We start from the raw sequence: 72,089 nt of genomic DNA on the forward strand, positions 1-72,089 counted from the left end.
AATACGGAGGAAGTCCTACCGTAAATCGAGTATTAGTTTTATTCTTTAAGTAGCCATTTTAAATATTATTCCTTATGTTTATCTTATATATAAGGGACCGTAATGCTTGATTTTTTTGTGTCAAAGTAGGAAACATATGATGTTTATCAAGACCACTTATCCAAAATTTAGAAAGAGAACAAAGTGGCTGCAAGATAAGCATAATAGCACTTTCATTCAATGGCTACACTTTAAGGTATATGTTATTGAATAACATATATTGAACTTTTAGTTTTCTTCTTTCTTTGTTAGATTGAATTAAGATATATGATTAATTTGCAGGTGGGGAAGAGAATAATGGCGTATTAGAAAATTTGAGGTGGCTAGCAGCTGGTCCAAGCATGGCAGTACCATCATATAGGAGCTATCTTATTAATGGTGTTAAATTTAACACCAAGTCACAAGATGATGTGCGAACTGTCCAAAATAGTGGAGTTTATTTACTTGCACATACTATGCAAGTTGCTAGTGCCAATGATAAAAATCCTATTGTCTCAAATATAGGTTTTTATGGTGTCATTCAAGACAACGGTAGATTCCCGTCGTCTATTACAATTTTTGTAGCATGCTCACAAATCATTCATCCGACATAGTACTTTCCTATGCTCACAAATCATCATCCGATATAGTGCTTTCTAGTTGTGCAAGAGAAATTTCAAATATCTTTCATAAATATCGCATGTTGAAGTTGTGCTGGGAGTAACAAGAGACCATCACACACTTGATACTTGATTTAGTGTGTTTGGCATGTGGGAGTAACAAGATCCCACATGCCTCATATGCCAGTAGTGCATGTTTTTAGTGTGTTTTGCATGCACTAGCTACTTGCAATCATTTATATCACATTGATATGATAACGTTTTTTATTCTGAATATATATTGTAAGAACCACTTTAAAACCGAAAAAACGATTACATGATTGTGCAGTCTTGTCTGAATTTTATAATTCCTACTCTTTATACAAAAGGTCTTGATGTTATTAGGAGTGGAACCATTTATTATATGAGACTCTCTATTTTGTTAAGTTTCCGATGTGGGACTCGTGTATTCTTCAACAGTTACTACATACACAATCACTGGCGGACCTATTAAGGCGCAAGGAGGTGCAGTTGCATCTCCCATCACGGGAAAAGCCATTGTAGATGCTGCATATTGTAGGGTCAGAATTAAGAGACTTTTTGACACAAACTATAACCCACTTGATTAGCCGTTAGATAAAACCATTTTGAATGATAGTTATGTTAAAAATGTTCAGTATTTTTTTATATCGAAAATTTAGGACCTTACATGGATTTATAAAGAGTTAGGCTACTTCGTTTATTGTCAATTAATTTTGGAGTAGAAACTCAAACTTTAGCCTACCCCACTACCTGTCCTTCATCCTTTTGGATGACTATCTGTTCTTAAACTTTAAACTAAATCTCTGGATAATTATGACTTGAAAACTTAATAGTACTATTGGACCTTACATGGCTTTGCGTATTCCTCAATTCAGACTTTAGAGTGCAACAACCACATGTTTTGAGTATTTCTCCACTATCTCTGTCATTAAGCCAACAAACTGTTATCTATTAGCTTTGGATCAATTGTAAGAGTTCTTTTGGTTCCTCAATTTCTAGAAATTTCAATAATTTGATGAGTCTTAAACCTTCTTGGTGTGGTGCCATGGAGTTTGGTTCTTTTTTGGCTGCAATGGGAGTTGGGTGTTTTGCTTACTTTGATTGAAAAGTGATGATATATATTTAAAATGAATGAAAAGGGTTAGAAGAGAACTTAGATTAATATCTCTGAATATTTGAGTTCTTCCTGCTTCCGGGAAAGAAGATGGATAGAGGAGAGAATATAATTATTATTGAAGGAGGAAAACATAATTATATATAATATTATGTACTCGTAGTTACATTTTGGTCACTCAACTTCAAAAATTGCTGCAGAGGTCCCCAATTATGTGTGGTGTTGCATTACTAGTCCCTTTCGTCAAGTATGTCGATTTTTCCGTTAAATCCATGGGTAAACTTGAAAATTCATTTCAAATATTTATAAAAACGAAATAACAAAAAATAAATAAATAAGGGTTATTTGTAGCAATGGTCCCTCAACTATACTCGGAGTTACATTTTGGTCACTCAATTCCAAAAATTGTTACAAAGGGGTCACTCGATTAGGTATTGTGTTGCACCATTTTAGCCCCTACCGTCAAGTCTCTCTAACGGTAGGGACTAATGGTGCAACACAACACCTAATTGAGTGACCTTTGTAATTATTTTTGGAGTTGAGTGATCAAAATGTAACTCCAAGTATATTTATGGGACCATTGCTACAAATAACACTTTACTTAAATAATTGGGATGTGGATTGTGTCGTGTCGGCAACGACTATATAAGCAGATCCCCAGTATAGAAGACTTAAAATAACAGCCATCGGTGTTCTTGAGCTAACATATAAACATACACACTTAGATAAATGAGTTTGAATAATGATAAAGTTAGTGCTACTAGCCATGAGCTTCTTAAAGCTCAAGCTCATGTGTGGAATCATATCTTTCAGTTCATAAACTCCATGTCATTAAAGTGTGCAGTTCAATTAGGCATCCCAGATGTGATTCACAACCATGGCCAACCCATATCCCTTTCCAATCTCATTTCCGGCCTCAATGTCCACCCTTCGAAAGCTCATTTCATCGCACGCCTCATGCGAATCCTCGTCCACTCCAATTTCTTTGCACAAGACCAGCAAGTTCAGCTACCACTTCGTCCAAACAATAATAACAGCAATGAGAATATTGTTCATCAGGATCTTGATGATGAAGCGGAGGAAAAAACTGTTGTGGTGCCTAACACCAGCTTCCGGGCTTCTCCTCAAGGAAGGTACATTAAGCACCACACAATTTTTACTTATGATTCTTGATCCAGTAGTGACAGATCCATTTCATCTAATGGGCACTTGGTGCCAGATGAACAATCATGGAAATCTTGATCATCCAGCTTCCCCATTTGAGATGGCACATGGAAGGCCTTTTTGGGGTTTGGCTGCTCAGCAACCAAAGTTTGGTAGCTTGTTTAATGAAGCAATGGAGGCTGACTCTCAGCTGATAGCGAGGGCAGTAGTTGAAGAGTGTGAAGGAGTTTTTGAGGGTTTGAATTCCTTGGTTGATGTTGGAGGTGGCACAGGAACCATGGCCAAGGCCATTGCCAAGGCCATTGCCAAGGCCTTCCCCAACATTAATTGCACTGTCTTTGACCAACCACATGTTGTCGCAAACTTGCAAGGGACTCACAATCTGGATTTTGTTGGAGGAGACATGTTTGAGAAGATAGTAAACACAATTATTTCTCTCATTTTTATTATTCCTTAATTTTCTAATTAATTATTACCTTGTTGTTAGTAAACACATCTCACCCTTACCTTTGCAAAATTTTCTAAACTTGTCCTCGTTTTGCTTGGCTTTCAATTCGAGTTTGTATTTAAGGATTTTATGGAGTTTAATAATAAAACTCAAAATGAAAAGACAATCTTGTTGAAGAATGTAAAGTAACACATTAGAAACTTGGACTATGTTGGTGGTTAATTTGGGGGTAATATCGATGTTTCTAATAGTGGTCCGCGGATCCGTCCCTCTGAAATTTTAACAAATCTTACTATTCATAAATGAATAGTAACGTTGACATGTCAATCGGTGCATGCACAAAGTATATTAAAAGCAGGTACCATACACTAATTCTATGCACTGATGTGGTTATGAGTACAAATTCAAGGCTTACGTTAAAGTAATTAACCATTAATTAATGTATGGCTTCAATGATCAGTGGATTCTGCATGATTGGAGTGATGAGGAAAGCGTGAAGATATGAAAGAAGAGTAGAGAAGCAATTCTGAGCAAAAATGAAGGAGGAAAGGTTATCATCCTGGACATAAATGTGTCTGCAGATAATACGAAGATGGATAAAAAATCAATTGAAACTCAGCTCATATGGGATATGTTGATGATGGTCGACCTCAGTGGCAAAGAGCGTAGTGAAGCAGAGTGGGAAAAGCTCTTTATGACTGCTGGATTCTCTCACTATAAGATTACACATACATTGGGCCTGAGGTCTCTTATCGAAGTTTACCCCTGAAAAAAAGCATCACTCTTTTAATTGTATGTTAAGTTTGGATGTGTATATGCATATATTATCTAAGTTTGGATGTTTCCTTCTTCTTTGTAATCTTTAAAGTTTATAATTTAGTTCTTAAGAAATAAAAATGGTACGCAGTACCTCTCAGTCTAATAGTGTTTCTTAATGACGTGGAAGAAGTTTTAAGTTCAAAACTCATCACCTCATTAGTAAAATTTAAAAAAATAATAATTTGATGCCCCAAAAAGAAAAAGGAGAAGCCCAAATGTATGATGGACCAATAAGACATACGGCCATGAATGAGAAACAGATTTCATACTAATTCCAATTAATTTTTGAGAGTTAATTTAAAAATAAATAGTTAACAAACAATTGAAGCGTGGTTTCCTACGAATTTTCAAGGTTTGAAACATCTACAAGCAAAAACACATGTTTCCAAGAAAACCAATTGTTTATACCATATTCGACTGGCCAATCAATGAATGACACATGGAACAAGGACTAATAAGGAGATCTCACAAACTTGACGATCTATTACGTCCCACAAAGTACTATCGATAGGCGGCAACCCAGTCTGTCGATCGCAGCCAAAGACTGTACTTCAGAGTAATTTCTCACAAAGACACGTGGTGCCTCCTCAAACAATGCTAACAATCCCACATCAAAATATCACTCAAGATGCACACCGCCCAAAATCTATATGTTAGAGTTACTCTCCCAAATTCTTGGACTCTCATAGTGACTGGCTTTTATGGTCACCCTGATCATACCTAGCATCATCATTCATGGGAACTTATGTGGAGATTAAGTAGGGTGGGTCATGGTCCTTGACTTTGCTGTGGAGATTTTAATGAGATTATGGAGTATCACGAAAAGAGTGGGGATCGCATTCAACGCGATGCTCTCATGGAGGATTTTAAAAATGCTATTTTCGATTGTTGCTTAAGTCAGTTTGAGTTCACAGGGTATAAGTTTACGTGGAATAACAATAGGAAGGATGCAGCTAATGTGCATGCTGTTGGCGAGATCCTAATTCTATTAGGAGATTTATTTCCTGTTCTATTAAGATTTTATTTCTTTCTCTTTTATACAAATCTTGTGTAATTAAGAGTTTATTTATTTCCTTGTATAACCCTACTAGGGTTTACACACTTGTATTATAATTACCTCCTTTTGGAGATTGAAAATATATTAGAAAATATTATACTCCATATTGTTTGACTTGGTATCAGAGCCAACTTTCTGGTGACGTCTGTGTTGTGCCCACCTTATACTAGCCCTAAATTTTTCTCTACCTATGCCTGTGTGTCGTCCTGGGTTTGTGTATTGTGTTGTAGTATCCGCACCTCTATTGTGTTTGTGTCATTCCTGTCTTCGTGCATCCGTTGTATTTGTGTCTCTGCTGTGTTCCATTGTGTACTCGGCCGTGATCTGTTGAATATCTACTGCAATTGTTCGGGCCAAAAATTATGCGAAGCCCATCCCATTTTTAAAACCCACAAAACATGAGCACGGCTTGGGTTTGATATTTTAAAGAAACTAAAGAGCAGCCCAAAATGGAGAAAGCCCAGAATTTATCAAACCCATGATAAATAAACAGTCTCGAGCCTTGAAGATAGGGAGGGAATCCCAATCAACATTAGAGGCCCAAACAAATTGGCAGAGGTTTAGAAGAGCACAATAAATAAATCGATGAAATTGCCAAATTAAAATTGATAAATTCATCACCAAGCAGATCAAACCTCTAAAGAGATTAGATTAAAAGCTGTTCACCAGTTTCGTGGTTGTTCCTGTAATGATAGGGTGAAGTTCCCCATTGCCTTGAAAATAATTGCCTGGTCAACAAGTCAACTTTCTTTAGTGTGCGAGCGTGCCACTGTTAGTTATGAAAAATCCTAGCAGACTTTGAAAACAGATAACTTGCACCCCAAGTTACTGATTTCTAAACAAGCGAGTGTGAATTTGGGTGAGGAATATCTCCTAAGTAAGTTCTTTTCTTGCCTCAGACTGGTGAGGACTTCACAATTTTTCACAGTGCAATATTGGTAGTTCTGGCCAGAATAAATAGTAAGAAAATGGGATGTTTTCAGGAAGAACTGACTTTTACAAAACTCGTAATGGAAAAACCAACTCTAGAAAGACAAAAAGAAGGCTAGACTTCCATTTCTGCCTGGATAGATGCTTCTGATCCGGGCTAGACTGGATATGCCTGTGCTGGACTAGGCTATCAGCAACTTCAACTGTTAAGTTTCAGCTATAAATCGATAACAACGTTTGAGTTTGGTAGAGCTTTAATCTATTTCAAGCCTTGGAAGGCTCTTTGAATGGACAGAATTGCGGCCTCCTCATTTTGAAGGGGGCAGAAGTGGCTGGATTCAAGGATTACTGAGCTGGGACTGCACTGTGATGCCTGTTCTGCTTGATCAGGGCTCTCCATAAATTTATTGAGATTTTCATACTTATAAAAACCCAGGCTCTACTTGTCTTGGCCTTTGCTGAACCAAATTTGCAAAGAGAGAAATCTCGTTTTAAATGACTTTTCTCTAAGTCTGAAACTGAATTGTAGTTGGCTTCTTTCTTGTGGCTCAGTGAGCTTTTGGTTGCTTCAGTTTGCTTGAAGTTCTTTTGAGATCAAGTGATCATTTTGAGTTTTTGTCTTTTGGCTGATTTTTGGTTGTTTGATTTATTGTCCTTTTGCTCTGTTCACCCTCTCTTATATTTATAAGAAAATTTTTGGAGTAGGATTTCTAATTCTTTTAATAATGGGCGGCAAAATTTCTCAAAAGATCTTTTATTTTTAAATGCAAAGAAAAAGGGTTTTTATCAATTCTGGCAGATAAGCTTTCCAGAGTCAGTTCCTAAGGTGGTCACTTCCCTGTTTTTCTTGAAAGAAAAACTAACCCTTCTTCCAATTTAACTGCTTCTTGTTAGAATTCAATTTGTGATGGTTAGTTTTGATCTCTCAGATAAACAACTCCCTGCACCCTACTTATCTCTTTTTTAGAAAATATAGCCTGCTTACCTCTTGGAAATGGCACCTGTTTTGGTGCAGAGCTTCTCTATAATATATACAATTCTGACTTTCTTCTTTTGGCTGAGCAAATATAGAGAAGTCTTTCTGTAATACCTGCCCTGCTTAATTTCCTATCAACCTCTCTATAATAGTTGAAAATTTTGACTTTTCAACATCAGGTAGTCACGTGGGATTCTTTGAGAACAGGTTTCTAAGTTTGCCAAATTGTTCTTGGGCTTTTGAGAGAAATGGCAGGTTTTTTTGTAGACTAGGCCGAACTCACTCTTATCGACCTGCTCAGTATGTAACTGCCATTTATTTTGGCGTTTTTTACAATTCTGTTTTTTTCAAAAAGATATGGGTCTCTGACGTGGATTGGGCTTTTCCTTTGGAATCAAGGCACGGTCTTCTGTTTTTCTGTTCCTGGGCTTCTTTGTGAGAAGTGGGTGGACACGTAGATTTCTTTTTGGCCCAAACAAAAGCTCAGCTTCTGGAAAATTTCACCACTTGATCTCAAAAAGCAAGTCAGCAGGTTTTCTTTTCCTTTTAAAAAGTTTTCCCAGAAAGAGCCCCACGTGACTGCCTAACTTTGAAAAGTAAAAAATTTCAACTATCACAAGGGAGTTGATAGGGAATTTATGAAGGCAGGTCTTACAGGAAGACTTCTCCAATATTTACAGTCAAGGAAGAAGATCAAAATCCCTTTCTATATACAAAGAAAATTCTGCTCCAGAGTAGGTGCCATTTTCGAGGGATAATCAGACTACATTTTCTAAAGAGATAAGTAGGGAGTAGGGAGTTGTTCATCAGGAAAATCAAAGTAACCATTGTGGCAGATTGCATTCTTACAAAGGGTAGTTAAAGATTAAAAGGCATTAGGTTTTCTTTCAAGAAAAGCAAGGAAGTGTTCACCATAAGAATTGACTGTTGACGGCTTTTCCGCTAGAATATATAAAAATCCCATTTTTCTTGGCATTTAAAGTAAAAAGAACTTTCTTTTGGAAAATCTGCCGCCCATTATTAAAAGATTAGGAATCCCACTCCAGCATTTTCTATAAATATGAGAGGAGGTGAGCAGATCAAAGGACAACCAAAAAATCAATCAAAACAAAAACTCTCAAGATCACAATTGACAAACTCAAAATGATCACCTGATCTCAAAAGCCTTGAAACACTAAAGTAACCAAAACTCATTGAGCCACAAGAAACAAGTCAGCTATAATTCAAAATATCTGAGTTCAGTTCAGTTCAGAGAAATAGTTATACAAAGCGAGATTTCTCTCGTTACAAATTTGGTTCAGCATAAGCCAAATCAAGTAGAATCCGGGTTTTTACAAATATGAAAACCTCAACAAATTTATCGAGAGTCTTGATCAAGCAAAACAGGTACCAGAGTGCAGTTCCAGCTCAGCAAACATCAAATCCAGTCACTTCTGCCCCTTTCAGACAATAGAGGCTCCAATTTTGCCCGTTGAAAAAGCCTTCCAGGGCTTGAAATAGATTAAAGCTCTACCAAACTCGAACGTTGGTATCGATTTACAACTAAAGTTTGACAGTTGAAGGTGTTGATTATCCAACCCAGCACAGACATGCCCAGTCCAGTTCGGATCAAAAGTAGCTATCCACGCATAAATTGAAGTCCAACGCTCTTTTGTCTCTTTTAGAGTTGGTCTTTCCTTTTTGAGCTTTGTAAAAGGTAGTTCTGCCTGAAAACAATTCACTTTCTTATAATTTATTCTAGCCAGAACTACCAGCTTTGTACTGTGAAAAATTGTGAAGTCCTCACCAGTCTGAGACAAGAAAAGAATTACTTGGGAGATATTCCTCACCCAAACTCACAACCGCTTGTTTAGAAATTAATAACTTGGGGCGCAAGTTATCTATTTTAAAGAAGTCTGCTAGGGTTTTTATTGCTAGCAGTGGCACGCTTATACACAAAAGAAAGTTGACTTGTTGACCACAAATGGTTTTCAACCTAATGAGGTACTTTTCCCTACCATCACAGGAACAAATCTAAAACGGGTGAACAGCAATCATGGGTGATAGCTCCATTGTTGGTGTTGCTGCTGCTGCTTCTGCAAATTTGTGTGTTTCTAACTCTATTCCAAGTATTGGCTCCAATACTTGGATAATTGACATTGGTGCTTTTGATCAAATGACTTATAATGCTAAATTTATTGATGAGTTGTCTAGTAACACCCGTGACCTATACATAACTAGTGTTAATAGCTTGCCCTCTCAATTACTAGCGAGGGCACAATCTTTCTCACTCTTACTTTGTCCTTGTCTCGTGCATTACTAGTTCCCACTATCTATTGTAACTTGTTATCTATTGGTTGATTACTTGATATACTTAATGCTTCTGCTACTTTCTATCCTACACATTACTCTTTTCAGAATCTCAAGAGTCACGAGACTACTGGCATGGTAAACAGATAATAGGGTTATATTATTTGACATTGCTTTCTGCACCAATTCGTTGATAAACCTCTTCATATGCCCATTCTTTTCAAATCAAGATGAGCTTTGATCGTGTCCTTTGTCTAGCCATCAATATCTAGATCGGGCCCATCAATGTGTCAAAGACATTTTTCTCAACATGCATAACGTCAAGATTGTTCCTCAATTTTAGTTTCAACCAATATGGGAGCTCAAAAAACATAGGCGTGTGCGTCCAGTTTAGATGTGTAAAAGATCTGGTCTGACTAACTGTTTTCCCAAATGGAGCAAGATCCAAACGGTTAACCTGTTCCAAGATCTCATCACCGGACCATTTACTAGGTCTGAGGCGACACTCTGTGTTCCCGTTGAACTCTTTATCCTTTTCCAGCCACTCGTGGTCCTATGGCAACCATCTCCGATGACCAAGATACCAAACTTTTCCAGGGTGCCAACCAGAAGTTACATCTTCCTTGCATACAGGGCATGCCATATAACCCTTTGTGGTCCACCCAGAAACCATTGCATATATGGAAAAATCATTCACAGTCCACATAACTGCTGCAAAGTGAACATCTTCTCGGTGGATTTATCGTACGTGCGCACACCGTTTGTCCATAAATCCTTGAGCTCATCAACCAACGACCTTAAGTAAACATCGATTGACCTGCCAGGATCCTCAGTTATCAAAACAGTCATCATCATCTACTCTTTTTTCATGTATTTCCATGGCGGCAAATTATATGGAAATACGAAAATCGGCCAAGTGTTGTGGTGTTGGTTTAGAACCCGTACAAATTGAAATCGTCAATGGCAATTCCCAATCTAACATTTCGGGGATCAGCAGCAAACTCGTGGAATGTTCGATCGAACTCTTTCCATGCCGCCTCATCTGCAGGATGCCGCATCACATCGTCGTCTACCCGTTTTTCCTTATGTCATCTCATGTCTGTGGTAGTATGCGTCGACATATACAATCGTTGTAGCCTAGGTTTCAGGGACAGATATCGCATGATTTTTTGTTGGATCTTAGTCATTCTATTCTGAGATGTCATTTTGAACCTCGACTCATTGCATATAAGGCATGTATCCAATGTTTCATACTCTTTGTAGAATAACATGCAATTATTTTTGCAAGCGTGAATTATTTCGTAACTCAATCCAAGAGCATTCAACACCTTTTGCGCGTGTTTATGGTCTTTAGGCAAACAATTGTCCGTCGGAAGCATTTTCTTGAAAACCCCCAAAAAGTAATTGAAACAAAGGTTCGACATACGATACTTTATTTTTTGATGCATTAGCTCCACAGTCGCCGTGAGAACGAGAAAGCTCTCGCACCAAGGATATAACTCTTGGTTGGCATTTTTTAACAGTTGTTCATATTGTTTGAACTCTGGATTGTCCACTGGGGTAGGCACGTCATCTTCCCCTTCCTGATTGATGTTGGTCGATGCAAATGGAAAAGCATCATTTATAATATCCATGACGTGTTCATTAGGATCCACAATAGGTTCAATATTGTCCACTCTTGTGGCATTTGAAGACGAAGCATTGTCTAATTGTTCCCCGTGAAGGTTCCAAATGCTATATGTCTCAATCATTCCATTCCTTACTAAATGAAATCCAACATTTTCAATTGTCTCCCATAACGTGTTATTACACCTCCTACAAGGACAACAGATTCTAGTTGCACTCAGGTTGTGTGTATGTGCAAACTCAATAAAATCCTTGATTCCATCCAAGTATTCGTCTGCGCATCTATTCAGGTTCTGTATCCACCTCCTTCTCATAATTCCTGGAACCACAATCACAACAACTTCATACGAAGTCATAATGTCACCTTATGCCTCCGATAAGGGCCCTATCTCATTCGGGAATGCATAGTCATATCACGTAATTTACGGCTACATGAGATTAGATTTCGACGTGGATGAATTTCGGCAGCATCTCGATATAGTTCTTGAGATGTACCGTAGGTATAAAATACATACGTACCACCCGAAGAACGTACGGAGATGACACCTAAATCTCCACAATCGAAACCTAATCCTATAGCCGTACATTACGTGACATGACTATTCATTCCCCAGCTGTCCTAATAATGGGACAATTCAAGAATTAATTAGACCGCAGTCATGTTTTACGCATCCATGTACGAAATCCAACTAATCTTGAATGAGAAACTAAGTTTTACTAAAAATAAAAAACAAAGTACGAAGTTAATTTCAATTAACTTCGTACATCACAACACAATATGCTACGTCATGCACAATTTAACAATATAATATAAATATAATTTCACAAAAAAAATATAAACATAACAAACTAAGGTTAACATAATGTAATTAATTTTATAATTTTAAAATATAAAATGAATCAAATACCTTCTCAATCGTTCTCCACTAATTGCTAATTACAAATATCCCTAAAGAGAACAAAATTAATAGCGTTAGTATGAATTTACATTAATACTTTTAAACTAACGACAAAAAATACTTACCCAATGAACGTATTGAATTCCCAGCAGAGGCAGAGGCAGAGGTAGTAGTGCATGCCCTTTTAATCTATTTCTTGTTGTTTTGAACTCTTCATTCGTAAGATCTGCAAATCGATTGACGCTTAACACTTGAATGATTTGTTTGCGTTGTTTTTGGAAGATTCTATAAATGCAACATTTTCCTTAAATGTCTTGAAACACTTTAAATTCTCGTTAATGTCGTTGTATACTCGGCCATTATGAACTAGCCATTATTCGTATCTCCCATGCATAGATGCATCTTGCAAACTACAAGAAGTGGCTTTACAAGACCAAGCCCCCAACATGAGGATGAAGCCCAAACAAATACCTAACTTGCACAGTTGGTTCTTAATCAAGTCCTAAACTATGAGGTAGTGGTTTGTTTGTTTTGTTCTACCATTCCAAAATGGTAGTTTAGTCTATATTCTTGTTAATTTTATGTTCAATGGAATTGAATTTAATATGTACGGTATCAATTGTAGATATTTTGTTTTATTTTTTTGTCGAATTTGAATAAGATATTTTATCCCAATATATTAGTTTTATTTATTTATTTATAATGATTATGTTAATAGGTTGTTGATTCACTATTCTCACAACATTTGTCTCCAAGAGAAGAGTTCCATTTTAGGTCCTCATTTGCTATGGCATATTGGACACAACCTTCAAATAAAACAATTTTTCACATTGAAAAAAATGAAGAAGAAAATTGTTAAGCTTGAATTAGATCCTCATTTGCTAGTCCTTCAACTTGTTAGAGTTTGTATAGGACAACACCTTTATTTTGTTCCACATTGGAAGAGAGTAGCTTCCGCAAATGGTTTACAAGCCCAACTCACTATAGAATTCTTGCTGACTTGAAACACTAAGTAGGAAGTGGGCCTAATGGAGTGGAAATTGGCCTCACCTTTGGATTAGGCTTTGAATATATAAGCCATATATATATAATTGTCAAAGATAGGGTCTGTGGGCTCTGTTGATTAAATTAATATTTTTTATTAATTAGAAATTTATTTTTTAGATAATATCATGATCCAATTAAAATTTTGTTGAGGCTCAGAAATGTCACGGGAAGCCTAAAGACATTCGAAGCCCAATATAAAATATAATATTGGTCATGTGTTAATTCAAGCTGTATTTTATGAACTAATTTATTAAATAAATATATAAATAGTATACATGCTCTACCAAATCAATAATACATTTTTCCTATGCCAATCACCTACTAAGCTCACATGAACCCAAGTCATGTGGTTTACAGGGCTTGCACGAGGGATTGTGGTATGGAAGGTTACGGAGGTTCACTAGGCCCATAGAAGCTCTTGGATAATGGAGACTTTGGGCTAGCTACTTGGGAGCACCAAAGTCCAAGGCCATTACTTAGAGTCCTCCAATGTGGATGAGCAAACAAGATATTTTTCAAGCACTTCCTTTTACCTATAGGAAATAGTCATTTTCCAAATGCTTAGCTTTACCCGTTGGAAACAAGCCTTTTTCAGCACTTCCTATTACCAGCTGGAAACAAGCAGTCTCCAGCGCTTCCTTTTACCCATAGGAAATAATCAGTTCATGGTACCTAACTTCATCTACTGGAAAATAGCATGCTCCAGAGCTTCCTTTTCACAGCTGAAAATAGGCTGGTTCTAGCACCTCTCTTTACCTATTCGAAATATAGAAAAACCCTCACCCTCTATAAATTGGCATTCATGGCTCAAGCAAAGGACACCAATTTTTCTTCAACCAACACTTCCTCACTCGGCTGCTGCAAGCATCCCAGCAGCCATCAACCCCCTTCAGCAACCACCATACCACTTTCCTTCCTCTATTCAACTGCTGCAAGCATTCCGGTGGCCATCCCAGTAATTCTTAACTGATCACAACCATTTCTTCTATTTTCCTATCATTGAAATCCTCCATTTTCCCTATAAAGCCTCACAAACCATAACTCCCAGCTTTTCTTTCTTTCTCAATACCCTTCCAAGCTATAAACACCATAGCTCTCAAGCTTTTCCTTTTATCCTCCCACCTCTAGAACTCATAAATTTCTCTAGAATCATTGTCACAAACACCATACCCTTCAAAGTCTCAAGCTTTTCTCTCCTCAGCCATGCTCTTTGAAACCCCATTCATTTGACTTCTATAAGCATCCCAACAACTGTCACAGCCAAACAATCAAACCACCATAGCCATAGCTTTAAACAATAAATTATCAACACCAAACTCAAACATATCCACCACCAAGCCAAGCACATGCTTTCTTTTGCTAAACTTGTGGGTCTTTAGCTCCCACACTCCAAGCTCTCATGCAAAGCTCATATAATCTCATATCAACATGAGCGAATCATCTTCAACTATTCATCGAGCTGCCGGAAACATCAACACAAAACACGCAGCCGCTGGATAACGAACAAAGTACTCCCCTGGGACTTGCTTCTCCCTCGGGATACTTTGGGCCTAGTTCTCGCTAACTTAGACAAAGGAGCAACGAAGTCTTCATTCATCACTCTATGGCGATCCAAGAATCAACAAGCCCGGATGAGCCTTCGGACGAAAAAGAGCCCAACATAAATGGCGACTCTGATGGGGACTAGGCCATTAGTCTTGTAGTGGCTCTTGAAAAATCACAAGGTTTATTCATACAACTGCATTACAGAAAAATTTAAAGACAAGAGCATTCTCTTTGATTTTGCTTTGTTCTGTTGTTCTTTAAATAAAAAAAAGGGGGATGCAAAAGCATTTCTAATATTTTCTCTTATGTTGTAGATATACCTTCTCAGACAAAACATCTTGCAAGAGGCCTATGGGTGCTTAGGTGAATCCATCATAGCAAGCTGCACATGCAAACTCCAAATGACTTGGGGGCTTCATGCCAAGCAAAAGAGAGAGACTAGAATCCAGAAGCTACTGTAAATTTCAGTTTTCTCCTAGAGGAAAGCAAACTGTTTGTTACTTATCTGGAGGAAAATAAGCTGTATGTATCTCTTCCAACTTCTCGCTTGGCCTCTTCTTTCTCATCTTCAGTCTGCTTCTTCCAAAGATCTTCTTTGAAGCAAGTTGCAGGAAAAAAAAAATTTACAAGCAGGCCTCTGCTCTGTTTCTCGACCCCAAGTAAGCCAAAGAGAATATAACCCAACTTTGCAACCAATTGCTGACCCCAACAAGCTAACCTGGGGACTTTATGCCAAGCAAATTCAAGGAAGGACACCATGCCATCCAAACAAGCAAGCCCATCCACCTTTTTTGCCATACAATATAAATCATCTCTTTCATTACAACAACCCTAGATAATCTTGCATTATGGTGACAAAATGTTTTCTATTTTCCCCTTTTGAAACAAGCCAAGTTACATTCTTCTAGCACCTACTCCATAAGCAAAGAATTTCCAGCACCTGCCCTATTTCAAACATCCTTCCAGCACATGCCAGATTTCAAACATTCTGCCAATTGCAAATCCTCTAAAAGCCTTCATATCGCAAGTCAAGGTGCAAGCAACCAAAACTTACCTTCATGCTACCAAATTCCTAGCAAATTAGTAAGAAGATGACACTCTCATGCTTTGGAGCCTCTCAATCAAGTCTGAAAAAGATACACTAGCCAAGAATCAGATGCCAAAAAGGGATGCTTATTTTATGAAGATGAATGCAACACCTAGACTTGCATCATTGCTCTCATTTTCTTCACACACAAAAAAAAAAAGAAAAAACTCCTGCAAAATAGAGAGATGATGCATAAGCGGCAAGCAAACTCATCAACCAAGCATTTGACAAATTCACATGGCATAAAACCAATCCACAGGCCAAGAAATTTCAGTTCATTCAAGCATTCCAAGCAATTCAAGCATTTCAAGCAAATTGAAGAACTCATGTTCTTAGGACAAAACCATACAACATCATGCTCTCACGATAATATCGCTCAAGATCATGCTCTAGTAATGCCCAGATCAGCACATAATGCCAAGAGAAAGGACATGCTAAATTCTCAAACAAAAGCAACATGCCAAGCAAAACTTATACACAAGTTTTTCAACCATTCTAGCTGAAACATCCCACATTTGGAAAATCACTAGAAATCAAGCTTCATTTTTTCAAAATTTCGTTGCATTTAGAGCTAGGGAAGCATGTCAAATAGATTCTTGGAACATGCCATGCAGCAGAAACTGCACAAATCCCAGCAACTTAGCCCTTTGAAATTGCACCAAAAATTCATTTTTTCTTCAAATGGCACAATACCAGTTCCAGCACAACCATGGAGAATTCTATTTTCCTGTATCAAAATCTCCAACTTAGATTCCAAGAGAAACATTTCAAAAGTTCAAAGAACAGCCCACAAGCTATTGTGAGACATTTTCACAAACGCTTGGCATGCATTACCCAAGTACGCTTGTATGAGTCTTGTTAATCACCAAGCTAGAATCCTAAATTGAAAGCTCAACCTCAAAGTTTGGTACCTGACTCACCAGTTTTGAGAAGTGCAATGGAATTCAAGCTTCAAGCATAGAAGACAAACATGCAACAAAGGTATCAACATCAATTCATGAACATGCTTCAGAAAAATGAAGGTAGAGAATACTACAATGGTTGGATGATCCTCAATTTTGGATAGGTTATCAACAATATAATTTCAAGCAAATTTTTTGAAGCAAGCGCAATCATCCGAGCATCAGAAATTAAAAACACAGGTAGAAGCAGAATCTGCAGAAACTTACCAGCCATGGATGAACACAGAAGTTGCAGACCAACTTTGAGGTATCAAAAAAATTCTACAAATTCTACAAATTTTATAGGCTATAGTACTCGAGCAGATGAACAACTTTCATCAAGGAAGTGTTTTGATCTGAGTTTCCGAAATATGACTTATGTACCGATGCACAGTACCCATTGGTTTGAATCTTGAAAAGAGAAAAAAGAGTTGAAGGAGAAGAAAAAAAATGAGCAGCACGGGTGCTGAGATAAAGACAAAGAAAAAAAAAAGTGTGGGATCACCCCTTGCCAAAAAAAGATAAAAAAATAGAGACAACATGCCAAGCGATATTGCCAAACTAACATGCCACACCTCTTACTAAAGAATGAAGGGGTTACTGGCTTTCCCAAGGCAGACCAACAACAACAAGAAGATTGTACACAGAGATGCAGAGACCCAATACTCAATTTAGCCATGCCCAGAGGATTTTGTAGATGTTCATTCTCAAGCTCCAATAAAAATCAGGCTGAGATGCAATAGAAATCATGCCTAGCGAAGCAAAAATGTCACAAGAAAAATGCAAATATCTAGGCCAAGCAAAAAGGAACTCTTTATAACATGCCAAGCCAAGAAGAAACACTCCATCTCCAAAACCATGCAACTCAAGCATTACACTTGATACAATCATCTAAAGAACCAGAAATTACAGTTTCAAGCTTTCCACGCAATACGATCATCATGAAAGTGACAATCTTAGACCGAGCAATTTCAGCTGCCAAAAGTAGGGAGAAGAAGCCATGAGCCATCATGGTCATCATTGCAGCAAAATGATACCCCAAGTTCGTCGCACCATGCTTCAATCAAATGCCAAGAATTTCATGCTACGAGCTCATGCAAATCGAATTTTTTCATGATGGCTAGTATACACCTAAGGGTTGAGTAACCGACTCTTTACATCCGCAACCACATCCAGAGAGCAAGCTTCCTCTCTTGCTTCCAAAACCCAGCAATTTCGTGCTCTATTCATCCTTCTTCCCCTTATTTTTCCCTCTTAGAAAATTGTTTTGGTAATTGACAGAACCTCCGTCGAGCTGCCGAAAATTCACTTAAGCCACCAATTGCCTAGCATGTCCCCTCTTCTCAGCCAAACCCTATGATAATCCTTTCCTTCATTTCTTTAGAACCCCTGTTTTTCACAGAAACTCACAGCTTTCTCCCTTTAAGGCTAAACTCATGACAACTTTGCTTCCATGCCACAAGCCTCTCATGCCAAGCTAAGAATCTACCTGTAAGCAGCCATTATTTTTGTTGGTAAAGGTAACCAGGGTGTTTCCTAAGGCTTCATTATCCTTTCGAAGCATTCTTGGGGTCTGATCTTTGAACTCAGACACATGGGCTAATTTCATCCATTTTGCTCCTTACGGCAGCTCAACCCATTTATAGCTGCTGGAAGAAAAAAAACCCCTACATTCTTTCACCCTAATCTTTTCCTCTATTCTGTCTCTCAAAATTCCCTCTCCCCTTACTTTTGAACCCCTGTTTCTCATGGGAAATCTAAGCCCTCTTTCTCTCTAATGCTAAACTCATAAATGCTCAGCTACCTTGCCATGAACTTCTCAAGCCAAGCCAAGATATATTCATCTGTAAGCAACTGTTGGTTTTGTTGGAAAATGAAACCAAGGTGTTTGCTAAGGCTCCATGAACCTTTCGAAGCACCCTTGGGGCTTGATTCTTAAACTTAGACACAGGGCTGCTGGAACAAAAAAGCCCCTACATAAATGCCAAAACCTAAACACTCAAGCACATCCACCATGCTAAATAGCCAAAAAGCTATATTAAACCATGTCACTTTAGCCAATACCAAGCGTACAAGCTAATACCAAGCATACATGCCAATGCCAAGCATCCAAGCCAATACCAAGGATACAAGCTAAAGCCAAGCGTACAAGCCAATACCAAGCATATAAGCCCAAAATCAAACATACATGCCAATGCCAAGCATCCAAATCAAATACTAAGAATACATGTCAACATCAAGCATACATGCCAATACCAAATATACACGTCAAAACCAAGCATGCCAATATCAAGCATACAAAACTAATGCAACTCTTGTAAACTGCAACAATGCCAAATCAAGCATCACTAGTCACTCAAGCACATCAATCATGCAACCTAACTTATTTTGGGTTAAAATTCAACCAAGCCTTATCTCCGATGTCATGCAGAAAATAAGACAACTTTTGGTAACCCCAGTAAGTAAACTCCGATATTACAATGTCTAGGAAAGTTCTTCAAGGTGACACCTTCGGTTCTAAGAAGATTGGGTTTTAAGCGGGACCATTGCGACCCCTCCAACCTTTCCGGAAAAGACCTGGCTATGATGTTGAAGGTTCTTGAATGGTTATCCTTGAGTTGCTCATCGTTACATATATATATATATATATATAACCAAGCTAACAGTTGCCAAAACCATGCTAATCTTCATGCCAAGAAAAACAGAACGACTATGGCCAAGCAAGCAAGCACGGATGTTTAATGCATATTGAAGAATCAGCCATGGCATGCCATTGCCAATTATCTTGGGCTGAAATTGATTATTGGGCCCATCTCGCTGCCACTTCATAGCCCCAATAATTAAGGGGGCTAATGTTGAGGCCCAAAAAAGTCACAGGAAGCCCAAAGACATTCGAAGCCCAATATAACATATAATATTGGTCATGCATTAATTCAAACTGTATTTTAGGAATTAATTTATTAAATAAAAATATATATAGTGTACATGCTATGCCAAATCAATAATACATTTTTCCTATGCCAATCACCTACCAAGCTCACATGAACCCAAGTCATGTGGTTTATGTGGCTTGCACGAGGGATTGTGGTGTGGAAAGTTGCAGAGGTTCACAAGGCCCACGAAAGCTCTTGGATAATGGAGACTTTGGGCTAGCTACTTGGGAGCACCAAAGTCTAAGCCCATTATTTAGAGTCCTCCAATGTGGGTGAGCAAATGAGATATTTTTCAAGCACTTCCTTTTACCCATAGGAAATAGTCATTTTTCAAATGCCTAGCTTTACCCGTTGGAAACAAGCCTTTTCCAGCACTTCCTTTTACCCATAGGAAATAATCAGTTCATGGTACCTAACTTCATCTATTGTAAAATAGCATGCTCCAGTGCTTCCTTTTAACTGCTGAAAATAGGCTGATTCCAGCACCTCCCTTTACCTATTGGAAATATAGAAAAACCCTCACCCTCTATAAATTGGCATTCATGGCTCAAGCAAAGGACACCAATTTTTCTTCAGCCAACACTTCCTCACTCGGCTGCTGCAAGCATCCCAGCAGCCATAAACCCCCTTCAGCAACCACCAGACCACTTTCCTTACTCTATTCAGCTGTTGCAAGCATTCCGGCAGCCATCCCAGCAATTCCTTAATCATCACAACCATTTCTTCTATTTTCCTATCATTGAAATCCTCCATTTTCCCTATAAAGCCTCACAAACCATAACTCCCAGCTTTTCTTTCTTTCTCAATACCTTTCCAAGCTATAAACACCCTAGCTCTCAAGCCTCAAGCTTTTCCTTTTATCCTCCCGCCTCTAGAACTCATAAATTTCTTTAGAATCATTGTCACAAACACCATACCCTTCAAAGTCTTAAGCTTTTCTTTCCTCAGCCATGCTCTTTGAAACACCATTCATTTGACTTCTATAAGCATCCCAACAACTATTACAGCTAAACAATCAAACCACTATAGCCATAGCTTCAAACAATAAATTATCAACACCAAACTCAAACATATCCAACACCAAGCCAAGCACATGCATTCTCATTTGCTAAACTTGTGGGTCTTTAGCTCCCACACTCCAAGCTCTCATGCCAAGCTCATATAATCTCATATCAACATTAGCAAGTCATCTTCAACTATTCGTCGAGCTGCTGGAAACATCAACACAAAACACGCAGACGTTGGAAGAAGAACAAAGTACTCCCCTGGGACTTGCTTCTCCCTCAGGATACTTTGGGCCTAGTTCTCGCTAACTCAGACAAAGGGGCAACGTAGTCTTCGTTAATCACTATATGGCGATCCAAGAATCAACAAGCCCGGATGAGCCTTCAGACGAAAAAGACCCCAACAAATTTGAATTTTGTTTGAACAATTATTACAACTGTTGGATGAAGAAGTATCGGACCTCTATATAATAGACAATTCGTTCAAGCTAGAAGCTATAGAATTTTGGAATCACATGATCACTTGTCCACAAATAATCACTTTATGAGAGAAAAGCATATCATATTGTTCGTTAAAAATCAAAGCCAATATGCTTAGGTTTTGATTTCTGATAGTTTAATCCTGGTGGGCAGTCTCCTATTTGTGATAGGTTTGATTTTTGATAGTTTAATCCTGGTGGGCAGTCTCCTATTTGTGATAGGCTTTGATTTGTGTATGAATTTGATTTATTAATATATATAGAATAGATTTCCAATTGTTTTTATTATGTTATTTAGTTAATTTTTGATTGTTCTCCAACACAACTTGAAATAATGTCAATTGGCTATATATGAGCTTCTGTTAGTCCTAGTCATTAAACTACAAAACAACTGTTATTTTTTCTCCTTGTTTATTCTAGTCCTTAGATTAGGAATGGACATTGGGTACCAACAATTGGGTGTTAGGGGTGCCCAATCATATAGATGTTCCCGTTGCCCCATTTTCTTTGGTAATATGAGGCCAGTTTAAGAAATGATTTAGTTTGTCTCCCATCCCACTTGTATTTTATGTAATCTATATATATAAAGCAAAAGGCAGAGAATGGTGAAACATTCAAAATACCAGAAAATGCCCTTGGTTAATGCAAACATTATGAATTAAAATTATTAATTAAATGAGGATAATATGGTAAATTCACAATTTTTCATATTAAAAAAATTAAAATTAAAAGAAAATTCAGATAATGGATCCTATTTTTATGGAACACAACTATCTATTATCTTTTTTAATTCTAAAATAATAATATAGTTATATAAATATATAATATTACTACATAAATAAATATTATAATATTATATGTAATATTTATGCCCACACTTTCACTATTTGCTGGGTCCGCCATTGTTTATATACACGAGTTCAGGTTCTCATCGCATCGCACCGACAAAGTGCATACAAACAAATAGAAATAGAAACCTGACATGTTTCAATCGTCAAAGCAAGTAAAAAGAAAGAAGACAAACAAAAGAAAAGAAAATGTTGCCTAGTAAAACCATGCATAATTGCATGTGAAAATAATAAAAATGAAAGAAGCCAGGAAAGTAATCGAGCCACATGCTACAGTGGTCATGCTATGTTCTTCTGAGAACCCCAAGCAAGAAAATTGAGGATCGGCTTAGGAGAAAGATTTTTATGAACCGAAAATTACACTTTCACGTGACATATTATTATTTGTTAGAGATAACAAAACAGTGCTATCCTAATTGCAACTAAGTTTTTCTTCCAACTTAAGGTATAACTTTATTTTAGGGACTTTTCTTGCATTTGCCCAAGTATAAATACAAGACTTCTCAGCAATTATATATATACAACATAAAAATAAAAGAAAAAAAGGCTAAAGATTGAAAACAGAATGAAGCTAATGAAAAAGAAGAAAAGAAAAGGAAAATTTAGAGGTACCCTAAACTAGAATTTTTTATTTGCATTGAAATTTCCAGTCACAAGGCTTTTACTCCTCTCAAGCTTTTTATTCCAACACTGGTGCTTCCAACATTGGCATTGCCCCTTGTTCTTCAACTCCACCAACTCTCCCTCCTCTCTCTCCACTCCTTCCTCTTCCCTCTTCCCCAAAACTGAAACCATCCTCACCAACCCCTCCTCCTTACTCTTCACCCACAACTTCCTCATCCTCTCCCTTACCTCACATCCTCCTCATGCCCCCCACCGCAAAACCCGCACTCGACCGCCTTCTCTTTTGCCTCAGTAGCAGCCTGAAAGCTCTTCGCTTTTTCAAACCCAAAAGCAAGCCTCAAAGCGTCGTTTAACGAACTTTTCTGCAACAATCCAATCCTTAAATTCCTTCCTCAACCCTGTTGAAATATAAGTGTGGTGAGCTGATATAAATGATGTTAGGCCTCTAATCTGAGATTGTGTATTCACTTAGTCACTAAGATAGGCAAGTGTTAGGCGTCAGTTAAATGGTAAGTGGCTATAGCCACGTGTAATGATCCTAGAGATCAGTTTTGAATATAAGGCTGTGATTCTCAAATGATGTAAGAGAATCCAGCTGTGCTTCTAACGGTTGCATAGCTCACACTGAGCTTGCCCGAAAGTTAGCAGAATATACAATACAAAAATACAGAAGAATTGTTTTTTAGCTGTGCTCTCGGTTTTCTCTTGCATATTGTTTTCTCTTCTTCTCCAAAATCTGTTCAAAACTCTAACAAACCCATCAATAAAAACCCCTTTGAGCACATTGTCTTGCAGTCCATGATCCGGCCACCGCTTCAAAATCCATTGCAGTCTCAGAAAATAAGCACGCACTGTCTCATCCCTGCCCTGCTTGATCATCGTCAACTCCGACCGCGATTGATCGATCTGATCATACGCCTGAAAGAACAGCGATCTTATTTCTTCCCAACTCAACAAAGGGTAGGGATCAATGTTCAAATCGTACCACAGAGCCGCTTCATTTTCCAGCGTCACCGGGAAGATTCTCACCATCACGTCCACTGTTGGGCAACTGAAATTTGCGCTGCAAAATTTGGCGAATCGGGTTAAATGGGTAACCGGGCATTCGTTGGAACCGCCCCGAAAGATCGGCAGAGGCGCAATGGGTACGTAGAAAGGGGTCTGATTGGTTGTGGGTTCTGAGAAATTTTTAGTCTTTGATGGCAGTGAGGCTCTGGCTTTGATTTGATTACTTGAAGAAACCGACTCGGGGCGGTGGTTGTGAGGAGGAGAATTGGTCGCTCGGGGAATTGGTTTCTGATTCTGATGCCAAGTAGATAGATTGATTTTGTGATTGTGAAACGTCGTCGCTGCAATCGTCGTCGTAAGAATTGGAGTTTCTCTTTGTTAGGTAAGCCATTTTGTGAGGAAGGAGAGGTTTGGATTGGGAAACTGGCAAATTTGAACTTCAACAGGTTTTCCCTTTTTAGATTTTGAAATGGGCTCTCTGAAAGAAAATGACGGTTTGAGTACATTCTAGGGGAGCGCGTGAATGCGGGATTTGGTGGTTTTTGGTCTTTGGATTAGATCTGTACAGTCAGTGACTTGCCACGTCAATCCATAGATTTAAAAGAGAAATGGAAAATTAGAACTTTCCAGAACCAGAATAGTGCATGTTGAAAATGAATTTTTAGGGTTTATACTTCGTTTTATGTATGAATTTTCGCTTGTGTTTTTACAAAGACCTAGTAGTGGATAATTATGGGTTGATTCTAAGAGTGTCAACTGAAAACAATGATTGATAGCTTCGTAAAATTAAGGATGCTCAATATGGAAGGAAATTCCAACAAGCTAAATGATAAGACTTGCTCCTCAAACCAAAGAAAAATATGAGCTCTAGGAACACTAGTGTGGCATTGTGTAAGTAAAAAATTCTCCGATGTCTAAGTTAGATTTTTATTTATTTATTTTTAAGAATGTCTAGGTTAGACATTTTCAAATATGAATTGAGGTGGAGTTCATGTACCTCAATGTGTTGAAGTTTTTGGCTATTTATCTTGTTTTCGTGAATGTGCTTGATTGTGTCATGGCCTAGCATAATCGCAGAAGGACATGTGGCATGCAAACCAAATTAAGCGATAACTAAATGGAATAGTATAGTCTCTACATTATGCCCTCAAAGAAGTTGCAGAAACCATGAAGAACTAAGAGCCCGTTTCGTATCCTACTTGGATCCAATTTCATAAACTCAAAAACATATTTTAAGTCCGAAGCCACAAAAATCTATTTGGTAGACCCATTTTAAAAAACCCAAATCCAAAAAAAAAAACTCAAAAACACCCCATTATTAAAGTTTCTCTCTCTCTCTCTCTCTCTCTCTCTTGTTAATTTCAATTTAGGAATCTAGGGTTTCTAATTTTAATTTTAATTGTTTTTTAGATCATAAAATTAGTTTGGAGTTATACCAAACAATTTTTTAGATCTTAAAATCAGTATTTAAAAACTCATGTTTTTAAAATAAATCATGATTTTTTAGTTCATTTCTTTGAGTAGGATACCAAAGAGGTCCTAAATATGTCTGCCGATTGTTGTATTATTCAAATGTCATTTAAGTCGAAACTCCAGTGAAGTAAGCCTAGTTTGGTTATCTCTGAGTAAGATGTGTTTTGGGCATGAAGAGTGGGTGGTGACACTGATGAAGATGGGGAAGGTTTCATTCATATATAGGCGTCCCACCTCTAGCCTCTAGGTACTTGTATATTCTTTGGTGATAATCTTTTCACTTGGAGAAACAGGAAACAAAAGATCGTTTCAAGATCTAGTGTTGAGGCTGGTGTATAAAGGCTTGTCTAGTGGTGTTTGTGAATTACTTTGGGTTAGAAACTTTATGACAGACTTGAGGCTTAAACTAGAGAGAAGTATGTACCAGATTCCTTGTGATAATAAGGCTACTATATATTGATATTGAGCACAATCCTGTACAACATGAGCAAACTAAACATATGGAGATTGACCAACATGCCATTAAGGAGAAGTTGGAGGATGAAGTGCTTGATTTACCATTTGTGAAGTCTAAAAACCAACTTGCTGATATTCTTACTTTTATTAAGACAGTCTGTAGAAGAGTGTTCTACAACTCTTGACAACTTGGACCTACGAAATATTTGTGCACCAAATTGGATTAGGAGATTTGTTTCTTGAGTGGGGTATGTGATCTCTTTGGCAAGAGGAAGAGAACAGAAGAGAATAATGATGAGAGTATCTGCGAGAGTGCTCGCGTAGGTGTAGCTGGGAGATGATGATTGTGTTTTACTAAAATTGATGAACAGGCAGAGGAGACCAATCTTGAGGGGTCAATCCATTGACCTTCATAATGAGGTTCGTAAAGAAAGGTGCTCCGCATCCCACTCTTGAAGAACCTATTCCCATCGACAAGCCACAGGAAATCCCTCCCAGGTGCAGTAGTACAGCAATGCGCCACACAAGTAGGACAATTAAGGAGGTTAGCCCTTGCAAGTCAACGAGTAAGTTAACCAACTGGACCCAAATCATGAAGGTCACCAACATGACCTGCAGGCCATGCACGCAGCAGATGTTGAGAAGCTTGTGAATAACCGGCTTCCAAACTTGAAGATCGGAGGAGATTTCGAAGATGCTCTGCGCAGGGAGGTGGACCAAACAAACTCCTCACTATTCATCGCCGAAATCGAGCAGGCTGCCCCCAAAGCGATTCTCAACTCCTTCTTTCACACACTTCAAAGTAGGCTTGGGCACGGTACGGTATGTTACGGTATTGACCACATCCCGCTCCTAATACCAGAACTTTCAAACAACACGGTAAGGTATGGGGATTGGTGTTTTGGGTTTTTGGTTTTTTGGTTTTGAATCATACTAGAGCTGATCAATTTCGGCATGACACGGTACCATTTCAATATCACTATTGATGAGATCTGAAAAAGAGAAAAAAATACTGAGATGAAAGAAAATAAAAAAGAACAGAGAAAGAGAAAAGAGAGGAGAGAAAAAAAATAGTAATGGGGAGAAAGAAAGTGATGGGGAGGGAAAGAAGAAAGAGAAGAAAATGAGAGAGAGAGAGAGAGAGAGAGAGAGAGAAGAAGAAGAAGAAGAAGAAAGAAAGGGGGAGAGAGAGAGAGAGAGTGTGTCTGTAGAGAAGAGAGGAAGAGGAAGAAGAAGAAGTAGAAAGAAAAAAAAAATAAAAAGGGCAAAGATAAATGGGAATGGAGTGGGGAGGGCGGCTGGGAAGAAGTAACAGAGGAAGAGCGGAAGAAGAGACGAAGAAGAAAGGAAAAATAATAAACAAAGATGAGAAAGAGACGAGAGAAAAAATTGTAACATCCCACATTGACCAACAGAGAGGGGGTGATGTGCCTTATATGTACATGCCCACCTTCATCTAGTACGAGGCCTTTTAGGAGCTCACTAGCTTCGAAGTCGGGGGAACTCCAAAGTTAAGCGAATTGGGGCTAGAGCAATCCCAGGGTGGGTGACCCACTGGGAAGTTGCTCATGAGTTCCCAGAAAGAAAACCTTGAGGGCAGAGAGGGGGGCCTAAAGAGGACAATATCGTGCTATGGCAGAGCCGATCCCGAGATGTGACAAAATAATATAAAAAAAGGCAGGGGAGATATTAAATAATGGGAAAGAAAGAGAGAGAAAATGAAAAGGAATAAAGAAATAGAGAAGATGGATACTATTTCGTACGGTATGACACCAAACGGTACAAGAAATATGATACTGGTGTCGTGTCAAACAGAAACGGTATGATATGGTATCATACCGTTTACACTATAACACCGAACAACACAGTGTTTCGGTTTGGTTTTGGTTTTCCTATTTTGATGCCTAGCCCTACTTCAAAAGGGATTTCGATCCCGAGAGCCATCTGAAGCACTTCAAAAGTGTTATGATTCTCTATAAGCCCAAAGAGTCGCTAACGTGCAAGGTGTTTGCAATGACCTTACAAGGGGCAGCCTAAGATTGGTTCCATACTTTGCCATCTGAGTCGATCAGCAGCTTCAAGGGGCTAGCATTCGTCTTCGCTAAGGAGTACACTTCTTATCGGACATTTAGGAAGAACCCTGACCACCTATTTAACCTGCATAAGAAGCATCATGAGTCCCTTCGGGATTATATCAAGAGATTCAAAGCTAAAAAGGCAAAAATCCTAGTTTGCGATGACCGAATCGCATCCTCTGCCTTCAAGAAGGGCTTGCCAACCGAGCACAACTTATATCGTGAGACTCTAGCAGAGGTCTTCGCGACCGCGGAACGCTACGTGTTTTGGGATGATCATTGAATTGCCCCGAAAAAGTCTACCAGGCAGGCCGACCAATCAACCAAACAAGCAGGTTAGAGAAGCGACAGGTTCACCAACAACAGCAGCACCAAGTTCAAGTCACATCCCCAAGGAGACACTCGGGCAGATTTGTTTGTGCAAACATTCTCACGGGAGAATATTTGTGATGAGAGTCTCAAATTACATATTTTTAATATTATTTTAGAGACTTTATGATATAAATTTGGCTTAATAAAGATAATTCCACTTGATGTTACATTTCATTCTCACCAATTGGATTTTCACCACTTGATATGACTTTATGCTATATGGGTTAATTAGAAAGCTTAATGGAGCTAGGCATTGCACAGCCCACAATTTGAAAAAAAAAAATAGTATTAAAAAAAAAAACTTTGGTTTGTTTCTTGGAAGGAAGTTTGACCACTCTTGAGATCAAAAGGTTGGTATGATTTGAATTTAGCTAATGCCACTCAATTGTGTTGGTTCACTTTACACCAAAGGAAACATGTGAAAATTTTACTCACTGATTATAAATATGATTTGGACTTCGTGGTGGGATTAACTTGAAATGTTAAATAAGTGTTCTCTCTTTTAACGTTGTTCATGAAATGAAAATTCAAACTTTGTTCTTTTGTCCTTTTTGTTGGTGACAGGTGTTGAAATTATTTTTCAAAGTTTTTTTTATTTCATGTTTCTGAATAATTTTTCTAACCTCATATACTTGATATTTGTGGGTGTCATCCCTGGAAACCCTCACGAGACTATAACTCGTCCTTTGTGGGTAACCTAAGGGTTTAAAGGCTTGTTGCATATGCTAAATGCAATCGTATCCTGCGAAAGTGGCTTAGCTGTTTTAGTTATTTTTATTTATTTTATTTTGTCATTTGTGCTAAAATTTGAGTTCTTTTAGTCGCTTTGGATTGCTAGGGACTAGCAACGCTGGTTGAGAGTTGTGATGAGAGTCTCAAATTACATCTTGTTAATATTATTTTGGAGACTTTATGACATAAATTTGGCTGAATAAAGATAATTTCACTTGCTGTTACATTTCATTCCCATCAATTGGATTTATGAATTTTTTGTATTTAATTTGGTGAACTCATTAGGTGAATTTATCTTTTGTAGGAAGTTGGAAAGCCAAAAGATGAAGATATATATTTGTCCAAGTTCAAGCCAAGTGTGAAGAGAATTGCTAACAGATTTTATTGAAGAATTGATGATTGTGGGATTATTGTGATTACAAAGAGAAGTAAAGAGGGAGAAGAGAAGACAAAACCTTTGAGCTAAAGTGCCTATTTCATGTCATTCTTAGCCAATTTAACGCCCACTACCTCACCATTATTTCTTTTCCACTAACTCTCCACCATCAACACATGTGTAATCCAATTAATCTCTCACTTAAACCCTTCTTTACCCACCATGAATGTATTAACTTTCCACTCACCTCATTCACTACTATAAATCACCCATCAATCAAAATTTAGTTATGTTTTCCTTTGTAATGAGTTGCTAGACAATGACCGAATGCGTAGCGATTGAATATCGTCTAATAAGTGATAATCGATTTTAACATGTTTTGTGTTTAGAGATATACAATTGCTCAAGGGTTAATGACACATAGAACTTATATTTTCAAACTCGAGATAAGCGTGTGGCAGATATGTTAATGTATAGCTCCCATTATTAATTCCATGCTCACAAATCATTCATCGGATATAGTGCTTTCCTATGCTCACAAATCATTCATCCGACATAGTGCTTTCCCAGTTGTGCAAAAGAAATTTTAAATATCTTTCATAAATATCGCATGTAAAGAAAATAAAAAAGAAAAAGAAAAAAAAAAGAAGAATGACTTTTACAGGATTCATGTTGTGTGGATTAGTTTAGTTTTATATTTGCCAGTTTTCTATTATTGTCTTTCGTGCACAAACCACATTTTACCGTGAATCATTGTTATTTATTTGCTGTAAGCGTTTACATAACAGTAATTGCATACAGTAGAAGGAAAAAAAAATAGAGTCGACCATCAAATAGTAGAGCCAGTTAACATGTCTAACACGTGGATTAGTTTGTTCACGTGGAAAGCATGGGTATCCCAATTTCCAAATATCTCTTTCTCCTTTATGGCATTAAGCTCCTCTGGCTCCCCTCCACTCCACACACTTATATAAAGAGATGTGCATCAATCTTAATTCTCACCAAATCTTGAGCCAATAGCAAGGCATGGGAAGTGAAGTGAGAGCAACTCATGATCTACTCCAAGCACAAGCCCACATTTGGAACCACATTTTCAGCTTCATAAATTCTATGTCCCTCAAATGTGCAGTTCAATTAGATATCCCAGATGTCATCCAAAAACATGGCCAACCCATGACTCTTTCCGAGCTTGTCTCTGCCCTACCAATTTCCCCAACAAAAGCTCATTTCATTCCACGCCTCATGCGAATCTTAGTCCACTCTGGCTTCTTTGTTAGAGAAAGTTTGAATGGCGGCGAACAAGGTTATGTACTAACAGACGCCTCCGCACTCCTCCTGAAAGACAATCCCATGAGCGCAAGGCCCTTCATACTTGCCATGCTCAATCCCATCTTAACCGATCCATGGCAGTATTTGACCACTTGGTTCCAAAATGACAATCCTACGCCATTTCACGTGGTGCATGGGATGACATTTTGGGATTATGGGAACCAGGACCCGAATCTTGCAAATTTTTTCAATGAAGCCATGGCTAGCGATGCCCGGTTGATCTTGAGCTTGATGATTGATGACTGCAAGCACTACTACAAAAAAGCAAAAAGACGACGGTAAATCACCGTCGTGTATTCGATTTTTCAATGGTCGTGGAATCCACCGTCATCTTTTCCCTCATATACCACGACGCTAAATCACCGTCGTTGTTAAAATATACAACGTCATCAACAAATACAAAACGACGTCTTTGTACTGCAAAAAGATCTAAAAAAGCAGTCGAGGATGAGAATAGACGACCAACTCTCTAAAAAAACCGTCGTTAAAAAGGAAAAATATGACACATATTAAGAGAACAAGGCCGCAAGATAGACATACAACGACGAAAATAAAAAAACGACGCCGTTAAATATCATTTTCACGACAATAAAAAATTTGACGTCTTTAAATACATTAGAAGACGACGTTATTGATACCTACTACGTCGCATATATAAAAATAGCCGTCGTAAAATTAATTTTCCACTTCGATTTTTCGATAAAAGATGACGTGGAAATAGTTGTCAGTGTCATTATTTACGACGTATGTATTTATTGAGTAGACGTTGAAAAACGAAACAACGTCGGTTACAAATATATGAGAGTCGTATTACAAAATTTATACGTCATATTTTCATAAACAAACAACGACGATAAATATTAGACGTTGTTAAATAAAACAACGTCGGAAAACAATAAAAACAGACGTGTTTAGTCTGCTAAAGTTCTAGAAAATAGTCGAGGATGACAATAGACGACCAACTCAAACAAATCACCGTCGTTAAAAAGGAAAAATATGACACATGTTAAAAGAACAAGGCCGCAAGATATACATACAACGACGACAACTAAAATACTACGCCGTTAAATATAATTTACACGACAAGAAAAAATATGACGTCTTTAAATACATGAGAAGACGACGTTATTGAAATATACTACGTCTCTTATTTACAAACAACCGTCGTGAAATAAATTTTCCACTTCGATTTTTCTAAAAAAGATGACGTGGAAATAGTTGTCAGTGTCATTATTTACGACGTATGTATTTATACAGTTGACGTTGAAATGCGCAACAACGTCGGTGGCATTTATATAGTCGACGTTGTATTTATATCTATCATCATTACTCACGACGCACTTAATAATATAGACGACGTTGAACTTCTAAACAACGTCGGTTCCAAATAAATGAGAGCCGTATTACAGAACATATAGACGGCGTTGATTATGATGAGAGCCGTATTACAAATAACGTCGTTTAATTGTTATTAGACGGCGGTTATAATGAATTTCCGTCGGAATTCATTTCGTTCCTCTTCGTTTATAAAAAAACTTGCGACGTGGAAAATGTATGATGACGTCGTATTTTTTAACGTTCAGATTATATATCTCGTTTTTTAGACGTCGGTATTATGGGATTGGAGTCGTGTTATTTTGAATTACATGGCGGTTCTTAATCCTTCCCCGACGTGATATCCTGAATAATTGCTTCACAATTGCGTCGTGGTTCTTCATTGTTACGTTGCTTTAAGACGTCGGTAAATATGCTGAATAACTGGTTCACAATAACGTCGTGTTTTATTTGAACGTAGAAAGTGAAGAAATCACATTACAATATATTACAAAATTAATGTCATACACTGCCAATTACATAAGCATCATTCAATCCATATATCTTCACACCCATCTCGAATATTTTGACCGCCTAACTCACCCACCAGTTCATCAAATGTGTCAACATTTGGCATCCCTCTAGTAAATGGCTCACACTCAATTATCACATCACCTAAGACTTCATCACCAATAACATCATTATATTCTCTATTAGGCATTGATAACACTACCGACCAACCACGATGCATCGGGTCGTCAACAAAAAATATTTGTTTGACTTGAGAAGCCAAAACAAATTGGTCATTCCTATGTCCAATTTTACTCAAATCTACAAGGGTAAATCCAAGTTCGTCGACTACAAGACCAGAACTATCTATCCAATCACACCTAAAGACTGGGATTGTAAACTTTTGGTAGTCAAGGTCCCAAATTTCTTGAATGACACCATAGAAACCCATATTTGAGAGAATTGGGTTTTTATCCTTGGCACTAGCAACTTGCATGGTATGTGCAAGTAAATAAACTCCACTATTTTGAGTTGTCCGCACATCATCTTGTGCCTTGATATTGAATTTAATACCTTTAATAAGATAGCTCCTATATAATGGCACTGACATGTTTGGACCAGCTGCTAGCCACCTTAAATTTTCTGATACGCCATGATTGTCTTCCTCAAGTTCACTTTGAACCTGCAAATTAATCATATCTTAATTCAATCTAACATATAAATAAGAAGAAAATTAAAAGAGAAATATGTTATTCAACAATATATACCTTGAAGCGTAGCCATTGAATGAAAGTGCTATTGTGCTTATCCTGCAGCCACTTTGTTCTCTTTCTAAATTTTGGATAAGCAGTCTTGATGTGAATCATATGTTGCCTACATGACACGAAAAATTCAAGCATTACGGTCCTAAATATAGAAGATAAACATAAGAAATAATTTAAAATGGAAACTTAAAGAATAAAGCTCATACGTACTCGATATAAGGTAGGACTTCCTCCGTATTCTCCAAGACATATAGATGTGCTTGATTCAACAGGTCCTGATCAACTACGCTCACTGTGCAACCTGATAATGGCTTTGAAAGTCCTATCTTTTGGCTTGAAGGCACTCCAACTGTACTAACATCAGATAAATGCTGAGTACAACACTCTACCGCTTCTTCAGCTATATACCGCTCAGCAATGCAACCTTCGGGACGAGTATGATTCTGAACATACCCCTTCAGCACTTTCATATATCTTTCAAACGGATACATCCACCTAAAATATACTGGCCCACATAGACGAACTTCTCTGACAAGATGTACTACTAGATGAACCATGATATCAAAGAATGAAGGGGGAAAGTACTTCTCAAGCAAACACAGAGTAACTACTACATCTTCTTCCAACTTATCTAGCTTGGAAACATCAACAGTCTTTGCACATATAGCATTGAAGAAGAAGCACAAACGAGTTATTGCATACCTTGCAGGCTTCTCCAAAACAGAACGAATTGCCACAGGGAGCAACTGTTGCATTAAGGTATGACAATCATGTGATTTAAGGCCAAGAAGTCTTGAATCTTGTAAAGATACAAGATTTTTAATATTTGAAGAATAACCTTCAGGGACCTTCATACCATAGAAAGAATTGCAAACCTCTCTCTTCTCTGCTCTTGACAAATTCCAAGGCCCAGGAGGCAAACGAGTACGTCTTTCTCCATACTCGGGTTGCAAATCAGTTTTGACCCCCATGTTCAATAAATCTAATCGAGCAGCAATCCCATCTTTATTTTTTCCAGGGATCTCCAGCAATGTACCAATGATACTATCGCAAACATTCTTCTCAATGTGCATAACATCTAGGGCATGCCTCACAGGAAGGTATTTCCAATACTCGAGATCAAAGAATATTGATTTCTTCTTCCAACAAACTTTGTCACCATTTTCAACCATATGCAGCACTTCTTCTCCAGTTAATGGCTCTGGAGGTATGCCATATTCAGGTTTCCCATTAAAAGCTGCACGTTGCCTCCTATATGGATGATTGATTGGTAACCATTTTCTATGCCCAATGTAACAAATTTTGTGGCCATTTTTCAACCTGTGACTAGGTGTATCATCGCCGCATATTGGACAAGCTTTATATCCTTTAACAACACAACCAGATAAGTTTCCATAGGCGGGGAAATCATTAATTGTCCACATTAATGCAGCTCTGAGTGTAAAGTATTCTCCATTATGTGCATCATACACTCCTCTAATCCCAACCCACAAGGATTTTAAATCATCAATCAAAGGCTCCAAGTAGACGTCTATATCATTTCCGGGTTGTTTAGGACCGGAAATCAATAAGGTTAACATCATAAACTTTCGTTTCATGCACAGCCATGGAGGGAGATTATATGTAACTAAGATAACCGGCCAACAACTATATCTGCTACTTAGAGAACTGTGGGGATTGAATCCATCAGATGAAAGAGCCAATCTCAAGTTTCTCGGCTCATTACCAAACTCAGGCCATTTATCATCAAGAAGTTTCCAAGACGGGGAATCCGCCGGATGAGACATCTGACCGTCAATTGATTTTCTAGCAGCATGCCACCAAGTCAAACTCTTAGCTGTCTCATGTGATTGAAACATCCTTTTAAACCTTGGAATTGGGGGAAAATACCACACCACCTTCGCTGGCACACCCTCTTTCAAGATTGAATCTTTGCCTTCCTTCCACCTTGAGATACCACAAGTAGGACAATTAGTTGAATCCTCATACTCCTTCCTATACAAGATGCAATCATTGGGGCATGCGTGCATTTTCTCATAACTCAGCCCCAATGCACACAAAGTCTTTTTAGCCTCATACATGGAGGTTGGTATTGTATTTCCTTCTGGAAGCAAATCGCCTTGAAGTATCAATAATTCTGTAAAACAGACATCACTCATCCCATGTTTTGCCTTCAAATTATACAACTTCACTAATGCCGATAACTTCGTGTACTTTCTACAACCAGGGTACACTGGTTGATCTCCATCCCCAATCACATTGGCAAACTCATACGGATCCGAACCAAAATCACCAAAATCATTATCATCCATATCAATTTCTTCAGACACAAAACTGTACCTACTATGGCCATCATCTTCTTCAACATTTCTACTAGCATTAGTAGTTGCTTCCCAAGGTTCTCCGTGAAATGTCCAATTCTTATAGCTTTGGTCAATTCCATTAAAGTATAAGTGATCCCTTATAATTCCAACCCCAAACAACTTCAAATTAGCACATTTAACACATGGACAACGGATATGTGTTGTAGTTAGAAGATTTTCTACAGCAAAGTTCAAAAATGCTTCCACCCCAAATTCATATGCCTTCGATCTTCTATCCGAGTGCATCCATGACTTATCCATCTCCGACACTATAACCTATTATCTATAATAAAGTGAAAATACAGGCAATGACCATCACTATAGCAGATTATAGAATGATCTAATCGCAAGTAATACACAACAGAGACGACGGGTTTTAAACAAAAACAGACGTATTTGGCATATATAGACGACGGATTTTCAACAGACGTCGTCTATTATAAGTAATACAAACGACGGTTTATGAAAAAACCGTCGTGTATAAGTAATACAACGACAGTAGTTTAAAAAAACCGTCGTGTAATCGTCGTCGTACGCCTTAAAATTCGTCGTGTCTCAGTTTATTTTCAAGAACACAAAACCCATTAAGAACACAACATATATATGAAACCAAGCAAGAAACCAACATATACATGAAACCAAGCATGAAAACAATAAATCCATTCCCAATTCAACATAACATAGGGTGATTAAAAGATACGACAAAATTAAATCCATTCCCAATTCAACATAACAGATAATGTAATCCATGAACCCATTAAACAGAAAATCCATGAACCCATACCTATAAGCACATTATTAACAGATCGCAAAGCATACACATAAAACCCTTTAACAAAACAACCTAATATAACTCGAATCGTTACTAGAATCATCACTCGAATCTCCATCTTCATTATCAGTTTCTTCCTTCGTAGGTACTATTTGCTCCCCATCATTGGTGCACTTTGCACCTTCTCCAGAGCGGAAAATGACAAGATCAAATAAAGGTGTATTTTAGGTTTCAGGGTTCGAAGTATAAGAATAAGAGCCAAATCTAAAAAAATTTAGGTCGCGCGAAAATTTTTAGAGCTCGCGCGTTTTAAAACGTCGAAAGAAAAACCAAGGTGAAAGTTCTACAAGTACCGACGTAAATTTAATATTCCACGACGGAAACTTCATTTTTCAAATTAAGAACGTAAGGCCGTTCATTTTGAAGCTTCATTTTTCGGATTAATTTTGAATTTATTTTGAATTTTTTATATAACGACGACTGAAAAACCACGTCGGTGTTAAGAAATTAAAGACGTTGTAAATTATATAAACCGACTTACATATTAAAATGACGTCGTCTAAAGAGTAAACCATGTCGTATGTTTTTCTGTACGACGTAAAATATGTATTCCACGACGCAACCACCGTCGTTAAAAATTAATACCCTAAACCCATAAAACTAAATTATACAATTTAAAAAATTAAGTTTATAAAAGGTTTTATGGTTTTAAAGCCTAACATATACCCTAGACTACCCAAAAATTATACTTTAAAAATAAACCCCAATAAATAACAACCCTAATCTCTAAACCCTAGACTCTAAACCCTAAACCATAAAACTAGAAGTGATTTTATGACTCATCAAAACAATTTTGTTTTGGATGGTCATTTTAAATTTTTATTATTCAAAATGAATTTTTTCAAGGTTTATGTGGAAGAAAATATATCAATGACTTCATAGGAGTTGACTTTTCAATTTTCTGATTTATTTTAAATTTATTTTGAATATTTTGATATAAAAATAATAAAATATTCTTACCACAACAACAAACCACGTCGGTGTTAATAAATTGTAGACGTTGTAAATTGTAATAGACTACTAAGTCGTTAAAATGACGTCGTTAAAATGAGAAACCATGGCGGCTATTTAACTATACGACGTAAAATATATATTCCACGACTTAACCGCTGTCGTTACATAAACGTCGTCGATGATACCCTGAACCCTTAAGAAATTGAAGATGTTGTAAACCATAAACGACTCAATTGTTCAAAGAACGTCGTCTAACTATATTTTTACGTCGTATTTGTTTAAAACACGAAACAACAAAATACGACGGTTTTTGACTTTATTAGGTCGTTGGAAAAGTATTACACGTCGGTTAAGCAATTTGTATGTTTGTTTTTTTTTTAATTTAAGAAAACCTCAACAAATTTTTACATTACATATTATAGAGAAAATTTGTACATTATACATAAATATCAAGTGTTCAATAATTGCCCTGTTTAATAATTTGGAAAACAAACTCTGCCCATTCATTCCGGACTTCATCAATGGCTTCTTGGGGGTATGAAGCTTCCTGGTTTCCCTTGGCATACTGCATAAACAATGACTATTAGGGTTTATAAATAAAAAGAAATTCAATCACAGACGACGATATTTTTCATAACCGACGTAGTATATCCATTCAACGACGTTAATTTTACATGACCGTCGTTGATAATACAAAAAACGACGTGAAATGTATGAAGGTAATTTCTTCTTACCTTATTCTCAAACCCCAAGGAAGGATCCATGATGATGTCCCTCATGAAGCGCATCACATAATACCCGCATTCAACATTGCTGGGTTGCTTTGGTGTGCCTGAGAGAGTTTTCCAAATTACATTTTTACGTCCTGCTCGGGCTATGTGGGTATTATATATTTTTAAAGCACTGTTCACGATGTTTTTCGCCTCTTCGTCGACCACACGATGACCTGGCAGAGGATCCAGAAAATAGACGGTCTCCTTCTTTGCTCTTACAATCAGCAAGATCCAATGACGACTGCACAAAATTAATATAAAAACGACGGTTATTTACAAAAAACGACGTATTATAGTATTTCACACGACGAAATAAAGTAGATAACGACGACATTATATATTTATCACGACGATAAATAAATACCGACGTGGTTAGTAGTTTCAAACGACTAAATAAAATAAAACACCGACGTGGTTAGTTTATAAGCTGTCATTTATTGAAAATCTTAAAAACAAAATCCTAAGGAGACTAACCCTGGATTGTAAGGCATCATGAAAATCTGTTCACCGTCTGTCTTCTGAAGTCGAGCTGCTACCAGTCGTGATCTTTCAGTTATTGTGCCAGAGTTGGCACTAACTGTAGCAGGGTCGATAAAGCCAACCATGCTGCACATATTGGCTTGTTTCAAAACATCGTGTAAGTACCTAAATACATAAAATAATATAAACAAGTCAGCACAAACAAATACGACGGTTATGTATAAAAAAACGACGTATTATAATATTTCACACGACGTACTGAAATAGATGAGGACGTTATAATATATTTATCACGACGGTAGTTAGTTAAGACGACGTGGTTAGTTAGTTAAGACGACGCAATATATAAACCAACGAGCTATTATTTTAGAAGTACAAACCTCATATATACAGCCAATACAGTAGCTCCAATTTCTTCCATGCCTGCAAATTGTGTAATATCTTCAGGCAGGAGGAAGGTATCGCGCTCACCACCAAACACCTCCTTATCAATTGTAAATTGGAGTGTCTTATCCTCAGGCAGGAGTGTCGTTTCCACAAAACGACAAAGGGTTTTTAAAGAAGATGGCGCCTCCATATTTGAATAAGCACCAACTTCAATAACCTGTTTAAAGAAATAAAAAAAATGACGTGGTAATTCAATAAAGACGACGGTTTAAGGAATAAAACGTCGTCTTAAAAATATTTAAACGACGGTAAAAAAACTGTCGTGGTAATTCAATAAAGACGACGGTTTTATGAATAAAGCGTCGTCTGAAACCATTTAAACGACGGTGCAAAAACCGTCGTTTAAATATTTTATTACGTCTTAAAAAAAGTCCGCCGTCTAAGTTTTAAACAAACGACGGATTAAATAAAAATATCGACGTCTGAAATTTTGAAAAACAAATAAAAAAGGCAAAGTTATGTGAACATACCTTGTTGTCATGCTTTTCTTCATCTTCTTTCTCCTTTTCTTCTTCCTTCTCTTCATCTCTTTTTTCTTCTTCCTTCTCTTCATCTGGCTGATGTTTCCCCATTTTGGCAGTATCATCCTCCAAATGTAGGGATCTCACATCACCTCCAGAGCAGCTAGCTTTGTCAGACATTGGATTTTTGGGGCTTTGGCTAATTCTTGGTTTAAGCATGCTTGGATCAAAATTGGGAATTAATTGGGAAAGCTGACTCAGGAAATGCTCCCTCTCAGCCTCTACCAATTGTTTTGTCCTAGCCTCCATCCTTAAGGCCTCTTCCCTTGCCTTAGCTTCCATCTTTTTAGTCTCTTCTTGAAGGAGAACTCTTAAACTGTCCTTCAAACAGTCGTCAAAGCTCACCCTCTGTGGTTTGGGCAAATTGAAATATTGCCTTGGGGAAACACCAGCACCAACTCCCCTCAGTCTGCCTGGATGCTCGGGGCCCAAAGCCATGGTCAGCACATCATTGCTGCCATCTACTCTGACTTTGCCTTCCGAGACTTGTTTCTGCAATTCATCCTAAAAAAAGATAAACAAAAAAACACACGACGGTTATTTATGTACAAACGACGTATTATATAATTTCACACGACGCAATAACGTATAAACCGACGTTATTATAACTTATCACGACGGTAGTTATACCGACGTGGTTATTTATTTAAAACGACGAAATGAATAAACAACCGACGTCTTATGCTATAATTAAAGATAACAGAGTAGTGATTCCTATTTAGACCGTTAACGACGTTTTTAAAAAAGTTTCGACGTGGTAATATCATTCACACGACGCGAAAATGAACCACCGACGTCTTATGCTATAATTACAGAAAACATAGTAGTGATTCCTATTTAGACCTTTAACGACGTTTTTAAAAACTTTTCGACGTGGTAATATCATTCACACGACGAAAAATATAACATACGACGTAATAAGAATAATTCACAGTTTAATAAAAATTTAAAACAGAGTGATAGTAGGCTTACAATTAATTTTGCTTTCTCTGCCACCTTTGGATCAGGGATGTTACCATGTTTGTCATGTCTAGCTCTCTTCCATAAGGTAGATCGATCAATTTCTACCCCAGGCATGGTTTCCTCCAATTGATCCTCCAATCCAGCATATCCTTTTCGAGACAATCGATGATTGTACTCGAGTTTCTCCCTAATCTGTGCATGTTGAGAATGCACAGACTCAAAATCTTTGGATAGCCTTGAAGCTACAAAGGCATCCCATTGTGCTTTCTCTATGAATTTATATGTTTCAGGGGGTTGGCTTAATTTCTCCCTGTCATTGGTGTATGGAAGGATATAATGCCTCGTTAGTGTAGACTTGAAATCCTTCCATTTCTTGGAAGCAGAAGCTAAAACAGAGGTCTTGCCCCCTTGGCCTACGACAAAAGCCATGTCAACTGCTTCCCAAATCTGCTCCTTTATATCCTTTGGGATTTGGGACCATTTCTTGTCCACAAGTGGGATCCTGGAGCGTGCCAACACACCAATATACGACTGCATCTCAATATGTGCTTGGCCAACACCTTTCCCCCTTTTATTGTACTCAACAATTGGCCTCAGTTTCTAAAGCTTTCTCTTCACAACACGAGGCATTGTGCTCGTACCTCGACCAGTCTTTGAATCATCAGAGATTGTTGTCTGGCTGGTTTGTTCTGTCTCAGCAGATGATGAAGCAAACTTCATCTTCTTCGAAGACTTCATCTCCTTCGAAGACTTGTCTTGAGGAGCTACCATTCCAAGCTTCTTGGAGCCAGAATCCTTAGTTTGTTGTTGAGAAACCATTTTAACAGACAAAACTGCAAGTGAAAATATTTCAGGAAAACATTAAGAACACAAACGACGGTATTAACAAAATACGACGTATGATATGATTTTAGACGACGCAATGAAATAATCTCAGACGTAATAAATGTTTAAAACCATTATTTATATAACGTCGTGGTATATATGTTCACACGACGTCAATAGTAATACACCGTCGTGGTAAAACTATTATTTATATAAAGTCGTGGTATTTATGTTCATACGACGTCAATAGTAATACACCGTCGTGGTATTAACATTCACACGACGTAAAATAATAAGATATTTTGTCGTCTATATTAGATACCAACCCTAGTTTCTTTTTCTTTATATTTTATCAAATAAGGGAAAAACAAAAACCATTGTTCAGAGAAATCAAACCTGCAATTAAACAAGCATATAAAAAAAGACTATTATTTTAAAAACAACTTTGTCAATTTTCAGACGACACTAGAACAACTGACGAACCGTCGTGGTCTACCGTCGTCTTATTTAGTTGAGGTAGTTGTCTTCAAAGTTGGAAACTTTCCCTCTTTGTCTGTATATTTTATCAAACTTGGAAAGAAGTAAAATGATTTTGGCCAGAAAAAAGGTAAAAAGATTTTTCAAACAAAAAACGTATGAGCATGCAAAACAGTAACCAAAATAGTGAAAATGAAAGCTTACCTTTTGCGTGCAATGAAAGCAAGAGGAAGATGATCGATGTTTAAGTTCAGAGACGACGAAGAAGACGAGAGGAAGACGATGAGAAACTCTGACAATGCTCTGACAAGGAAAAAAGACGAAAAGGTTTCTCTGGGAGATTGAAATTTTTAATCGGGTTTGGAAACAGTGCATGTGTAAGTCGAAAAGTTGCTTACATATAAAACCATTTCAAAAAAATAATACGGCGGTTACATTTAACTATGTCATTTTTAACTAACACGACGCAATATTTTTCGTTCGACGTGGAATCATTTCATTTAACGTCGTTAGGTTTAATATAACCGACGTGGATTTTAATTTTTAAATTATGAATAGAATTTTTTTTCCCATGACCTTTCAGTTTATTTTTCAATTACAGTGCGTTATAAATAGAGTTTTTTTTCCGGAGGAAATTTAAAACGAAGGAAATTAATATTCTTCAATATGTAAAGTTTCTTTTTTGGATGACAGATTTAAATAAAATAAGAATATAAAAACAACAAATGTGTAAGTCAAGTAGACGAAAAGTTGCTTACATATAAAACCATTTCAAAAAAATAATACGGCGGTTACATATAACTACGACGTATAAATTACAAAATACGACGGTACATTTAACTTCGGACGTGGTAAATAAATACGACAGTAGTTTGTAGGTACCGTCGTAGTAAACTCAAAAATTAAAGTACATAAGTAATAACTCGCGTCATGGTAGATTATTTAACACGTCGTTTTTATTAATTTACCGACGTGGATTTCTGTAATATACGTCGATCATACCGACGTTGATTTTACAATTTAAACGGCGGTTTTTTTGTAAGGACCGTCGTTGGTTTTAAAAATTTATTCTATAAATTTGTCGCTTTCATTCATTTTCGGTTTACATTTAAGGTTCCAAGTTCTTCCTCTCTCAGTCTCTCATGTCTCAAAGACAATAATTTGGATGTTTTCTCAAAGAGAAATTGAGCTTACTCGCATCAAATATATGTCCACAAGAAGAAGCTTGTCAACTAGCCTTCTCACTTCCTTGATCAAGCCTGATAGGACACTTAGTGCTTCTAAATACTCCTTGCTTTCCATCAAAAGAGATGCAAGCCTGGCCTCCACTCGTTGTCGAAGGAAAGTTCGCTTCTCAGGGAAATCTAAAGATCAGATGTGCCTGATCCTCTGCTTGATTTTCTTGCCTAAGAAGATCCGTCGGATTTGTGATAGCCTCTTCCTTTATCCGTAGAGCTTCAGAAGAAGAAGATGGGTTTCAAGAATGCGATAAAGAATAGAAATGGCTTCAGATGGCCTCTAAAGCATGAGCAATTGAATCAGTAGTTTCTGGGAGATATGATGAAAACATTGTCAATGCTTTGAACTATACAAGTCCTGCAGAAAGATATGTTAAAGAAACTGAAACAACGGCGGTTTTCTGTTCTACCGTCGTCTTTTCTCGTCGTCTATATTAAGTTAAGATGGCGGTAGATTTATAATTACCGACGTAGATTATTTTGTTAAACGTCGTTAAGTGTACTACAACCGACGTGGATTTTAATTTTAAATTATAAATAGAGTTTTTTTTCCAGTATTCTTTCAGTTTTAGTTTTCAATTCCAAAGCGTGATAAATAGATTTTTCTTTCCCGAGGAAATTTAAAATGAGGGAAATTAATGTTCTAGAATTTGTAAACTAACACGATGCAATATTTGCAAATCTGTGTCATCTGTTAAGATTATGATGTGGAACAGAGTTCCATCTGGTAAGATTTCGTAACCCTTGGGATCTCAGACAAATCTGATTATGTCGGCGGTGTTCTATATAAACCGTCGTGGTTATTTCAATTCTTGTCATTAAGTAGATCTACCGACGTAGGATAAGAAAATCAAAGAAAAAAATTGTTAACAAAAATTCTTATTAAGACGACCGTTAAAATTAAAGGTACGACGTATAAAATGAATAAATACGACGATAAATTTTATTGTACGATTTAAAGATAACGTCGTAGAACTATACGAGAATGACGTCGATATATTTATATTTTCCGTCGTTGTAAATTAATTTAATACGGCGATATTTTGTATTTTAAAGCCGTGGATTTGTTTGTAATTATACGGCGTCTTATACGAAAACCTCGTCGTGTTATTTTATGAGTAAAAACAGCAGTTTTTATTGAAATCGTTGTCTTTACTTTCTACGTCGGTCGATTCATAACTTCTGCTGTTCTTTGTTGGCATTGATTTTACACTGCGGAAATCTGTTTCAAATAGACGTCGGTTGTTTAATTATGTACGTCGTTGTTTTTGAACAGCCATTTGAATCTCCATTTTTTAGTTGTCTAAGGTTGTATTACACGACGATGTTTTTAGAACCGTCGTCTTTTTATAAACCACGACGGTTTTCACTTAGACCGTCGTTGTTTTCTGGTCGTCTTTTTCACTTTTTGTAGTAGTGAAGGGGGTGTTTCAAGGAGTGGATTCGTTGGTTGACATGGGCGGTGGGACGGGAACTGTGGCCAAGTCCATTGCTGATGCCTTCCCTCATATGAAATGCACAGTACTTGATCTCCCTCATGTAGTTGCTGACCTAAAAGGGAGTAAGAACTTGGAATATGTTGCAGGGAACATGTTTGAGGCTGTTCCTGCGGCCGATGCAATTTTTTTGAAGGTAATTCATCTCATCCTTAGTGATATTATATTGGTAAATACAGATTTCCATTTATAGATCAATACAATATATGTGAAGCAGAGCATGCTTTCCAATTGGACTTTAAAGTATAAATCAAATTGGGTCCATAAGTAATTTGATGATTTTTTTGGTGATTGTGTGTGACAAACAGTGGATATTGCATGACTGGAGTGATGAAGAATGCGTGAAAATACTCGAGCGATGTAAAGAGGCAATTACAAGAGAGGGCAAGAAAAGCAAGGTGATTATTGTAGATATGACGGTGGAGAACAAGAATACAGATAAAGAATCTGGGGAAACACAACTTTTCTTTGATATGCTGATGATGGTTATGGCTACAGGAAAAGAAAGGAATGATAAAGAATGGGCTAAGCTCTTTTCTGACGCAGGTTTCAGCCACTATAAGATTACTCCCTGTTTGGGTTTAAGGTCTCTCATTGAGGTTTATCCTTGATTTATAATGAAGCACCTGCTTAATATATTATGTTGGCAGCATGTACTGTACTGTAATATTGTTCAGGGTAAATTAATGTTACCTAGTTTATTTAGTATTGTATTAAATGCAAGTTTGTCAATTTGGGAGCTGCTCTGGAAATTCTGTGGAAAATTTTGGAGTTAATCTTGTTATATATGTATTCCACCAAAAGGAACATATATAAGCGGGGACTTTTATCTCTTTGCTTAGACCCAGTAATCAATACGACCTCTTCTATCCATCTAGTTCTCTCTTCATCATTTGGCAACTGCTCGGATTTCTCAAACTCCTTTTCCATATTAGGCAAAACCTCACTTTTGATCCATGTGGTTTATCACTTTTACTACTAAAGTCTTGTGGTTTAAATTTGATCATTTTCACTCATGTGGTGCAATTCAAAGACATTCTCCAATTTTTGTCAAATTAGAGTAACTGCGGTTACTTGTTGAGGAGCATTTTGGTAAAAAACAAGAAAGATAAAAAAGTAAAATAAAATAAAAAAAAGGAAAGAAGGAGAGGGTGAGAGAAACCCTCCGCACCACCACCACCCCCGCCAGCCCACACGCCAACCACAACATTCGACCTTATGTCCCCAACCCAATACAAATCTACCACCGTCATCTCTCTCTCTCTATCATGCCCCCGCCGCAATTGTAATACCCAACACCCATCCCCCAATTCCCTCATCCAAACCATATATCTCCTCGCCGATGTTCTCTAGTGCGCCCTACCCCTCCTCGATATCTACTCACCACACCCAATCCCTTCCTCACGCTAGCCCAAAGTAGAAGCCACAACCACCCTTCCAGAAGCCCAATGCGAACTTAGAGCAACTCCACCCATTTGCCCTTAGCCATGGCAAGGGTGGAGCTAGGGCAGCCACTATTCACGTGAATAGTGGTTGCCCTTGCAAATAGTAATTTGTGTTTCCACCCGTTGCCCTAGCTAAGGGCAATTACTATTCATTTTTTTGTTTTTTCCTCATATTTTTTAATGAAAATAATTAATTTGGGTAATATTTTCATATAAGATTTTCGGGTTCCTACGTGTCAAGACTATTCATAATCAGATAAAATTTCCGGATAAGATTTTTGGATTCAAATTTCGGATGAATTTCAAAATTCAAATTTCAGATAAATTTTTGGGTTCAAATTTCGAATGAATTTGTGTTCAAATTTCAGATAAATTTGGGTTCAAATTTCGGATGAATTTCAAAATTCAAATTTCATACAAATTAGGGTTCAAATTTCGGATGAATTTCAAATTTCAGATAAGATTTTCATTCAATAAAATCAAGCCACGTGGCATGTGTATCTTGCCAAAATTTTCTATAAAACCAGAGTCTCAGCTCATACCTCTCACACCACATCTTTCTATATTTTCATTTCTCAGAGTTTAGAATTCAAACTTCATTCATTCTGAATGGAAGAATTTAGGAGATGCTTGGAGAGGCAAGAGAGAGAAACAAGAGAGAGAAACCGTAGAGCAGATGAAGTCAATGAGTTGCAGAGACAAGTCGATGAGCAAGTTCTCATAGCAGTGGCTTTGCAAGAAGAAGAGAACCAAGGTCGCCGCCGTGGTTCACAAGTCGGCCGCCGCCGGAATGTGGAAAGACATAGGCATTCTCGGGGTAAGAATCTTTTGGAAGATTATTTTATCCCAACTTCTTTGTACTCTGATGTTGATTTTCGAAGGCGTTTAGAATGCAACCTCATTTGTTCAATAAAGTCATGCATGATATTTGCAATTATAATGCATACTTTGTTCAAAAGTGTGATGATGTGGGGTTTTGGGGCTTCTTCCGGAGCAAAAGCTTACAGCTGTTATACGAATGTTGGCGTATGGAGCATCTGCTGATCAGGTGGATGAGATTGCCCGGATGGGGAAGTCCACTACGTTGGAGGCTTTGGTAAGATTTTGTCAAGCTGTTGAAACTCTGTACACTAGGGACTACCTGCGTAGACCTATTCCCAAGGACCTCCAACAGCTTCTACAAAAAGCCGAAGCTCGAGGATTCCCTGGAATGATTGGTAGCATCGACTGCATGCACTGGCAATGGAAGAATTGCCCAACTGCCTGGCAAGGTGATTATGGAAATCGAAAAGGCCAAAAAAGTATCATCCTTGAAGCGGTTGCTGGTTTCGACACATGGGTTTGGCATGCCTTCTTCGGAGTTGCAGGATCACAAAATGACCTCAACGTGCTGGGTCAATCCCCGGTCTTCAACGATGTATTGAGAGGCCAGGGCCCCAATGTCACCTATGAAGTAAACAATACAGTATACCAGACGGGATACTACCTAGCTGATGGAATCTACCCGAGGTGGACGACTTTTGTCAAATCCATTCCGAATCCCCGATCCCAGAAGCAAAAATTATTTGCTACATATCAAGAGGGATACAGGAAAGATGTCGAAAGGTGTTTTGGCATCCTTCAAGCCAGGTGGTTGATTATTCGAGGTGCGGCCTGTATGTTTGATGAGGAGATCCTCAGAAGCATTATGATGACTTGCATCATCCTCCATAATATGATTGGGGAGGATGAGTACGATTATGATGCTTTAGAGGTCTACGAACCGGATCCAATGAACACGGCTTTGACACGGATTTATGAAAGGCCCATGGGGCCAAATGGAGAACCGTTTGAGCCGGAACCGTTGGTGAGGGATGGTCATTTGATGAGCCGAATGATAGATCGATATACAGAGATGCAATCTTCGTATATTCATGAAATGCGTCAAGTTCACTTGATGGAGCATCTATGGGCGGTGAAAGGCAATGAAGATTAATGATGGAGCATAGATGCTTTGGTTATGTTTTATTTAGTTATGGTTAGGTTGTGTTGTATTTTTATTTATTATGGTTTGATTGTGTTTTATTTTTATTTATTATGGTTTGGTTGTGGTTGGTTATTATTATTGTGCCTTGTTTGTACTTTTATTTTTATTTTTATTATGTTTTTTTTGAAGTATGGAATATGTTGAATAAAAAGGTAATTTATTGAATGCTTTGTTTATTAAATAACGAAATGTAATACAAGTCATTACGAATTACTACTAAAATAAAATACATGAATTACAACAACTTTAATAGAAAACAACGAAAATACAAATACATAAAAGGTATGCTAACTAATTTAATGGTTTCCATCATTTAACCAATCCGTGTTGCTAGGCCCATCATCCCGAAAAAGTCTTCTTCTCATAACATCCCTTCGTTCTAGGTTCCAAAATTGTTTTGTTTCAGGGGACATATGACTTGTATCCATCGCCATGGTTTCCCGATCTGTCTTGTCCATTTCTTTTTTGCGCAAATACTCCCTTTCTCGTGCATACTCAGCTTGAAGGGCCAACTCGTGATCTTGGCGTTTTTGCTCCATTTCTAATCTTATGCCGTTTTGCCTTGCAATTTCCTCCAAAAATTGTGAATTTTGATTGCTTGAATTACCCGCTTTCTTTGCCTTCGCGGCCTTTCGGCCAATGGGCCTCGGCTCCCTTTCGATGGGTGAGTCTTGACTCATAGGAGAATCGAGAGGTGAATGCAATGTCATTGAACCACGGAGTGGCGTCTCGTTTAACACAACCTCCGGACCCGTCGGAATAATTATGAAGCGTTTGCAATATTTCACCACCTCCCAACATTCATGATGAGTGAAACTTTTTTTGCCACCCCTGGTTGCACCGAACCACATTTGTGCTTGAATCATCTATTTAACAAAAAAATGGAAATGCAATAAATATTTAAAATATATTGGATATGCAAGAAATATTAACAACATTAACAAAATATTAACAAAATATATTGGATATGCAAGCAATATTAACAAAATATTGAAAATGCAAGCAATATTAACAAAATATATATATTAGGAGATTAAACTTAATAAAACAAAAATTATAAAATACTTACCTCGTTAGTACGATTTTGCCCACTTCTATAGTTGTCCATTGCTTTTGCTAGGGCATTTCTCCATTTTCCCAACTCTTTATTGAGAATTTTCCACCTACTGGATAATGCCATCTCCGTACGAGTAGACCCCGGAATTTTTTCACAAAATTCGGCATGAATTTTTTTCCACATATGAAAAAATTTCATCTCATTGCCGGACACGGGACAATGACAAATTTGGAGCCAAGCCTCACACAAGGAAACATCTTCCATGGTGCTCCAAGCCCCTCCGGTTTCGATAGAAGAAGCCATAAAAATATGAAATCAAAATGTTAAATGAAAAAGAGGAAAATGTCGAGTAAAAAGAGTGAATAATAGTAGAAGTATAATGAAATGTAAGAGTATTGGTGTTGAAAGTGAAGGGTATTGATAGGTATTTATAGAAAAAAATTATCAGAATTTTTTAGAATTTTTTAAAAAAATTTACGATTTTTTTTCATATTTTTATTGCCCAAAAAAGCCTCAGCCGTTGGATTAATTTGGAGAAGCAGATCGGAAGGCTGGGGAGGCGACACATGGTAGCGTACCGTTGGAGCTGGCGTCGCGCTGACGTCAGCGCGCGCTTGCTGACGTCAGCGTGACGCGAGGCTGACGTCAGCAACACGCGAGTTCGACCTCGAGCTGGTCTCGCCTTCAGGCTGGCCCGAGTTGGTGGGTCCCACACCACCCCCGGGCCTGGGCTGTACGCTGGAGCGACTTTTTTTTTTTTCCTGCCCTCGCCTCGGGCTGGGCTCCCTTGCTGGAGCTGCTCTTACTATTAGATCCCACTCCCCCGACAACCTTCACATCTCCATTTTCTTCTCTCTTATCAATCACTCTCTAAACTTTCCTTTTTTTTTTTCCTTAATTTTCTTTTCGTTCTGCAATTTTCTCAGAAAAAGTTATAGAGAAACAACAACCACCCAATTTTTTTTCTATTGATTTGTTGGGGGGGAAATTCAAGTGCTTGGTGAATTTTATTTGTTTCGTAAATTATTTTTTCCTTTTTATCTTTGATAAATCTCAATTCTTGGTTCATAACACAGTACAAGAAATATTAGTTTTGGGGGATTTTCATGGGTTTGGCAAATTCCAAGTTTGTATCACGGCAAATTTTGGATTCTCTAATGTATGGAAGGTTGTAATATTTTGCAATGGTTGTTGTTCAATAATTTTAATTGTGGTGGGGGAGGAGGAGGGTTGGTGGTGGTCGTGATGAGAGGGGTGGCTAGACAACTTGGTGGGAAGGTAGGAATGGGGAGGGAAATGCCTCTCCCTTTCTTCTATATCCAGCATTTGTTTTTGTGCCAAAATTCTCCTTCACAAGTAACGGTAGTTACTCGAGTTTGACACAAATTGAAGACTGTTCTTGAATTGCTTAAATTCAAAGCCATAAGGGTAATAACGATTGTTGAGGCCCAAAAAATCCAAGGGCTGGGCCCAAATATATTCCCGGCCCTGTGTGATACCTTGCTAAGGAGAAACCCAATTTGGGCCCGCGAATGTTCGTCATACATGCTCGCATGAGTCATGACCCACGTGCCACACCAAACAAATATGAAATACATCACACTTAGTTGAAACGGGCCAATAAAATGCACTAGCTCTAAGACCCCATGCTAATTATCCCATCAAGCGTCACAGGCATTTACAAAATGATAAAATTCGAGCTCGAGCTCGAGCATGCCAATCAACATGTGATGTCAAAGTAGAAAACCCTTATTTTGCACCTAGCCATGCTACAACTTAAGTGGGCCCAAGGCACACAAATGCCCGGGGCTTGCTGAGTGGGTTGTGGTATGGATGGTTACAAGCATTCACGAGGTGAATGGTGCCACTCTTGATCTCAAAGGTGGTTGTAGTCGCTGGATACGCAATGCAAGATGGCTGGTCCAATGCTTTAGGAACTGTGAAATCCTTCAAAGGTCGGGTGAGGTTGTTGAGTTCCAACTCGTCTCCCATCTTGATTGGAAGTGTAGCTTGCTTATTTTTATCTTGACGGAGAAAACAAAGTGTGTTCTCTAGTTCAGGGTCGTATGGTATAAGCTTGTAACCTTGCAAACGACGACCCAGCATATACTTGAAATTGAAAACAAAACTCAATTAGAATAACAATCCCTGGCAACGGCGCCAAAAACTTGTTGGTAATTTTTAACAACAATATTAAAACCTTGCAAGTGCACAAATCAAATGCTAGTATAGTAAGCAAGCAAGGGTCGATCCCACAGAGATTGTGATCTAAAGAGATGTTTATCAATGTCACACAATGAAAATTAAAACACAATTAAACACGAAACCAAAATAAAGATTGAAACCACAAGGACTTCCACACACACGCCAACACCAAGGGGGTTTTGATTTGATTTTGTGAATAAAACAAAATAAGAAAAAGTTTAAGAGAAATTGGTTTAGAATCAGTCAAGAACAATAGCTAGGACTCACTATCCACCTCCAAATCAATTCATAAACAACAATAGATAATCAATTTTTAGCAAGCATATGATGACGACACTCACAACAAGATCATGGCATTTGACTCGAGTTGTATGATTCTCTCTTAAGTGTATGTAAAGTGTATGGCATTTACATCAATACGTGTATTCTTAGTTGAAATCTAGTATGGCATTTACTCAAGTTAACAATCAAAAATCCATTAAGATCAAAGAGAATATGAGTGTCACAAAAACCCTAAAACATGGCATTTGTTATTAGGAATTCAAGAATTGATTTCTCATAACTAGTTCTTAACCGAATTATTCGTTGCAAACAAGAACACATTCAATATGGCAATTGACCTATGTTCTACAATAATTTAATTCCAATACATGCTTCCAAGTTAGCTACTCAAAGAAACAAAATATCAGAATTCACATAACATAGAGAAACCGAAATCATCACGCTTGTAGAAACTGAAAATCCATTCAAACTTGTTTATAAAATTGAAATCATGTTTAGGGATTCAAGATTAAGCCCTAACTAACAAGAAATTAGTTACACATGTTCTTGGATGAATCAAAAATAAATACATAAGAACTGACAATTAAAAGAAGGAAGGAAAAGAAAGAACTGATTGACAGCTTTCTCCTCTTGTGCAACTCGTTGGCAGCTTTCTCCTCTTGCGCGGTTGATCTCCTTAGGACATGAATCCTTTGTATGGGGGCCTTGGCTGACCTTTTATATCACTTATATCAGAGTTCTAAACCCTAAAATTGACTTAAAATTCGTCCAAGAAGTCTTGGTAAATAAGGAATCCAAATAGGAAAGTAAAGATCACAATTTCAAACTCCACAGGGAAATACAGCTCAGCCCAATTGTCACACGATTTGGGGATCTTCGGCCTTCTAGAAAAATCAGTAAAAATATATTTTAGAAAGATAAATGTCTTATCTTTCCAACCATATATAGCACGTGACTTGAAAAATTCTGGAAGGCTTCCGTTTCTTCACATTCACATAACATGTATGAAACTGTCCTGTCTGCATGTGGGCTAACTTTACTTGTAATACTGTACTAATTGGCTCAGTAGAAAATTCTAGAAAAATCAAATATTGAACTTCAAGATGTTAGATTTCATCTCCAATTGGCCTTGTGCTAAAATTCCTCCGAAAAGTTGATCTTCCCTTAAAAACCTTCTAAGGGCGCAGAAAAGCTGAAAATCAGAAAAGTAAAGTAATAAGCCATTTTTAAATCTAATTCTCCTACAAAACCTAATATCAAGGCCCATTGATGAGCTAAGAAGTGGAAGTTTTGGGCCACTTGGGAACCCCAAAACTCGAGCCCATTTCTTGAGCCCAAATATATGGGTAAACATGAAAGAGAGTAAAAGGTAGCCCATTATGTTAGAAAATTGGCCCATTACCTTAGTAAAAATAGTCCATCACTTTAGAAAATTGGCCCATCCTCATAGTAAACTGGCCCATCACCTTAGGGAATGGCCCAAGTAACTTGAAAAATATCTGAAAGTGGCACATGGCTGGAGACAAAACCACGATGGACCACTTAAAGAACCAAAAGGTATTTGCGTGTGCATGCTGCTGGGAGTCTCCAGCACATGGCCAAAGACAAACCTAACACATAGCACGATGATATTGTCCGCTTTGGGCCCTCCCTCCATGCCCTCACCATTTTATTTTTAGGAACTCAAGAGCAACTTCCTAGTGGGTCACCCATCCTATGATTGTTCTAGCCCCAACTCACTTAACTTCAGAGTTCCCATGACTCCGAGCCAGTGAGCTCCCAAAAGGCCTTGTGCTAGATGGAGGTTGGCATGTACATATAAGGCACATCACCCCCTCTCCGTTGGTCGATGTGGGATGTTACACAAGCCATCCAAAAAACCAAAGGATACTTGAGCAAAACGCCCTTCAGACCAACACCATTAGCCACTCCTTTCTCCCACCAGCTCTTGCCATAAAATGAAGGAGAAAAGAAGGAGAAAGGGTAGCCCAAAATAGGAGATGGTCACAGGGACAACTGCGGAAAAGCTCTTGAGCCTCCAAAAATTTTGTCCCTGTGTGTTTGGACTGAGGAGGATTTCACCAAATGGGGATAAGTCAAAGGAAGAGAAGAGAAATAGAGGGGGAGACTTGGTAGATTAGGGAGAAACTAGCTATTTCTTGGGAAGAAGGAGCTTCTAGCGCCTATAAAAGGGGGCATCTCTTACCCATCATCTCAACCACATCCAAAGAGAGCAAGCATCACCTCTCATCCCTGGAACCCTTCAATTTCGAGCCATATTCCTCCATCTCTTCCCATTTTCTCTACTGGCGAACCATTCCAAGGCTTGACGAAGCTTTCGGCAAGCTGTTGGAAAATTTCTCAAACCACCCACTTATCCTCCCTCATCTCTTCCGCTCTCTCCTCAACAAATTCTCTCGAAATTCCTTCTCCCTTTACTTTGAACCCCTGTTTCTCATAGAAAATACAAGCCCTCTCTCTCTTTGATGCTAAACTCATGAATACTTAGCTTCCATGCCACAAGCTTCTCAAAGCAAGCCATATATTTATCTATAAGCAATTGTTAGTTTTGTTGGTGAAAGAGACCAAGGTGTTTCCTAAGGCTCCACAGCCCTTTCGAAGCACTCTTGAGGTCTGACACAGGGGCAAGTTCACCCATTTGCTCTTTACAACAGCCTAGGTCCATCTGTAGATGCCAGAATGAAAAAGCCCCTATATAAATTGGCGACTCTACTGGGGATTGGGCCACTCTCTTCACCAATGCCTCCTAGGAAGAAGACCAGAAGCAATACCATGGCTTCCGAAGAAGGGCCGGACCATGGTGACTCGGAATCAAGACAAAATGCCTCCCCTATAGAGGAAGAACATGCAAGTAAGAAAGATTTCACCCTCTCGGACCTCATTGTAGCCATCTATGCTATGGGAGAAACCTAAAGGGAGATGGTGGACACAATCAAAGAGCTAAAAAGTTCAGTCTCCAAGCCAAGCAAAGAAAACTAAAGACCACCTCAAGAGGAGTCTGCTGCTACCGGAAAGGGTTCTGAGCAAAAGGGGCCATCTTTTGTCACTCATGAAGATGTCATTGCCATGATAGAGAAGGAAGAGCCATGCTGAAGAAGGAACTAAGTCAAAGCTATGAGGATTAGAAGTATGTAACTTAGCCACCGTATCCATCAAGCCTACTCCATCAGCCGTATCCTAAAGGCTATAAAGCACCAAGCATCGTTCTTTTTAACGGAAGGAAAGGAAGCCAAAAAGAGCATGTCAACCGCTTCATCGATGCTTTGGGACCACACGCTGGTGATCATAATCTCCATCTCCGGGAGTTTTCAAAAAGCCCTACCGATCGTGCTTATACATGGTATACAACATTGGCACCAAGCTCCATTCACTCTTGGGAAGATTTGGCGGACAGGTTCTGTAAGAAATACTTAGAGGAGTGAGAAGAATGAGGCACAACAAATCTTTATGGCCTCAGGCCTTACAGAAATCCTAGGGCAATTTCAGAGCAATACTAATCAATTTAATTTACAAGAAAAGTTCCGTTATAGTAGAAGTTCTACATAGTAGAAAAGGATGAGTGATGAGGGATGACTGCCTTGTGGTGGTGCTCTGGTACACGACCACTGCCTCGGGGCGCAAAATATTTAAATGTATGAGTGGGCAAAATAAAGTTTTGAAAAATAGAATATTAACATGCTAACCCCACAATTAAAACATATAGAAATCCAATTATATCCATGTTCTATATTCGTACCAAAATCTAGCATGCGTATCTGTATACATATTATTGATCATGCATTCAATCAAATCATCAAAACCTTTTGAAAGTATTGAAAAGAGATAATTTCCTTCCACCTAGGTGTACCCATAATAAATCCATCAATTCCATGATTTTCTACTTAATTCCCACATTATACCGTCAATTCCTTTGTGTCACATAATGCGACACATCCTCACAGGTCTTGGAAACACAAAGTCACCCTAGCCGCATTCCTCACAAGACACAGTGGACACTTGGTCAACCTGAGCCGCATCCTTGCTCCTCATGGTCCGGATAACCCTAAGACTCGTGGGGCAACTGTCAAACGCGCGCTGACTTAACCGAAGGCAACTAGAATGTCCGTGGACATCAATTATCCATTTCCTTAAGCAAAGTAATTAATAACCACAGTTAAAGAATTTCTTAAAACTATTTAGAAAACAAATGTCCACTCACTGAGTGTCCGAGCTAGCCTGACCTTTCGAGGGTCCTTCCTGCAGGAGTACCTATTTAAGCAATTAAAATATTTAATTAATAAAATAGTTCAACTACAATTATTTAATCAAAATACCCTGACCCCCGGCCTCAAAAGTGCGTGCATGTAACTTACAAAATTTCCTAGGCCCATTTTCAACATTTCTGACTGGTGGGATGGTCTGAAAAGACCCGAGATTAAGTATGCGATTAAATTTCCATATTGGTCAATCCGATACCCCGTGGGGTCCACAACCCCTAATTACCCATATGAGAGTTCCTATAGGTTCAACACACTTTACTAAACATGTTCTACAATTTTGGTCTGAAAGCTCGCAATCGCAATCGTTTATCTAAACTTCGAATTATTGAATCGAAGTATCCGAGACTCTGTTTCTCGATCCGCGAATTTCTACACGATCCTAGAGGTGTCTAGATTAACATATTTGAAAATGAAGTCCATCCAACGGTCCGAACATATCGAACCTGGATAACGCCTAATATGCGATATCCGATCGACGATCAAATGATAACCAAATTGAAATTCGAGCATTCCATTGTGCTTGGGACGATGTGGGGATCATTTTAGGATAAAAACCCAACCTTGACACCTTGCCGATGTGCCGCCACCGTTGGCGGGTGTGTAGAGCAATTTTCTGACAATCTGAAAACTCCAAACTGCCTTCCAATATTCATACCTACAGATCAAGCACATAAGGGGGAGTAAATTTATACCTTGGCTCGAAGATCAATTCAACAGTTAAAGCCCTCGAAAGAACGATTTTGTCTCTTGAAAAACCTAGAAATTTTTGGGTTTGGATTTGACAATTTCTACTTGAAATTGGGTCAGGTCTTTAAGGGAAACACATAGGGGAGGTAAGGAAGTGCTTTGGGTCTGATTGCACGGCCTGGGGTTGCCGGAGTTGGCCAGAAAACTCGTCGGAAGCTGCTGTTTTAAAACAGCCCGTTTTGGCTCAGTTTTGGCTTGAATTTTGGGTTTAATTCCTTGGATTTGGGGGCTGGAAATTGGTATGGATACGAAGAGGAGAGAAAGATGAAGAGTTTGCAAGTTGTGCGTCAGAATTGGTGCCTGGATGAAGGACAAATCTCTGTCTGAAGTTGGCTAGTCGTGGAGCTCACGAGAGAGAAAAAATCTGGGTTTTAAAAATCTAAACTTTGAAAAATTTACGATTATGCCACTAAGTTTCCGTAGATCATAACTTCTTTGTTACAACTCCGATGTGAGCCCACTACATGTCTATGAACTCATCTCGATGTGCTCTACACAACGGTACAACTAAAATCCCCATATTAATTCCCGAACAAGAAGTTAACTTCTCGGGGTAAATTCGTCTTTTACTTGAATAAATTAATAATTAAATATTAATTTAGGATCAGGTTATTACAATCTACCCCCCTTATAAAAATTTCATCCTCGAAATTTCATATCTGTCACTTGAAGAGGTAAGGGTACTGGGTCCGCATTTGCTCCTCGAGTTCCCAAGTGGCTTCTTCCACAACGTGACTCCTCCACAAGACTTTCACGAGTGGGATTTCTCTAGGATGTAGTACTTGTATCTTCCAATCCAAAATCTAAACGGGTTGCTCCACATAACTCAAATCATCCTTCAATTCTATTGGTTGTGACTCTAGAACATGAAAATGATCTGAAATATACTTCCAGAGCATGAAGACGTGGAATACATCGTGTAACCGAGAAAGTTCTGAAGGCAAAGCAAGTCTATAAGCCAGTAGGCCCATACGCTCCGAAATCTTGCATGGCCCAATGTAATGAGGGCTTAACTTTCCCCACTTTCGAAATCTCACCACACCTTTCCACGATGACAACTTTAAGAATACCCAGTCACCAACTTCAAACTGAAGTTCCTTCCTTCTATTGTCGGCATAACTCTTTTACCGATCCTGGGCTACCTTGAGTCTTTCTCTGTTCAGTCTTCTCTTGTTGCTTCTTTGCTCACCTACTTTATCCCAATAAATTTGAGTCCTACACTGTCTTCCATACAAGGCATCGTAGGGCAACATCCCAATGCTTAATTGTAACTATTATTATATGAAAACTCCATGAGAGGTAGTTTATCATCCCATTCTCCTCGAAACTGTAGCGCACAAGCTCTTAGCATATCTTCCAAGGTTTGAATTGTTCTTTCTGACTGTCCATCAGTCTGCGGTTGAAAGGAAGTATTGAACTGTAATTGGGTCCCAAAAGCTTCATGTAACTTTGTCCAAAAATTGGACGTAAATCGAGGATCTCTGTCTAACACAATAGATACTGGCACCCCATGCAGTCTTACAATTTTAGCAATAAAGATTTTGGCCAGTTTATTTAGATTATAAGTCGCTTTCACCATCAGAAAGTGAGCGGACTTGGTGAGTCGATCCACTATTACCCAAACTCCATCATGATTGTTTTGCGTCCGACGAAGCTTGAACACAAAGTCCATAGTAATGTGCTCCCACTTCCACTTAGGGATCGGAAGTGGTTGTAGCAACCCCGATGGTTTTTGCCGTTCAGCCTTGACCTGTTGACAAATCAAACATTTACTTACATACTCTGCTATTTTCTTCTTCATAAAAGGCCACAAATAATACTCCTTCAGGGTACAAGACATCTTTTTGCTGCTAGGATGCATGGCGAAAGCTGAACAGTGAGTCTCCTCAAGAATTTTCCTCTTGAGAACTTCATTCCCAGGTACATACAATCTTGTTACTACCATCAAGGCTCCAGCATTCCTCACCGAATAATCTATTCTTGTACCATTCTCGACTTCCAACCTTCACGTGCAGATTAACGGATCCTGCATTTGAACTTCGATAATTCGTTCAACCAACACTGGTCTTACGTAGAGAGTAGCAAGTGAAGCTCCCTGATCATTCAAACTTAACCCAACTCTCGACTTCCTCAACTCCACCAACAATGGAAGATACTTTCCACGGAGATGAGCGAAGGATCTAGACGACTTCCTGCTAAGAGCATCAGCCACAACATTAGCTCTCCCAGGATGATGTTCAATGGTGCAGTCATAGTCCTTTATCCATTCTAACCACCTCCTCTGTCTCAAGTTAAGTTCATTCTGGGTGAACAAATACTTTAAACTCTTATGATCCGTAAATATTTGGCACGTTTCCCCTTAAAGATAATGTCGCCAAATCTTTAAGGCGAACACTACTGTGGCAAGTTCCAAATCATGCGCAGGGTTCAACTCATGCTTCTTAAGTTGCCTAGAAGTATAAGTGATTACCTTACCATGTTGCATCAACACACAACCTAAGCCCTGTCGTGATGCATCACTGTAGATAACAAAATTTCCAATATCATCAGGGAGTGTCAATACTGGGGCAGTTGTCAACCTGGTTTTGAGTTCATTGAAGCTTTCTTCACACTCGTTCGTCTATTCAAACTTAACTCATTTTCTTGTCAAACGAGTAAGAGATGTCGCTATAGTAGAGAAACCCTTCACAAAGCGATGATAATACCTGGCTAGCCCAAGAAAACTTCGTACCTCCGTGACATTAGTTGGTTGCAGCCAATTTACCACTACTTCCACCTTTTGGGGATCTACATAAATACCTTCTGTAGAAATCACGTGCCCCAAGAAACTCACTTTGTCTAACCAAAACTGACATTTGCTGAACTTTGCATACAACTGCCTCCTCCTTAAAGTTCTCAGCACAATTTTCTAGTGCTTCATATGTGCCTTTTGACCTTTAGAATACACGAGAATGTCGTCTACGAATACAATCACGAAGCAATTCAAGTAACGTCAGAACACTCTGTTCATGAGATCCATAAACACTGCTGGCACATTAGTCAGCCAAAAGGCATCCCCAAAAACTCATAATGGTCATACCTCGTACGGAAAGCAGTCTTAGGTACGTCCTCTTCCCTGATCCGCAACTGATGATAGCATGATCTCAAATCAATTTTAGAAAACACCTTAGCACCCTTCAACTGATCAAACAAGTCGTCAATGCGAGGCAACGTATATTTGTTCGTAACTGTAACCTTGTTCAATTGTCTATAATCAATGCACAACCTCATAGTGCCATCCTTCTTCTTCACAAACAGAACTGGTGTACCCCAAGGAGAAAAACTGGGTCAGATGAAACCGTCCACCAACTCATGCAACTGAGTTTTCAACTCTCTCAATTCAGTTGGTGCCATTCTATACAACACCTGAGAAATAGGATTTGTTCCTGGGACGAGTTCAATGGTGAATTCAATCTCCTGTTGAGGAGGTAATCTAGGAAGATCTTCTGGAAACACATCCAGAAACTCCCGTACCACCGGAATTTCTTCCAACCGCAACTCATTATCCTATGTATCAATCACATGAGCCAAGTATCCTCAGCATCCCTTTCTAAATAACCGTCACACCGTCATAGTTGAAATGAGGCAAGATGGAAGAACTCTTCGCTCCCCATAGAAAGTCACCTCAAGTCGTTTGGGACTATGGAATACGACCTCCTTCCGGAAACAATCAACTGAGGCATGGTACTTGGCTAACCAATCCATGCCCAGAATAACGTCTAAATCCATAATATCTAAAGGGATTAAGTCCGCCTGTAGTAATACATCCCCTACCAAAACCATTCTATCCTTGTACACCGCACCAACCATAAAAACATCTCCTGTGGGTACAGAGATAGCAAGCTCCTCATGCAAGGTCCTGAGTCTCAATCAGCATTATGGGAAAAACTATGTGCAACAAAAGAATGTGTAGCCCCGGGTTGATAAAGACATCTACCAAAACCATTCTATCCTTGTACACCGCACCAACCATAAAAACATCTCCTGTGGGTACAGAGATAGCAAGCTCCTCATGCAAGGTCCTGAGTCTCAATCAGCATTATGGGAAAAACTATGTGCAACAAAAGAATGTGTAGCCCCGGGTTGATAAAGACACGTGCAGGAATTTCAAAGACTAGTAGTATACCTATAATGACGTCAGGTGACGCCTATGCCTCCTGCTGAGTCATATTATACACCAGGCCGGTTGCTCTAGAACGTCCACCACGTCTGGGCCCCATTACTGGATGACTTCCTCCTCTGCTAGCCGCACTAGTCTGGGGCCCATTACTGGATGAGGCTCCCACAAACTAAGATGCACTGTCATTAAATTTCTTTTCATATTCTAGCACTGTCATGCTGCCCTGCTCAAGCTGTAAGAACTCCTCCATCTTCATGTTCTGGTAGGCTATAGGATAGAACTGCTCATCAAATGTAGTTCGAAACACTTGCCATGTGATGGCCGACGGATCTTAATACCGTCTTCTTATTGATTCCCACCAATACCTAGCATTTCTAGAATATAATAAGGTAGCCAAAACACCCTGCGCTCCTTGGAACGTCCATCACATCCATAATTCTTCCCATTTTCTCGATCCATTCATCAGCTAAAACGGGGTCACCATCACCATTAAATTCCACTGCCCCTATCCTTCTAGCCTGGTTCTCATATGTCAAAGATGCATCTGTGGTTTGCCTGTTTCGAGACAAGGCCTGAGTCAACAACTCTAGCGTCTGCGAAAAATTTTGGTTAACTGGAGGGATGGGCATCACCAGTGCTGTCGGATCTCCTACAAATGATTCCTCTACCTGTTCCGATGTTGAACCAGGAATAGGATAGTCCTCTGACTTAGGAGGGGGATTCTGTCCCCGAAGTCGAGATGATTGACGAGTCCCGCTACGAATACCACCATGCTTAGGGTCCATGATTCTGTCACAAGAAACATGAATTTATCAAAACAAGAATGCACATAAGGTGCGAAGTCTACAAGAATTTAAACCTAATGCTCTAATACCAAGTTGACAGGACCCAACCCAAATTCTGCTTTGGAATCTGCGCTGAACCCTATGCGCGTCCGACACCTAGCAGGTGTCGTGCACACTTGACCAAATTGCCCTTCTAATGAAATCCAAAGTTTCCTTTGGGTTTAACTTCTGCCAAAAAATCGGCAGAGTCTCCCCTGTAAATTGCCCAATCCCAAACTTTTTCACCTATACAACAAGCAATTTAAATATCCACAACCGTTCAACATGCACAATAGTAGAAGTCATGCAACCAAACAACAAATCTTTATGGCCTCAGGCCTTGCAGAAATCCTAGGGCAATTTCAGAGCAATACTAATCAATTTAATTTACAGGAAAAGTTCTGTTATAGTAGAAGTCCTACATAGTGGAAAGGATGAGTGATGAGTGATGACTGCCCTGTGGTGGTGCTCTGGTACACGGCTACTGCCTGAGGGCACAAAATATTTAAAAGTGTGAGTGGACAAAATAAAGTTTTGGAAAATATTATAATAACATACAATCCCTATTGTTAAAACATTTAGAAATCCAATTATATCCATGTTCTATATTCGCACCAAAATCAAGCATGCGTATCTATAGGCATATAATTGATCTTGCATTCAATCAAATCATCAAAACCTTTTGAAAGCATTGAAAATAGATAATTTCCTTCCACATAGGTGTACCCATAATAAATCCATCAATCTCATGATTTTCTACTTAATTCCCACATTATACCGTCAATTCCTTGTGTCACATAATGTAACACATCCTCGTAGGTCTCGGAAACACAAAGTCACCAGAACCGCATTCCTCACAAGACACAGGGGACACTTGGTCAACCTGAGCCACATCCTTGCTCATTACGGTCTGAAAAACCCTAAGACTTGTGGGGGCAACTGTCAAACAAGCGCTGACTCAATCGAAGGCAACAGGAATGTTCGTGGACATCATTATAACTGAAGGCTACAAATTATCTGAAGGAAACATCTTGGGTACCTGTGGTGGTTTAAAAACCCTTCTTGGAAAAATTATAATTCTATTTCTCATTAAATCCTTAAATCATGTTATCATTTCCTTTTCTACCTTCCAAGCCATTCACGTTTAAACATAACCAGAATTTAATAAAAATTGTTGAATTTAACTAAATGCTTGGAAAGCAAAAACTATAAATACTTCGTTCATGAATAATCCTTCAGAATCATTCGCAAATATGCATAAAACGCTATTTAGAAAGTTGGAAATCATAAATTCTCCATTTCCTTAAGCAAAGCAATTAATAACCACAGTTCCAGAATTTCTTAAAACTATTTAGAAAACAAATGTGCACTCATTGAGCGTTCGAGCTAGCCTGGCCCTTCGAGGGTCCTTCATGCGGATTCAACAAAGCCCGAGTACCTATTTAAGCAATTAAAATATTTAATTAATAAAATAGCTCAACCACAATTATTTAATCAAAAACCCTGACCCTCAGCCTCAAAAGTGCATGTACGTGACTTACAAAAGTTCCTAGGCCCATTTTCAATTTCCATATTGGTCAATTCGGTACCTATAGGGTCCACAACCTCCGATTACCCATCCGAGAGTTCCTATAGGTTCAACACACTTTACTAAACATGTCCTACAAGCTTGGTCCAAATCGAACAGTCGAAGAGCTCGCGATTGCACATAGGACCCTCGAAGAGGAGAGAAAGATGAAGAGTTTGCAAGTTGTGGGTAGAAATTGGTGGCTGGACTGAGAAATCTCTGTCTAAAGTTGGCTGGTCGTGGACCTCACAAGAGAGAAGAAATCTAAGTTTTAAAAATCTGACGGAGGCTGAAATAAGTGTGATGGAAAGTTACCCAGGTCTGAATCAAGGGCCTACTGCCTCACAAGTCCTCCAGAGGAATCCAAAATTCAAGTCACTGTTTGACCAACTAGGCTTTGGACCACAAGCAAGGAAGGCAGTTGTTGTAGCTCTCATGAACATTTCTACAGAGTCTAACCCTAATTGCTTTACCTCTCAACCACAAAGGTCGTTCTTGGAAAACGATAATACTATTGCCTTCACTGACGAAGACATGGAGGTCCCGTATCCGAATCACATGAGGCCACTTTACTTGGAGGGACAGGTCAACGATGTGTTTATAAGAAGACCTTTGGTAGACACGGGCTCTTTTGTCAACATATTACCTTTGTCTATGCTTATGGAAGCCAGCATTCCACTATCTAAAATAGTGCAGTCTCAAATAAGCATCAGTGGTTTTGGGAATAAGAGAAAGGTTACAGTCTGCTACATACAGATAAATGTGAAGGTGGGGCCAATCCGGTCACTTACCAAGTTCTATGTGGCAAATGTGGACGTGGCTTACAATGCTCTACTCAGGAGGCCATGGCTCAACAAGCACAAGCTTGTAGTCTCTACTTACCACCAATGCGTGAAAGGAAGGATTGGGCTAAGGCCAATTCGCACACTAGGAAATTAGGCGCCGTTCAACCAAAACGAAGCCCATTATTCGGAGGCGCAATTCTACCCCGAATGCACAGGTGCTAGAAGTAGCTTGCTGGAACTTTCTCGAAGGTGTCCTCAGATATACCGACCTTCCATGGTTATGCGGTGGTGATTTCAACAAAATCTTATGGTCTTTTGAGAAAAAGGGTGGTTCTGAGCAGCCTTCCAACCAACCGCGCTACCTTTACAACTTCATGGAGAAGGCGGGGCTCATTGATTTGGGTTACCATGGATCAAGCTTCACTTGGAGGGCTCTTAGGCAGAATGGTATTTTTGTTCAGGAAAGACTTGATAGAGTTTTAGGGAACTTACCATGGCAGGAGTCATGCCCAAATACTTTCATTAGTCACCACCCAGCAATCGGTTCGGATCACAATCCACTGGTCTTGGAGACAACCATGTATCATAAAAATCATAGAAGGCAGTTCAAGTTTGAAGCTTATTGGGCCGATGAGGTGGAGGCTAAACAGATTATTGAAAAAGGTTGGGAAAAGCAAAGCTTCAACATTGCACTACCCTCCTTAAAAAATGGAGCAGAGAAAAGTTCTCAAACAATAAGAAGAGAATGGAGGCCCTTCACGCTGAGCTCAATGAAAAGCAATTAAGGTGGGATGAGAATCATGTGGAGATAAGGCGCATCACTCAGGAGATAACCGAAACTGGGGCAAGAGAGGAACAATATTGGCATCAGCGGTCAAGGATAAAGTGGCTTTCAAAGGGGGATGCCAATACTGCTTTCTTCCACCAATCTATGCTGGCCCGTAGACTACAGAATTGTATCCTTAGAATTAAGGGCGATGATGGGCGTTGGCATGTGGGTGAGCAAGCCGTCAAGAGGGTGTTTGAAGAGCATTTCAAGAATTTGTTCACTTTTGAGGCTCAATCCATTAATCGTGATATTCTTGATTGTGTTGACAGTGTGATCTCCCAAACTACCAATGACAACTTATTGCAAGCAATTACTATGGAAGAGATAAAGGAGGCTGCAATGCAGATGGGAGGTTTAAAGGCTCCAGGTCCAGATGGATATCAAGGAATTTTCTTTCACAAATATTGGGACACTATTTATGATGAAATCAGAGGCATCACAGAGGATTTCTTCCGAAACAATCAGAGTCTTGGTGCTTTGAATACTACAAACCTGGTTTTAATTCCCAAAATTCCAAACCCTGAGGGAGTTTCTCATTTTCGCCCAATTAGCCTATGTAATTTCTCTTTCAAGATTGTATCTAAAGTTATGGCAAATAGATTGAAGGTTTTTTTGCCTCAGATCATCTCTCCGGCTCAAAATGCTTTTGTCCCGAACCGTCAAATTCAGGAGAATATTTTAATCGCCCATGAAGCTTTCCACATTTTAAAGCTACGAAAGACAACAAAAATGTACGATTTTGGCATTAAACTTGATATGAACAAGGCTTATGATAGGGTGGAGTGGCATTTCTTGGAATCGGTCATGCTCAAGATGGGTTTTGATGTTCGTTGGGTCAACTTGGTGATGAATTTGGTCCGTACTGTGCAATTCTCGTTGGTCTTGAATGGGGTGCAAGGTAACACTTTTACACCAACGAGGGGCATCCAACAAGTCGATCCACTATCACCGTACTTGTTTTTGATTGTGAGTGAGGTCCTCTCCCTCATGATTAAAAAAGCATGTGAGGCTAATTACATGCAATGCCTAAAGTTTGGAAGAAGTGGACCTACCCTCTCTCACCTTCTTTTTGCGGATGATGCCCTCTTTTTTATCAGGGCTAATACTCAGAACTGTCGTAATATGTGATTGGTGCTTGACGGCTATTGTCATGCGTCTAGTCAGCAAATCAATTTCGGGAAATCAAGCCTTTTCTTTAGTCCCAATACACCTGCAAGTATCCGCGCGCAGTTGGGTGCCATTCTTGGTATGACTATGGTTGATGACCCAGGTAAATACTTGGGACTTCCCACAATGTGGGGGAGGTCTAAGAAGGAGGCACTGCAGTTTGTGAGGGAGAAGTTGTGCCGTAAGTTAAGCGGATGGAAACAATCCCTTCTCTCACAAGCCAGTAGGGAGGTCCTTATCAAAGTTGTTGCTCAAGCTGTCCCGAATTATCCTATGGGAGTTTTCTTATTCCCTAAAATGTTCTGTACGAAGATGGAGTCTGAGATTGCCAATTTCTGGTGGGGCCAAAAACAGGAAGAAAGGAAGATCCATTGGGTACGTTGGACCGAATTGGGCCTGCCAAAGCATGAAGGGGGTATGGGCTTCTGTGACTTTCATGATTTCAATTTGGCTCTATTAGCTAAACAGTGCTGGCGGCTTCTCACAGAACTGAATTCTGTCTGGGCTCGTTTAATCAAAGCTCGCTATTTCCCGGAGTGTAATTTTATGGAGGCCACCAAGGGTAGCAGGGGGTCGTGGGCGTGGGCTAGTCTCATTGAAGGAAGAAAGGTGATCCTAAATGGGGCAAGATGGTAGATTATGAATGGAGTGCAAACGAGAATATGGACTGACAAATGGATTACTAACATACAAAGAGGTGCTTTGTGTCCTGCTCCCGGTGCCTTTATGGATAGAAATGCTACTGTAGAGACTATTATTGATTGGAATTCAAGAACATGGAAACTGGATTCAATCCGGCCTCTATTATCGACTGAAGAGGCTTTTGCCATTCAACGGATCCCTATCGGAAGCAGCTCGGAGGTAGATCGCCTAGTGTGGTCGGATGAGAAAAATGGAAAATACTCGGTAAAATCTGGTTATCACAACATTCATACTCATCATCACCGCAGCTCCGTGTGTAGACCTTCTTCCTCTATGTCCATCGACCAAAGGGTCTGGAAGTTGATTTGGCACGCGGATGTCACACAAAAAATTCGCCATTTCTTTTGGAGAGATTTAAATGGCCACGTGGCTGTCTCATCTGTTCTTTATAAGAAAAAGCTGCGCAACTCTCCCTTATGTCCAATTTGCAATGATCATGAGGAGACAATTGAGCACATGTTATTACTTTGCCCTTGGGTTGAACCTATCTGGTTCGGAGGCCTAACCTATAGAGTTGATAGGCAGCAAAATTCTTCTCTGCATACATGGTTGCGGGATTGCGTGATCATAGCCCTTAACACAAAGGAGGAGAAAAGCTGAATTTTCTGTCAGATTGCATACACTTGCTGGAATATATGGAAGACTAGAAATAGGGTGGTGTTTGACAATTTCACACCCCAACCCCAGCGAACCCTCAAGGCCATTTTCGACTAGGTAAATGAAAGATTCTCTCTAAAGCATCAAATCACCTCTTCCACTACAAGATCAGTTCATCCCTCTGCCCAGGCTTCTTGGGCAGCCCCTTCTGAGCCTTTTGTCAAAATAAATGTTGATGCCGCTTGGAGGAAAAGCACATGTCGTGCGGGGGCTGGCATAGTTATTCGAAACTTTGAAGGAAGATTTCTTGGGGCCAAATCTGTGGATTTTCAAGCGGAGAATGCTCTTATTGCTGAGGCAACAGCGTTATGGGAGGGCTGCAAATTTGCTAAGAAGCGGGGTCACAACATGGTTTGTTTCGAGTCCGATTCTTTGGAGCTTATCAAAAGTGTTCGTGGCTCTTTTGGTCGAGGGAGTTGGACTTTGTACCCAATTCTTAGCCTCATCTACAATGAGCAACGATATTTTGAAGAGTGCAGATGGATTTGGACCACCAGAAATTGTAATCAAGCGGCGGATCATCTTGCGTCGCTGGCACTATCAAGGAGGAGTATGGAAGTTTGGGTTGAATGGCCCCCCACCTCTCTTGTGCACATCCTTTGCAAGGATGGACTCCCTTGTCCTCACCATGTCTATTTTGGTTGTTGATTGGTCTTGAATCGTTTCGACATCCTTTTGGTTGGATCGTCTTTCTGGCGCTTTTCTTCTTGATTAGTCTATTGTATTGTTTGTTTCTAGACTCTCTATGTTTTGTCTGTTTCCTTGCATGGACAGACTTGTTTCCTTTTATGGGCGTGAGACTCTTGTTTTGAGGTTCTTGTGCTTTGAGTAGAAGATCTTTTCGACCAAAAAAAAAAAAAAAAAAAAAAACCATCCCATGTAGTGATCGAATTGGGTGGTTGAGAAGGTCAACCATGATTTTGCTTTCTCCTTCAGTGAAAATGGAAAAAGCCTAAGCCGAATGGCATCGCTAGAAGCTCCATTAATCTTGAATGTGTCGCATATCTCCAAAAAATTCGAAATATGAGTGTTGAGGTCCTCGTGAGGAAGGCCACAAAAGATGGAATTATGTTGGATCATGCTCAGGATTCTCGACTTAATTTTGAAATTGTTGGCATTGATTGTGGGGCGGGGAAATGCTCGACAATGCAGCGGTGGGAGTGGTAAAATCTCTAAGCGGCCTTTGCTCTTCAGCCATGGTGGCTGGTTCTGTTGGATTTTGTTGGGGTCTTGCTTAGTTAACTCGATTGCGCTTGTGAAATGTATGCTCGATTTCAGGGTCTAAAAGTATAAGATTAGATGTCTGTGAACGTCTTCCAAAACTCATGAACGAAGCAAGTACTTGTAGAAAAAGATAAAATTTAAATTTAAATTTTAAAAAATTCCAAAGTAAAATTCGGACCAAAATATACCAATATCAATTAAGATTAGTTTAGTCCCCGTCGACGGCCCCAAAATTGAGAACAAAATTTTAGAGCACAAAATCATAGCAAAATAGTGTAGTGGTAAGTGAGTATCGTTCCACAAAGACTAAGACTAATAATTGAGTACTGATTATGATTAATCCTAAACTTTATCTAGATGTTCGAATGGTAAGTCTTTGATTTGAAGTACCTAAGCAATTAACAAGAATTAAATAACATAAATAATAATAAAATTCGGCAAACACTGATGGTATGAGCACTAGGGTTTTGATTTCACCATAGCCAATTCTACCATATTCATGTAGCCAATTAATCCTAATTATTATCCATGTTAATGGTAAATTTTCCTTAATTATTCAATACAAAAAGTATTCCTACAACCATCCCAGTCTATGCCTAGATGAAGAACTAAGAAGTAGAAACCCATTAAGTTCCATGAAAATTCATGGAAACCACACAAGCCTTGATTAACCTTCCAGTTCACTCAAGTAACCTATGGTGTCAATTACTAGAAGCAAAATCCTAAGTTGGATATTCCTATCGTCAACTCAAGCATCAAATCAATTAAGTGGTGATCGAGCACTTAAAGCATTAATAACGGTAAAAGATACTCAATATGGAAAATAATATCAAATTAACATAAACCAAAAAGTAAGGTATTCATGGCTAGGCTACCCCGTATCCCTATCCAAAGGAAATTAGAACATGATAAACTTATTGAGAATCACGGAGTGGTTGATGGTAGACATGAGGATGAACTCAAAAACTCCCAAAAAGCTCCAAGGTGGCCGGCGATAGAAAGACCTCTTCGCAAGAATTGGGTATTTTCGGGTAGTGAAAAGTATGGGATCCCCTCTATGAGGACAGCCCTATGCTATTTATAATATACAAATCCTTAACCTAGTTACAATCAAATACTACCAAAAATAGGTTTCCCAATATCTCTTTGATTTCTTCTCCAAATTCCCAAGGATTTGACCAAACTTCCTCCTTTAAGCTTTGACCAGTTGATTGGCTTCTAAGAAATATTTTCTTTGTCTCCAATTAATCCTTGCCGCACATCCTAATAGGTTTTGAGTCCAATTTGACAACTTTTCATGCAATTCATCTAATTATGGATCAACTACACAATTCTCACAAAATACATTAAACCCAACAATTTAATCTAAGAAAATCAACAAATAATACTACTACAAAAAAGCAAAAAGACGACGGTAAATCACCGTCGTGTATTCGGTTTTTCAATGGTCGTGGAATCTACCATCATCTTTTCCCTCATAAACCACGACGCTAAATCACCGTCGTTGTTAAAATATACAACGTCATCAACAAATACAAAACGACGTCTTTGTACTGCAAAAAGATCTAAAAAAGCAGTCGAGGATGAGAATAGACGACCAACTCTCTAAAAAAACCGTCGTTAAAAAGGAAAAATATGACACATATTAAGAGAACAAGGCCGCAAGATAGACATACAACGACGAAAATAAAAATACGACGCCGTTAAATATCATTTTCACGACAATAAAAAATTTGACGTCTTTAAATACATTAGAAGACGACGTTATTTATACCTACTACGTCGCATATATAAAAACAGCCGTCGTAAAATTAATTTTCCACTTCGATTTTTCGATAAAAGATGACGTGGAAATAGTTGTCAGTGTCATTATTTACGACGTATGTATTTATTGAGTAGACGTTGAAAAACGAAACAACGTCGGTTACAAATATATGAGAGTCGTATTACAAAATTTATACGTCATATTTTCAGAAACAAACAACGACGATAAATATTAGACGTTGTTAAATAAAACAACGTCGGAAAACAATAAAAACAGACGTGTTTAGTCTGCTAAAGTTCTAGAAAATAGTCGAGGATGAGAATAGACGACCAACTCAAACAAATCACCGTCGTTAAAAAGGAAAAATATGACACATGTTAAAAGAACAAGGCCGCAAGATATACATACAACGACGACAACTAAAATACTACGCCGTTAAATATAATTTACACGACAAGAAAAAATATGACGTCTTTAAATACATGAGAAGACGACGTTATTGAAATATACTACGTCTCTTATTTACAAACAACCGTCGTGAAATAAATTTTCCACTTCGATTTTTCTAAAAAAGATGACGTGGAAATAGTTGTCAGTGTCATTATTTACGACGTATGTATTTATACAGTTGACGTTGAAATGCGAAACAACGTCGGTGGCATTTATATAGTCGACGTTGTATTTATATCTATCATCATTACTCACGACGCACTTAATAATATAGACGACGTTGAACTTCTAAACAACGTCGGTTCCAAATAAATGAGAGCCGTATTACAGAACATATAGACGGCGTTGATTATGATGAGAGCCGTATTACAAATAACGTCGTTTAATTGTTATTAGACGGCGGTTATAATGAATTTCCGTCGGAATTCATTTCGTTCCTCTTCGTTTATAAAAGAACTTGCGATGTGGAAAATGTATGATGACGTCGTATTTTTTAACGTTCAGATTATATATCTCGTTTTTTAGACGTCGGTATTATGGGATTGGAGTCGTGTTATTTTGAATTACATGGCGGTTCTTAATCCTTCCCCGACGTGATATCCTGAATAATTGCTTCACAATTGCGTCGTGGTTCTTCATTGTTACGTTGCTTTAAGACGTCGGTAAATATGCTGAATAACTGGTTCACAATAACGTCGTGTTTTATTTGAACGTAGAAAGTGAAGAAATCACATTACAATATATTACAAAATTAATGTCATACACTGCCAATTACATAAGCATCATTCAATCCATATATCTTCACACCCATCTCGAATATTTTGACCGCCTAACTCACCCACCAGTTCATCAAATGTGTCAACATTTGGCATCCCTCTAGTAAATGGCTCACACTCAATTATCACATCACCTAAGACTTCATCACCAATAACATCATTATATTCTCTATTAGGCATTGATAACACTACCGACCAACCACGATGCATCGGGTCGTCAACAAAAAATATTTGTTTGACTTGAGAAGCCAAAACAAATTGGTCATTCCTATGTCCAATTTTACTCAAATCTACAAGGGTAAATCCAAGTTCGTCGACTACAAGACCAGAACTATCTATCCAATCACACCTAAAGACTGGGATTGTAAACTTTTGGTAGTCAAGGTCCCAAATTTCTTGAATGACACCATAGAAACCCATATTTGAGAGAATTGGGTTTTTATCCTTGGCACTAGCAACTTGCATGGTATGTGCAAGTAAATAAACTCCACTATTTTGAGTTGTCCGCACATCATCTTGTGCCTTGATATTGAATTTAATACCTTTAATAAGATAGCTCCTATATAATGGCACTGACATGTTTGGACCAGCTGCTAGCCACCTTAATTTTTCTGATACGCCATGATTGTCTTCCTCAAGTTCACTTTGAACCTGCAAATTAATCATATCTTAATTCAATCTAACATATAAATAAGAAGAAAATTAAAAGAGAAATATGTTATTCAACAACATATACCTTGAAGCGTAGCCATTGAATGAAAGTGCTATTGTGCTTATCCTGCAGCCACTTTGTTCTCTTTCTAAATTTTGGATAAGCAATCTTGATGTGGATCATATGTTGCCTACATGACACGAAAAATTCAAGCATTACGGTC

The 72,089-nt window shown here is 38.6% G+C and overlaps 1 protein-coding gene, 1 long non-coding RNA gene and 1 pseudogene across 2 annotated transcripts; 2 read left to right on the top strand and 1 right to left on the bottom strand.

Annotated features, from left to right (window-relative positions):
- Positions 2,503–4,176, top strand: LOC109948236 (annotated as a pseudogene).
- LOC109947862 lies at positions 14,732–18,021 on the bottom strand. Its single transcript, XR_002270636.1, has 2 exons — positions 16,830–18,021; positions 14,732–15,700 (listed from the first exon to the last, which is right to left on the bottom strand). It is a non-coding gene; the product is annotated as an uncharacterized LOC109947862 (long non-coding RNA).
- LOC109948287 (trans-resveratrol di-O-methyltransferase-like) lies at positions 30,008–44,901 on the top strand. Its single transcript, XM_020560806.1, has 3 exons — positions 30,008–30,554; positions 44,189–44,403; positions 44,576–44,901. The coding sequence occupies exons 1-3, from the start codon at positions 30,008–30,010 to the stop codon at positions 44,876–44,878; spliced, it is 1,065 nt and encodes a 354-aa protein (XP_020416395.1). The 3' UTR covers positions 44,879–44,901.

The sequence above is a fragment of the Prunus persica genome, chromosome G3 (genome assembly GCF_000346465.2).
Source record: "Prunus persica cultivar Lovell chromosome G3, Prunus_persica_NCBIv2, whole genome shotgun sequence".
Classification (NCBI taxonomy): domain Eukaryota; kingdom Viridiplantae; phylum Streptophyta; class Magnoliopsida; order Rosales; family Rosaceae; genus Prunus; species Prunus persica.

Coding starts and splice junctions, on each gene's coding strand:
- LOC109948287 (XM_020560806.1), top strand. CDS start 30,008: ATGGGAAGTGAAGTGAGAGCAACTCATGATCTACTCCAAGCACAAGCC. Junction 30,555..44,188: donor GAGCTTGATGATTGATGACT/GCAAGCACTACT, acceptor TTTTTGTAGTAG/TGAAGGGGGTGTTTCAAGGA. Junction 44,404..44,575: donor CCGATGCAATTTTTTTGAAG/GTAATTCATCTC, acceptor TGTGACAAACAG/TGGATATTGCATGACTGGAG.